The sequence below is a fragment of the Amphiprion ocellaris genome, chromosome 1 (genome assembly GCF_022539595.1).
Source record: "Amphiprion ocellaris isolate individual 3 ecotype Okinawa chromosome 1, ASM2253959v1, whole genome shotgun sequence".
Taxonomy (NCBI): Eukaryota; Metazoa; Chordata; class Actinopteri; family Pomacentridae; genus Amphiprion; species Amphiprion ocellaris.
In genome coordinates, this window is record NC_072766.1 from 31,064,013 (window position 1) to 31,136,101 (window position 72,089).

Below are 72,089 nucleotides of genomic sequence, written 5' to 3' on the forward strand. Positions count from 1 at the left end.
TCCTGTTTGAGACGATTTAATGGCATCTGTTATTTCCTCAATTGTTAATGGTTGTTCTAGGGATAACTAGGCGTCTGGGGCAAATTTGGGGACATCCAAAGAGTCGAGGAATGAATGGATTTTAGATGAGTCAATATCTACCTCTGACTGATAGGAAAGAATAGTACTGTTTAAATCGATCAATAATAGTTTGGGGGTTGCGTGACACTGAGTCTGCGCCTGTATCAATTTCTGGAATGATTTGTTCAGCAGACTGCTGTCTAATTTGAAGTGCAAGGAGCCTCCCTGCTTTGTCTCTGTGCTCATAATAAACCTGCCTGGATTTAAGAATATTTTTTCCGCCTTCTGTGTCATAAGTATATGAAATTCTGCTTGTAGCAATAATTTTCTTTGTAAAGATCTGGCATGGGCACGAGAGCATAGCATCTATCAATATCTGCAATTTTTCCACTCAAATTTTTAAGTTCTGAACGTTCTTTGTTCTTATGTGCCACGTAAGAAATAACTTGCCCCCTAATGTAGGCCTTCACTGAGTCCCACAAAATGCCCCTTGATACCTCCTGAGTGTCATTAGTTTCTAGAAAGAAATCTGATTACTCAGAAATGTTCTGAAATGTTTACACAAAAGTAACTGGGGGTTTAGCCGTCAAGATCGCTGAGGCGCTCCATTATTCGGAAAAGTTCAATCCATTTGTACTGGGCTGTGATCAGATAGTACTATACTATGATATTTGCTGTTAGAAATTATGGGAAGTAGCTGGTCATCTACGATGAAATAGTCAATCCTGGAATAACTATGATAGACAGGGGAGAAGAAGGAGAATTGCTTCTTAGTTGGATTATTTATCCTCCAAGGGTCTGACAGGTCATACGAGTGAAAGAAGGAGTTAATAGCCACTGCAGCTGACGAAAGAGTGTTATTTAGCCTTGGGCTTGACCTGTCCAGTTGGGCATGAAGGACATAGTTAAAGTCCCCACCTAGAATCAATTTATTGGAATTAAGGTCAGGGAAAGCTGAAAAAAAGTTTATAAAAAATTGTGCATTGTTCCAATTTGGTCCGTAGATGTTGGCCAATATTAATGGTGTATTAAAAAGCCTGCCCAACATATCTGCCATTAGCGTCTGATATCACTTCAGTAAGTTTAAGTGGAATCCCCCTCCTAATTAAAACTACTTTCCACCTGGCTTTATGGTTAAAGTGTGAATGATAAATTTGTCCGATCCACTTACAACTTAGTCTCTTTTGGGAATTAACATTCAAATGCTTCTCCTGCAGAAACATTACATCGGGCTTTAATGATTTCAAATGACTAAATATTTTGCTCCGTTTAACCATATTATTCAGTCCTTTAAAATTCCAGCTAATGAATGTCATTGCTCCTTGCTGCTTATTCATGTTGTCAATGATCATAACACAATAATCTGTAATGATCTGGTCCTGTATGTTGGTTATACCTGAGTGCTTGGGAGCATGTTTGAGTCAAACCATACGTCACAAACAGGACAAAAAGAAAACCAACAAAAACAAACAGATACAAATCAACCTCTTACCATCCTGGGCCCCTGGGCTGGTCTTCCTCAAGCCTGAGGCTGCCCTAAAAACTCTCCATTTCCTCCTAAGCATTTAACATGTCTACACTAACTCGAACACAAACATGAACTGTGCAAGGGCTGAACCAGATGGAACAAGGCCTTCTTCTCAGTATCTCTATTATTACATGAGCATTTACACTTTTTTGGTCACAAGCTGATACATCTCTTAACACTTACAGTTGGAGGGGTCATCACAAGAAAAGAGTAGGGTAAAGCTAGTAAGGTGATGGTGGGTGGGGGGACAAAAAACGGTATTATTGAGTTTATAGCATCACATGGAGACCTTAACTGAATATTCTCCCTCATCTAACATGGTAGGGAATAAGAAAATCAAGGAAAGTTCCAGGTCATGTTGAAGTGCGTGTATAAACCCACCATGTTCATACTTTATAACAATTTATCCCCCACCATCGAATACATATTAAAGCAAACTTCGTATGATTGTCCGTTGTCAAAATATAAAGCACATCCAGCTGTAGTGTGATAACATTTATCAGTCAAAATTTAAGACAGCTTGCGACAACTAATACAATGTCAGCGGGTAACTTGAATACTACCTGCTGTGGCCCAGGTATTATCTATTACTCTCCATCGATCTCACGCGGATGCAGGTTGGTCTCTATAGAGTACATCGCTTTGGTCGGGTCCTCAAAGGATATTTGCTTGACAGTCTTCAGTGTGGCTGGGTATAAGAGTCCGTATTTCACGTCCGGGCATCGGCGAAGTAATCTCCTTACTTTGGTGAAGGCTGCTCTTTTCTTCCTGATTTTGTATTTGGTGTTTAGTCCTTCTGGCTGTATATCCTTTATTTTACCTTGAGGCTTTATAAATTAAGTTTTTCTTCTCATTATTATCATCATTTATTTACAAATGAGTGCAAACTTGGTTACAGATATGTCTGCTTTAAACACATTTTTTCTATGTGGCTTGAATATAAATCTACGGGTTGCTGATTGGACAAAATGCTTGAAACAGAGAATTAGTATTTTGTGCAGTTCTACAATATTGCTAAAAAATTGTTTGCTTTGCTGCAATGCATATGTATAGAAAAAAACACTCTCTCAAAGAACTGGATGAGAAATGCTTATCTTTCATGCAAAATTTGAAAACCACTTTCTGAAATTTGCCAGAAGCAAAAGAGGATAATTTGGGGCCATCTCTCCTCTCATCCTATGGCCCTGTCCTGTATCTTCCCCCGACATATCCACACTAAGTCCCAGTTCAGCATCCTCCCTGGTTCAACCATCTGAGCCCCCTGATCTGGCATCATTCCACAGAGCTGTCGTGATGAGTGTCTGCAACAGGGAGGATGATGGAGATGGACATTTTCTGAGAAGCCTCTTACATCACTGAGATGGCTGTTTCCAGAATGAAGATTAACAGTGACAATATGACGAGTGAAAGGCACTGCATCATGTTGAGCTTTACAGGAGTAATGCACAAGCATGTGTCTCCCCCATAACATTAAGTATTTCTACTGTTCAGTCTGTTAATCATACCTCGCTGTTAGTTCTTCTAGTAGAGGCAGCAATTTATTACATCTGAAATTTAGGTCAGTTGGTTCATTTTCAAAAGTATGTCAGGCAACTATTTGTCATTTCATTGAAATAAAGATCAAATGGCTCAGTTTGGGGTTTTTTCTAACAATTATTTTTTTAGTGCAGACTTTGGTGCTGCCTTACAGGTTCTAGGTGTATAAGATAAACATTTGCTTAGGTACCAGTCCTTGACAGAAAATCGGTTTCCTTATCCAATAGGAAAGTCAGAGTACAGGGGTTTGAAAAAAGTGAGGATCAGAGATCAAGTCATTACGGAAGTGACTAATGAAGCTTATAATTCTTACTCTGCAGATCCATCACTGAGATTAAGGGCTGTACTCTTCATGACAATTTTAGGTGGCTCTGAAATGAGCCTTTGTGTGTGTGTGTGTGTGTGTGTGTGTGTGTGTGTGTTTAACTTTTTTTATTTATTTATTTTTTAGATTAGGGCTGGAAGGAGATTAGGCGTTGGGCTCTATGGACTTCTGCCAAGCCACTGCACCAGCTGGAGAGGAAAAATAGGTTGTTAAATTCTCCCTCACTGCCATTACCTCATTTGTGGCATTTTTGCTGCCTGCACTGTTGCACTGCTCCATAAGGCTCTCCAGATATGCTGACTATGTTGTAGTGAAGACTGTGCTTTTCTTTCATATTTCTTCAGTCACGTGTATCCACTTTTGGATGTATCCAAAAGTCAGATAAGATGGTGCACGAGCATTTGCAATTCAGAATGCACCATATAATGTTCATAGAGATGCATGAAGCCTCTGACTTTCACAAAGACATGACATCTGGGTCCACAATGGTCATGCTGAAGTACAGGTGTTTTGACTGGCAGTAGAGAGTCTCCAAAAATGAAGCTGACACTGCACCTTGAGTGCTCTTCCAAAGGTTTAACATTCCCTCCACCCTATCCGGGGAGCCAGGAAAGTGCCTGAAAACTGCTTCTGGAGATGGTGTCCTGTCCTTTCCTGCAGTTCATGTCATGTATCTTTTCATCAGGGTTGTCATAATGGAGTTTTAACTTGAGATTATGTTGTTGCCTGTATGTCTGTTGTTAGCAGTCTGAGTATAATCTAGGCTTGGTCAATGTCATGAACAAGAACAAGTGCAAAGGAGTCACGTGTCTGCAGTCTGCAGGAAGATTGCACTGATAGGACACCGAAGGAAAGCCAAGGATGGAAACAAATATAAGTGTCACTGCTGGCCTGACCTCATGTGACACTTTAGTCAGTTCAGCTGAGACAAAAAAAACAACAAAAAAACATCCTTACAAACAGCTCACTTACACTCGCTGCTAAACCTGCTGTTGATGATGTCTGATGTCTACAGATTAAGATGCTGCTGTGGGTCTGTATGTGCAAATGAATTTCTATGCATGCATGCTGTTTTCACATCTGTTTGTAGTATGTAGTTAATATGTCTGTGCATGTCTCTCTCTCGCTCTCTCTCTCTCTCTCTCTCTCTGTGTGTGTGTGTGTGTGTGTGTGTGTGTGTGTGTGTGTGTGTGTGTGTGTGTGTGTGTGTGTGTGTGTGTGTGCACCCCAGCCAGACCCTGCTTTCCTCCATGTTATCCCTTCTGACCTTCTTTAACCTGGAATCTAATCAGATTTGTGCAGAGACCGAGAGCCTGTCTGATGTGTTAGCTTCACTGCCAGATGTTCACTGTGGCATCTGCTTCATGGTGCTTAAACTATCTCAGTGTTTCTTTCCTATCCTGTCTCTGGCTCTTAATCTCCATGTATGTGTCCCTCTCTTCAATGTCTTTGAATATATAGTGTATAATTTTACTACATTACAAAAAAAACACTCTCCCCTTGCCTATGTGGGTGATCTTGTGTCTCCTTCAGGGCGATCAGGTCCTCTACCAGAGGCATGGGAGTTTGAGGGTTCTGTGTGGTATTGTAGCTGTTCTGAGGACTGCACTCTTCTGAAAAGAGATCTCAGATGTTGTTCCAGATGGCTGCTGAAGTCAGTCTCCCAGTTTGGGAGTTATAGCATGTTACATGATTAGTATCTCTGTGCTGTCTTTCATATCGGATTTTTCCAGCCACTTATGTTTTCTCGTTATCAGCCACTTCTTCTATCTGTCCGTGGCACATGCCATGCAGTTGCTTGTCCTTCGGAGATGGTCCTTTTTCCTTCCCTTCATCATTATCAGGTTTCTGCTGCCTGAGGTAATCAAGTTGCAGGTCATCACAGGTGGCCATCTTGTTAATGTTTTCCTAAATCTTCGTTTAACTCTGGATAGCGACTCTGGCGCTCATTAGTCCTTGGCCTCCCTCCCTTTGCTTTGTGTGCATTCTCAGGGTGCTGGACTTGGGGTGAAACCATCCATGCCTTGTGAGGAGCTTCCTTGTCTTGATATCAGTGGCCTGTATCTCTTCCTTTGGCCAGGTTATTATACCAGCGAGGTATCTGATCACTAGCAGGGTGTATGTGTCGTACCTTTTTCTGTCTACTTAGCTGACATTCAGCTGGTATTTGACTCTGCCTGCCTTTCTTGCAGTCACCTTATGGTTTCCATTTGCCCGATGGTCTCCAAGGTATTTGTAGCTGTCCTGAACATCTTCTATGTTGGCTTCTGGAAGGTCACCCCCTTCAGTGATGATCATCTTGTGCTCCTTTGATATCATCTGACCACACATGTCCAGTTGCTGTAGATCTTGGTGATATGGATAAGTGACTCAGTGTCATTTCTGGCATACAGCTTTATGTCAGTCATATAGAGGATTTGGCTAATGGTGGCTTCATTTCAAAACCAGCATCTGAAGCCACCCTTTGTGATAATATGGCTCAGGGGGTTCAGGCCTATACAGAACAGCAGGGAGGCACAGCATACCCTTGACACATTCCGCATTTAATGCTAATCTGTTGACTCTGAGTTGGCCTCTAGTGTTATTTTCCACAGTCCCATTAAGTTCTTGATAAGTTCTTGCATTCTTGATGATGGTTCTTAGTGTCTTGTTGATGTTGTATAGCTCCAAGCATTCTAGTATCCATGTGTGTGGCACTGAGCCATAGATTTTGTTGTAGTCGATCCAGGCAGAGCAGTTTTTCTTTTTCATTTTTTTTCATTCATTCATTCATTCATTCATTCATTCATTCATTCATTCATTCATTCATTCACTCATTCATATTTTTTTATTGTTTTATTTTATTTTATTGCCTTTTGTAATTCACTACATTGTTTGGTCATGAGGCTGGCTTCACTGTCCTGTAGCAGGGAAAACTTTGCAGATGACCAAAAAGAGCATGCATATTTGAATGAAACCTGTCATGACCAATGTTCCCTCTAAGCTGCACACGTGCTCAATTGCGCACTTCTGACACGGTCTCTGCGCACAGAAAATCTGCGCTGCGCACAAAAAAACAACCCTCCAACCTAAATTGAAAATAATTCTGTGCTATTTTTCAATGTGAGTCAGTGAGTGACCGGTGACTGGCTGCTCCAGCCAATGATGCGATTCACATACATATTTACGCAGTTAATCAACATCATAGGCAGGCATCCTTATGTGCAGCCACCATTGTTCTAGCTAGCAGAGCGGTGTGGCCAATGTGGAGGAAAGACACGCTAATGATGCTAAATTCTGCTTATGTTGACCCTTTATAATAATGGCAAAACTAACGGGCAGTAGCACATTCCCTCACCAAGCCACAGTAAGCAATAAATGCGATTCTTTTTAAAATGGAATGGCTGTCGGAGTTGGGGTTGCCACCCGTCCCTTAAAATACAGAATCGTCTTTTATTTGACAATTAATTGCTGCGTCCCGTATTGATTCAATACGGGATGCAAATTGTTCCGTGTTTTCATAAATGCCCCATACATGTCTGTCACACACTCATCAAAACTGTATCATGAACAAAATAAAACACAGGAAATATTAAGGGCAGCCAATTTCATTTTCGTAGGACCTTTGTAGCGAGGACCTGATGCAAGGTCCAGCGGATAGACTTCTCTGTGTGTCCAGTCCTATGGTCCTGTCTCTGGTTGCCAGGTTACAGACGCTGCTGCACCAGCGTGTTTAAAAATGTCTACACCCGAAACTCCACCACGTCCAAAGAAGCAAAAACGTTTGCAAATGTACCGACGTGAGTGGGAAGACTCGAACCCCTGGCAGTAGGTACAGGGCAAAGTATGTTTTCTGTTGCTCATGGATTAGCTGAAGTAAGGCAGCATCAGGAGACCAACGTGTAAGAAACATGAAAACAGAGAGAACCCAACCAGTAGGTCACAGTTTATCATCCCCCAGTCATCTCCTGAAGTCCATATGGTGAGAGACATCAGTATCTGGTTGTTCATTTACCAGAGGATGCTTATAATCATGCTGATGTGGTCTGTACTCTACAGTATTTTAGTGACTCAATAAATGCCTAAGTTGTTTTTTTAAAAATGCTTTTTAGTTTTTAATAAACATTTAAGAGTCTATATGTAATCAATAAATGGCCTTTGCCTATCTTAAGAAAAATTCACTCAGAATCTATGTTAACAGTACTAAATAAATCAATAAATACATGCATACACACAAAAATAAGTTAACACATTAACTGTGTTTAGATAAGATTTAGAATAAAAAAAAGTTGTTTATGTTTTTGCAGAATCCAGTATTGCTCACTGGTTGGTCATTACATTTTATTAGTTTGATTTCACTGTTTAAAATGATGCCACCTCTTTTCAGACAGAACCTGTGATAATAAAACAATACAAAATTTTTAGTTCTGTGTTAATAAAGCACTTAAAGCTTTAAGTATGGCTAAATGCTTTTTTCAAAATTAAATATATCACTCCTTAGGTGGTAGTGGCCCCAAGTTCAGTAAAGTTGGAAAGATATTCACAGATTCGGACTTCCAGCATCAACAACTCGTTAGATATAGGTTGTCAAAACATAAACGATGCCTCTTTCCCATTGTTGCAAGGCAGACAATGTGCTACAAGCCCAGTTTTATCAAAAGTAGCTGTGTTTCAAGCTACAGGAATAACATTGGTGTCTATGGAGTGAACAGGGTCCGTCTGCAATTTGTAAAACCTCTGCAACAGTAAAGAGAGACAAATATTCAATAACTTCACTCTTATACATTGTAGTGTCACTAAAATCACTGCAGCCTTCAACTGGCTCCTGTTGACAAAGTGTTTTAACAGAAATGTAAATGCTGTAATTTGATTCTTTTAATGAACCATGTAACTTGAATGGATGTGATGCTGGTGTGACCACAGTGCACACGTCTGATGTTGCTCACAGTGGTCCAAGGGACGCTCAGGGAGATTGTGTGTTTGCTCACACTCATGAAAAATTAGAGGGAACATTGGTCATGACCAAATTTGCTCTAGCTAAGCAGTGGTCCCTAGTACTGCTATTGCACTGCTATTTCACATTTCATGCAGTTTTTATGAAAAGGATGGATTTTATCAAATCCTTTCACAAATTTCAAAAGACTAAGTAAAGACTTGGCACTCCACCACCACTAGCCTGTTGTGAGGGTCACTAAAAACAGTAACAGAATCACTATACTTGGGTCACTCAGGTTAACTCTGTTAGCTAAATGTTTACACAACTGCACACCCTCCACAGCTATGCATCGCAGTTTGTATAGTATGATTAGAAATAGAAAACAAGACACTGCAGTTTAGCAAGTACACAGTTTGCCTACAGTTTGAAGAGATTTTGCATCTGTCCAGCAGCAGCTACGTAGCTGTGCCTTGATGACCCCACACAAGCCTGCAGATACAAGGCCTCAGCTGCAGGCTTTTCAGCTCTCCAGGTGACACATTAATGTATGTGTAAATATGACTGATGTTAGAATGCCAGCTAACAACATGAAATGCAAAAAAATGTATCTTTGGAATTGCACTCTTTCTCTATTTTGGAAGATGCTTGATCCCTGGGCCAAGCTAACAGGTCCCAGACCAATCAGGCTCACATGACTGATATCAGCACTCTGCTTATAAGGACTGGGTATTATTATTTAAAATCATTACTACAGTACATTATCATATTTTACATTGTATTGTATTGTTTTATCTCATTAAATACATGGCATGAGATTCTCCCTGCTATTGTCTTGAAACCAGTTCAGTTTGACAGTGACAGCGTTAGTTGTGGAGCTGTTCTTGTACAGCGTTGATTTTCAGGTAAATGTAATATATCATAAGTGGGAAGTAAAAAGTTACATTTACTCTGTTACATTTACTTGAGTAACTTTTTGAAAAAAAATGTACTTCTGAGAGTAGTTTTACTTTGCTATACTTTTTTCTTTTACTTGAGTAGATCTGTGAAGAAGAAACGCTACTCTTACTCCGTTAGACTGGGCTACGCTCGACTCGTTACTTTTTTATTTGCTACGTTAGATGTGCTTTATTTTGCCGGAGAGATGCCCCCAGTGGATCTACCACATAACTGTGTTTCACCAATCAGACGAAGCAACAATAATTACGTGAATCTGTTTCACCAGATGTCACCCTGCAGTCACATGACGTCATTCGAACTGTGGCGGCATAGTGGCACAAATTCTACATACGTAGCAGACAGAGAATGAAAAAAACGAGGGTATTTTTGAGAAATTTGATCTTGCTTCAGAGTCCGACAACATTAGCATAGCATTAGCATGGATATCTCCGTCCGGCTTTTGTTAGAAGACAAAAGCCGAAGAAGGCTACTAACATGGGTGAAGTGAAGCCTATATAGCCTGTATTGTCATTTTCTATCTACTGAGCCTGTGCCATTTGGAGGGAAGTGAAATACAGTATATCTTGTCACTGGAAGTAGTTTGCACTGTTCAGACATACAAACGTTACCTTACTGCAGGTATTTGTTTCAAAAGCTTTATGCTGTGAGAAACAGAGATTTTGAAATTTGTGGTTCTTGTGCCTTAACTTGTCATTTTGTAAAGATGTTATTTATTTTTGCTATTTTTATTTTATTATTTGGAAATACCAGAATGTGCACATTATTTTACATTTTTGTCTGTCTGATCTCATCATTCCTAAAAAAAAAATAGATCGGACATTACAATCAAACAGTTACTCAGTACTTGAGTAGTCTTTTCACCAAATACTTTTTTACTGTTACTTGGGTAATTTTTTGGATGACTGCTTTTTACTTCTACTTGAGGGATATTATTTTGAAGTAACGTTATGTAACGTGAAGTAACGTTTGAAGTATCCTTTTGCAGGTCGAGGTTATTGAATGATGTTTTGTGGGACCTGCCACAGCTTATGTAATATGCAGGTTAGTCACATTCTCCTTACCTGGATCAGCCTCCATGACATGAGATTAGTTCAGCAGTGAGACTGCAGCCTTAGTCTGACATGACGGTTGCTCTCTGACTGCACAGTAATCTGAGAGTTGCATCACAGAATGTGTAAATGGAGTTTTATTGCAAAGCTCTGGGCAGCTGAGATCTCTATCTGTCTTATTAATTCATGTTTCTTTGACTTGTCATATTATCTCTTTATCTTCCAAGCTCCCAGTGAGGATCTTGACTGACACTCTCCCAGGGTGTAAGAGAGAATATACCCACCTCTATCAGCTGCTTCTCTACTGCAGACAGGAGCTTGTACAAATGCCCAATAAGTTATTTTTGTGCTGAGATTCCCGGTTGCTGTGCTTTTCATAAATCTGTTCCGCCACTTAAACCATACTGTACAGTCATTCTGTATCATCCAGCTGCAGCGTATTGTAAAGCAAGTTTACATGACCCACTCTTTACTGCTGAGTCTGCCAAGCCTCTCCCAAGCACCTTACAATAACTGATATAGATTGGCATTTTTATTTATTGAATTAGTTAACACAGATTAAAATAATTAACTCTGCATTCACTAAAGAGGTGGTTTACAGCTACAATTGCCATTTACCACATTAAAAATGTCTAGACTGTATTTCTGATTCATTTAATGTTATCTTCGTTGGAAAAAAAAATTCTTCTTTCAAAAAGAAGGACATTTCTACGTGACCCCAAACTTTTGAATTGTAGTGTATGTGCAGGAGTAAGTAAAAATGTTTTTGTTTTGTTTTTTAGTTTTACAAATCTCACACTGGCCTGATGACAAGGACAAGGAGATCTACTGGGTTTCAAAATGCTCTCAAGTATTCTGAATGCCTCTGTAGAAGGGAACTGGATTACTTTGGTACTTGAAGACGTTTCAGGTCTCATCCAGAAAACGTCCTCAGTTCTGACTGATGGGGAGACCCTAATGGTAATCATTTACACTAAGCTGGAAAAGCTATCTCTAAAATGAGAAGGGGGTCTACAACACTACTTTAGTTTGGTTAAATTTAGTTCAGCCGAATTGCTTGCCTGTTAGTTAAAACTACTTGTCGTTCAGTATTCAGGGATGAGAATTTTCCGCAGATCCGCGGAATTCCGAGTTTTTTTCCGCCGAAAGTATAGTTTTTGTGAATCGTGTAAATCCGTTGAGAAAATTGTAGGGGGGTAGGCAAGCGGCCGGCCGGCCGACGCGTCGCGAGCCGAGGCTTGTGATGGCCATCCCGCCGCCGACATCTTTCGGCAACACGCATTGCAACGCGCATTGCAACGCGCTTTGCAACGCGCATTGCAACGCGCTTTGCAATGCGCTTTGCAACGCGCATTGGGGGGGGGGACATTTTCCGAGTTTTTTTCCATTTGTCATTCTCATCCCTGAGTATTAGTTACTTCCTGCCTAGGTTTTACCTTACGTGGGTTGTTTTGTTGTCTTAGTCAGTTTTCTGTATTGATTTTGGTAGTTTCAGTCTGCCCGTCAGAGTGGGAGCTCTAGTCCATTTTGATCTTATTCCAATCAGTGCTTCCTGTTGTAGTTTAGTCCTCCATGGTTGTAGTTCTGTTTTGGAACAAATCTGTAAATATTGTTTTACTTGCCTTCGTCTGTGATTGTCTCTTTACCTTGCACTTGAGCCTCTGTACAGAGGATGCGTAACATTACACTCCGAACAACATGAGCTCAGCAGGTGTCGAGACCAATAATGGAGCCATGGCTGTTGGCATATCAGTTCAGGAAGTTATTGCTAATCAAGGCGCTGTTTCGACGCAGCATGATGGGCTGTTCCGTAATTTGATTGACAGCACACATGCTTTATTAAACCAAGTTTCACATCTCACTAGCACAGTTGGATGAATTTCCACCCAAATTTCAGCAACAGCCGCCACTGGAGCTCATGCCACAGCTCAGGTTAGTCCAGCCGTTTTGGCTCCAGTACGAGAACCTCATGTACTGGTACCGTAACGATACAGTGGATATTTTGGTTCTTGTCATGCTTTTTTGTCTCAGATTTCCTTAGTTTTTGATTTACAACCTCACTCTTATGCATCAGATAAAGCTTGTATTGCTTATTTTAGTAGTTGGTTGTCTGGCTCGGCGAGAGTGGGGAACTGCTGTGTGGCAACGTCAGGGGCCTTTGTGTAACTGTTTTTTGGGTTTCACTGCAGAAATGAAGAAAATCTTTGACCAGCCTGTACATGGTCGTGAAGCCACCACCCGCCTGCTCTCATTACAACAAGGGACCCGAAGTGTGGCCGAGTACGCTGTTGAGGTCCGGACAGTGCCAGCGGAGGCTGGGTGGAATGACGTAGCCCTGCAGGGGGTGTTCCATAAAGGTCTGCAGGAAACCCTTAAGGATGAGTTGGCCCTGCAAGATGAGTTAGCAACCCTGGATGGAAGTATTACCCTGGCCATAAAGCTAGACAACTGTCTGAGAGAACGTCATAGAGTAAGAGCTTCCCGTTCCAGTTCTAGACCTTCCCAAACCTCTCCGTCCCCCTGTCCAGCTTCCCCAGTAACTACACTTTCTGAGCCAGAACCAATGCAGGTTGGACAAGCCCAGTTAACCTCCCAAGGAAAAGAGCATCATCAGGAGGCCAACCTGTGTCTGTACTGCAGTAAGGCTGATCATTACATCACTTCTTGCCCTTGTTCAGTAAAAGGATCAGCTCACCCGTAAAGGGGGAGTTCCAGGTGAGCCGGACAACTACAACCTCCCCACATCGTTTATTACTGAACGCTACTCTTTGTTGGGAATCCCAGCCGTCACCTGTCCAAGCTTTAATTGATTCTGGAGCTGAAGAATTTCTTCTTGATAGCCAACTGGCTAAGCAGTTAGGAATTCCAACTATTTCTCTGGATACATCACTAGAGGCTGGGGCCTTGAATGGACTTTGTTTGGCTCGTGTTTCATGTCAAACATCCCTGGTGTCCCTCGTGGTGGTAGGAAATCATAGAGGAGATTACTTTCTGCATTATAGAACACTCTGAACCCCCGCTAGTTTTAGGTTATCCATGGCTGTTGAAGCATAATCCCCAGTTGGACTGGCAACGGGGAGAGGTGGTCACCTGGAGTTCCAGCTGTCATCAACATTGTCTACATTCTGCCCTTGCCCCGTCTGACAGTCCACTTTCCACGCCTGAGAAACCTGTTAATCTTGAGTCTGTTCCAGTTCAGTATCATGACCTCGCTCCCGTATTTAGTAAGGAGAAGGCCTTATCCTTGCCCCCGCACCGGCCCTACGACTGTGTCATTGAACTGGTCTCTGGAGCGACTTTCTCCACTAGCCATTTGTAAAGAACAGACGGCGATGGAGACCTACATCAGGGACTCCCTGGCTGCCGGAATTATTCGTCCCTCGTCTTTCCCTGTAGGAGCAGGATTCTTCTTCATAGATAAAAAGGATAAGACTCTCTGTCCTTGCATAGACTTTCAAGGTCTGAATGATATTACAGTCAAGAATACTTACCCTTTGCCTTTGATCAGTTCGGTCTTCATACCATTACATGATGCAACAATCTTTACCAAGCTTGACTTAGGCAATGCATACCACCTGATTCGGATCCGAGAAGGCGATGAGTAGAAGACTGCCTTTAACAGACCATTGGGCCACTTTGTATATTTGGTTATGCCTTTTGGCCTCATGAATGCCCCTGCAGTCTTCCAAACCTCATTAACAACGTCCTCAGGGATATGATCAACCACTTTGTCATTGGGTATCTGGATGACATAGTCATCTATTCTCGGAACCCGGAAGAACATGTGAAGCATGTGCGTCAAGTTTTGGAACGTCTCCTCCGGAACAAGCTTCTTGTAAAGGGTGAGAAGTGTGAGTTTCATGCCACTACTGCTTCCTTTTTGGGGTATATTATTAGCCCAGGGAGGGTGAAGATGGACCCGGAGAAACTCACTGTTGTCAGGGATTGGCCCCAACCGACAACACGGAAGCAGCTACAGTGGTTCTTGGGTTTTGCGAACTTCTACCGCCACTTCATCCAAGATTATAGCAAGGTGGCCGCTCCCTTGACAACTCTGACCTCCACCAGTCATCCGTTCCGGTGGTCTCCTGCAGCAGAACAGGCATTCTGTGATCTCAAGTCTCGGATTATCTCTGCTCCCATTCTAATATAGCCAGACTCCAGTCTCCAGTTTATAGTAGAGGTGGATGCCTCTGATACTAGGGTTGGTGCAGTACTCTCCCAGTGCTCACCGCAGGATCAAAAACTCCATCCATGTGTGTTTTTCTCCTGTCGTCTTTCCCCGGCTGAGAGAAATTATGATGTGGAAAATTGGGAGTTCCTGGTGGTGAAAATGGCCCTGGAAGAGTGGAGACATTGGCTGGAGGGAGCAGAACAGCTGTTTGTGGACCGATCACAAGAATCTGGAGTACATAAGGACAGCAAGGAGATTAAATTCTCGCCAAGCTAGATGAACTTTGTTTTTGATACATTCAAGTTCACATTGACCTATAGACCAGGATCTTGAAACATTAAACCTGATGCTCTCTCTCATCAGTTTGCAGTATCTGAGGACACCAGTGAACCCGAACCTATCTTGCCCAAGTCGTGTTTGGTCGCTGCCCTCACCTGGCAAGTTGAGGCCCAAGTGCGGCAAGCCCAGAACCTCCAACCGGACCCAGGTAACGGCCCTTCAAATCGTGTGTTTGTCCCCAATTTCTGTCATCCTGGGGCCTCTCGTACCTTGGAGGTGGTTCGGCATAAGTTTTGGTGGCCTACTCTGAAGGAGGACACCAAGGACTTTGTGGCTGCCTGTTCCCCATGTGCTAGGAATAAGACTGCAAATCAACTAGCTGCTGGTCTGCTTCAGCCCTTACCCATTCCTAGCCTTCCTTGGTCCCACATCACCGTGGATTTTGTCACCGGCTTGCTGCTGTCCCATGGTAATACCCCTATCTTAACTATTGTGGATCGTTTTTCTAAGGCTGCTCATTTTGTCCCTTTGTCTAAGCTTCCTTCTGCCAAGTAAACAGCTGAAGTAATGATGCAGCATGTATTCTGTCTGCATGGAATCCCTGCAGACATTGTTTCAGATCGAGGACCTCAGTTTACCTCGGAGGTTTGGAGGTCTTTCTGTAATGCTCTGGGAGCCAAGGTGAGCCTAACATTCTGTTTCCATCCCCAATCCAATGGTCAGTCTGAGTGTACCAATCAGTCCCTGGAAGTTTTTCTTTGGTGTATGGCCTCCAAAAATCCGACTTCCTGGAGTGCTCGACTGCCATGGATTGAGTATGCCCACAATGCCTGAACCAATGCCTCTTCTGGATTATCTCCATTTCAGTGTTCCCTAGGATATCAGCCACCACTTTTTCCCTCTCAGAAACGGGAGATTGCAATTCCATCCATTGAGGCATTTGTCAAACGCAGTAAAGGTACATGGAGACGGGCTCGAGCCGCCCTCAAGAAGGCATCTATTTGGATGGTGAAACAGGCCAATCGCCATCAGACCCCTGTGCCAACATACCTGGACAAAAGGTATGGCTTACAGCTAAAGACTTCCCTTTGAAAGTTGAATCTAAGAAGCTGGCGCCACGGTTTTTGGGTCCATTTGAGATCGAGAGCATCATTAATCACAGTGCTGTACGTCTCAAACTCCCTGCTTCTATGAAGATTGAGCCTACCTTTCACGTCTCTCAGTTAAAGCCGGTGAACTGTTGAGATGACGGAAATGCTAGAACATGGGTAGATTACATCACATTTTAGACCTGTAGCAGAGCACGTAGCCAGAATAATGACGACTGCTGTCGGTTATAATCTTTGTCATCCTGTGGTCAGAGAAAGCCATTAACACAAAAAATCTTTGTAATCTACCTTTTATTACAAAAACAATAAACCTTCACCTTGACTTCTGTTGCAAGTTACTAATAAATCATTTTGTCTCATAGAAATGAAATGTGTCACTTTGATCACCGTAAATTTAATAAAAATAAACATTATTGGAGGTGATTAACAACAACAATGGCAAGGTGGGCCTTATCTTACTCAAAATATATCAGCTTATTTGTTGTTTACATTATGGAACACAGCTATGAGAAAAAAAGTATGTGTATGTAGGAGGTGGTGGACATAACACATTAGACTAATACACTTTTCGAACAGTAGCTCTGTATTATGAAGAGGTCTGATATGGCTGCAGAAAAATATGTCACATACTGTACGTTGGACAGGTCATGCTCATCAAATCATCCCCTCCTAAAGAAAAAAAACACATGAGGTCACATGTCTTCTATATAACAAATGATACTACACATGTGGACAAAATTGTTGGTACCCCTTGGTTAATGAAAGAAAAACCCACAATAGTCACAGAAATAATTTGAATCTGACAAAAGTAATAATAAATAAAAATTCTATGAAAATTATCCAATGAAAATCAGACATTGCTTTTGAACCATGGTTCAGCAAAATTATGTTAAAAAATAAACTCATGAAACAGGCCTGGACAAAAATGATGGTACCCCTAGAAAAGACTGAAAATAATGTGACCATTCAATCAAGGTGTGTCCTCTAATTAGCATCACAGGTGTCTACAAACTTGTAATCAGTCAGTCGGCCTGTTTATAGGGTTACAAGTAGTCACTGTGCTGTTTAGTGACATGGTGTGTACCACACTAAACATGGACCAGAGGAAGCGAAGGAGAGAGTTGTCTCAGGAGATTAGAAAGAAAATTACAGACAAGCATGTTAAAGGTAAAGGCTATAAGACCATCTCCAAGCAGCTTGATGTTCCTGTGACTACAGCTGCACATATTATTCAGAAATTTAAGATCCATGGGACTGTAGCCAACCTCCCTGGATGTGGCCGCAGGAGGAAAATTGATGACAAATCGAAGAGACGGATAATATGAATGGTAACAAAAGACACCAGAACAACATCGAAAAACATTAAAGGTGAACTCCAAGGTCAAGGTACATCAGTGTCAGATTGCACCATCCATCGTTGTTTGAGCCAAAATGGACTTCATGGGAGACGACCAAGGAGGACACTATTGTTGAAAACAAATCATAAAAAAGACAGACCGGAATTTGCCAAACTGCATGTTGACAAGCCACAAAGCTTCTGGGAGAATGTCCTATGGACACACGAGACAAAACTGGAACTTTTTGGCAAGGCACATCAGCTCTATGTTCACAGACGCAAAAATGAAGCATATCAAGAAAAGAACACTGTCCCTACTGTGAAACATGGAGGAGGTTCTGTTATGTTCTGGGGCTGCTTTGCTGCATCTGGTACAGGGTGTCTTGAATCTGTGCAGGGTACAATGAAATCTCATGACTATCAAGGTATTCTAGAGAGAAATGTGCTGCCCAGTGTCAGAAAGCTTGGTCTCAGTCACAGGTCATGGGTTTGGCAACAGGATAATGACCCAAAACACACAGCTAAAAACAGCCAAGAATGGCTAAGAGGAAAACATTGGACTATTCTGAAGTGGTCTTCTATGAGCCCTGATCTAAATCCTATTGAACATCTGTGGAAGGAGCTGAAACATGCCGTCTGGAGAAGGAACCTTCAAACCTGAGACAACGGGAGCAGTCTGCTCATGAGGAGTGGACCAGAATACCTGCTGAGAGGTGCCGAAGTCTCATTGACAGTTACAGAAATCGTTTGATTGCAGTGATTGCCTCAAAATGTTATACAACAAAATATTAAGTTAAGGGTACCATCATTTTTGTCCAGGCCTGGTTCATGAGTTTATTTTTTTAAATATTTCTGTTGAACCATGGTTTAAAAGCAATGTCTGATTTTCATTGGATAATTTTCATAGGAATTTTATTTATTATTACTGTTGTCAGATTCAAATTATTTCTGTCACCATTGTGGGTTTTTCTTTCATTAACCGAGGGGTACCAACAATTTTGTCCACGTGTTTATGTTCAGACGAACAGTGAGCCCACAGTGAAGTGGTGTGTATGGTTAGATGGGCAGAACTTACAGTGGAAATGCTACAAAGAAATGTGAGTAGAGTGTTTCAGGAGGGCTGTGCATGAAGCAGAGCAGAAGCAGCCCTGCATGTGGCTATGCTTCACAGGCTGTTTGTGGATCAGTATTGATGCTCCCATCATTCACCCAAAAGCTAATTTCTCTTGTCCACACTTTTCTGTCAGTCACATAGCTTCATCTCCATTTCATGTCTGAAAAGCTTCTTTCTCCTCCATTTTTTCCAGTCCTGTCCAGCTCCTGCATCCTGCGTTGCATTGCTTTCATTCCCTGTGGTGATGTATTGCAACATCAATTAAATGTGACCCTCTCTCCCTGGTGGGCACTGACTGCCATTTGGTTTCTGTTTGGTATAGAAAGTGAGAACTTGCAGGTCAACATAAATTTGGTTGAAGTCTCTTCAGTGGGCCAACAGTAAAGAGAGGAGCTTATGCAGGACCAGTAGCGTGATGCAGAGGAGGGGGTCCATGGTGCTCATCATGCTGCATTCTGGATGAAAAGGAGACAGAAAAAGATTAGGACAGACACTTAGAACAGTACTGTATACAACAGTTCACACTTCTGCTTCAAGATGAATAATTACTCCAAAACAATTATTTGTTTTCTTTTATGTTTAAATACGCAAATTAAGTTAAATTATGCAAGTGAAAACATAAACTTTCAGAACAAAAATATGAATACTGGATGAAGTCAGTTTTAAAATTCTTGTTTCATTCTGCCTTTTTTTTTTGACATATTAGAATATACTGTTTTTACAGAAGGGAATTTTGTGTATATATTTCAATTGCTCTATGAATCACATAATAGCCATGAAAAAATATATTTTCACCATTTTTTCAAGAATAAAACATTCAAGAAATCAGTCCCCTTCCTGCCATACTGGCCTCTGTCAGCTGTGTGTAATATAAGAAGTGTAAAAACGGTGGTTCTGTTAAGTCATGAATTTTAATGTACTATGTAAATTCTTAGTATAATTTAGTACCATTGATGCATATAGGGCGGAGCACTTATCACAGTCCATCTAACCGTTATTTACACATTTCACTAAAAACTACATGACATCTACACAGTAACACTACAGGTAAATCCAGGGAATCTCCAGTCAGTAGATATCATCATGAGTTGAACATACACTACCGTTCAAAAGTTTGGGGTCACCCAGGCAATTTCATGTTTTCCATGAAAACTCACACTTTTATTCATGTGCTAACATAACTGCACAAGGGTTTTCTAATCATCAATTAGCCTTTCAACACCATTAGCTAACACAATGTAGCATTAGAACACAGGAGTGATGGTTGCTGGAAATGTTCCTCTGTACCCCTATGGAGATATTCCACTAAAAATCCATTTCCAGCTAGAATAGTTATTTACCACAGGCCCGGAGTGGCTAATCGGGAGGACCGGGACAATTCCCGGTGGGCCGGTCTGACCGGCTGCGAGGGCCAGTGTTCACTTTTTGCTTTGTTTTGTTTCGTTTTTATGGGCCGGTGTTCAGTCATGACACTGGGCTGATCGCGTATACTGCTGCAGCGGTCTCTGGGCTGCCTCCACTGGCAGCTCTTTTTTCTTTTTTTTTTTGCAGACGCACACTGACGTAACACATCCGTGCACACGGTCAGTGGTGTTTGAAAGATGGAAAATAGAACGAGCAAGCAGGGTTTCCTCTACATTCATTCTGTAGCGGTGGATCGCCGCTGCTAAAATCCCAGTGCTGCTCCTTTAAATTTCTTTCTTTTTGTTTTTTAAATCGTCGCAAATACACCACCGCCGCATGTCTCCACCTTCACAGCGGTTTTGCACTGTGTCGGGTACTCGTGAGCGCTAAGGTAAAGTACAGATGACTGTGACTGGTATATCCACTCTTTTTTTGTGTGTGGTGATGGTGGTGGGTTGGAGCGGAGCGGGGAGCTTGCCGCCGTTGCAGGACAAAATCCTAGAGGAGGGTGGCGTGAAGAAGGCAAGAATTAAAAAGAGGAAAGCTCTGGAAACACATGCAGCCAAATGTGCTGAAACTGTAGACTTTTTCATTAAAACGACCTCGCGGTTTGAAACATCAAATGAGGACGATGAAACAGGTACAAGATGTTGAACTTTTCCTGCAAACCACCGTTCAAGTTAATTATCAGGTCAATGAACTGTGTGGCGCTGTGGCAAATGACGTAACATTATATGATTTAAATAATAGTGTGATGTGACGTCACATAACTGGGAAAGTTTGTCTTGTAGCCTCTCAGAGTCTGAAGAAATCCAGCACATTTTAGTGGCCTTATATTGCGACCAGCCTAAGGCCCGCCTGTGCAATAATCATGCTGTCTAATCAGCATCTTGGTATGTCACACCTGTGAGGTGGATGGATTATCTCGGCAACGGAGAAATGCTCACCAACACAGATTTAGACAAATTTGTGAACAATATTTGAGGGAAACAGACATTTTTTGTACATAGAAAAGTCTTACATCTTTGAGTTCAGCTCATGAAAAATGGGAGCAAAAGCAAAAATATTGCATTTATGTTTTTGTTCAGTGTAAATCAAATGTAATTATTGCATTAGCAGGATTTGTACTCTAATGAATGACTCAGCGTATAAGGCCAGAAGTTAAGACCTGGCCTCCCCCACTCACAGCTGGCCTCAGCAGCTCACCTGAAAAAACCTCTCTCCCCCTCCCCCAGAAGAGTTTGTCTGTCCAAATCTCTCTCTTACCCCTCCTCTCTCGGTCTTTATTTAAACCAGCTACCAAACACATTTCTCCATTTCACACATCCACGTTGACCCTCCCAGGAATCCCCAAGATTTTATGCTTCTCTCCTGCTGTCCTTCAATTTGGAAAGTACACAAGTTTATTAGAGTCCTGCAAATTACACAAGGGCACTATGTCTCCCTCATGTCAAAGCAGATGTTTCCAACTTTAATGAGAGGATGAAGTAGAACTATCCTTCTGGTCACAAAAAGAGAAAAAAAAATATAACGAGAGTGAACGTGGACACAGGAGCCAGGTAAACTTGTTTTCTCACCTCTCAAAATTTGATGTCAGAATATCACAGTAAGGTTAAGTTGATGTCTGTCTGTCTTGACTGCCTGCAGCCACTTCCTGGGCTTTTTTGTGACCTTGTGCCTGACAAAAGTGAGATTGAAATCTGTCTAATTACATTTCACAAGCGCCGAGTGGCAACAGCATTGCTCAATTGCAACCTAGAAAAGATACCCACAATGCACGTGAATGGACTAAAATTAAAGGTCAGCTTATTTTGAGACTGACAGATGGAGCAAACTGTTTTAAAAGAGGGAGGGTTTTTGTGGGAGCACGGGGGAGTCAGCTGTGACTGTGTAGCAATGACTCATGGTCAGGCAGGGTCCATCAGCAGCATTTTACCTAGAGCCTCGAGGAAGTCAGGACTGACTGTGGAACAAGTTAACCCAGTTCTTGTTGCACTGATATTTTAAAGCAAGTGGTTGCCTAGTGATGATTTTAAATTTTACTGTTTTACTCACAACCAGGGCTGCACATAGACTTGGTGCGTAGCACTGTCGCCTTACAGCTAGAAGATCCCCGTTCATGTCCTAGCCATCCCGGGATCTTTCTGCATGGAGTTTGCATGTTTTCCCTGTGCATGCATGGGTTTTCTCCGGGTACTCTGTCTTCCACCCACAGTCCAAAAACCTGCTGAAGTTTATTGGTAACTCTAAATCTTATTCTTGTACTGCCTTTATACTTTTTTTCTCCTTTGGAGCTGCTGTAACGGTGAGCTTTTCCCACTGTGGGAATAAAGTTTATCTTATCTTACCTTATCTTAAATTGTGCGTAGGTGTGACTGTGAGTGTGACTGTCTGTGTGTGTAGTCCTGTGATAGACTGATGACCTTTCCAGCGTGTCCCCTGTCTTCAACCTAAGTCAGCTGGGATAGATTCCACTGCAATGTGGATTAAACGGTGTATAGATAATGGATGGATGGATGGATGGATGGATATTTGTAACCTCTGAATAAGAGGCACCAAAACACTTTCAGTGATTTTAAATCCCAATGTTAGCAAGTATTACTACATATCCTCGAGTCAAACATATAGTGTATCCTCTCAGTGTAGTTACTTGGTCAAATATACATTTCACGTAATAATCTGCTGATCACAATCAAACTGGTTGGAATGATGTAGCCCACAGTATACTAGAAAAAGCAATATACTAGAGTAGATAAAATCTGACACTTGAAACTCTAGCAAAATATTTAAATGGTTTGAACTATGTACAGTGAAGTTATAATTGCATTAAAATGCATGGTACATTTGATTTGCCAGAAGTGTGTGCTTTGAGTAAAAGCTTGAGTGCACAACCAATAGTTGATGTGAACGTACTTCACATCAGCCAATCAGATTGTTTGTCCCGCCCGTGTTTGGTTGCTCTGAAATAATGTTCTGTTACACACAAGAGAACGGCACGCGGCAAGAGGGAGAGCATGGGAGAGATATACTGTTCATGTTGGTACAAAAGTTAAACATAAGAAGACCAAATATCCATGTTCCAGAGTGAAACATAAGAGCCGGGGGAGGCTATTTCTTCGGTTATTGTCTGATGCTTTGCTTCGATGAGTTGAAATCGGCACATAATCGCGCTAGCCGCTATGCTAATTTTTACCATTGCAAGTTACATTTGCTTATGCTAAAGATGTTAGCATTCTGACACGTGTTCGTTTGGTAGTTAAAAGAAGATGAAACACGGTGTATTCATGTTTTATAAGTTCATTTTTTAAGGTGAACAATTATTATTGTGTGTTTGTGTTGTGTATCGTTGCACAAGGTTAATTGATTTTCCTGAAGTGTGTAAGTTCAGTATGTCAACCTTTAACTTGGGAAACTAGTTAAAACTGGTCATGCTATTTCTTGAATTGAATGTGTGAAATAGTACTATATTTGATAACTTGAGAAATGAGATGAGAGATGATTTACAGTTACCTTGTTTAAACACAAATGTAATTGAATTCTGACCTTGTCCATAGGTCAGGTTTTTTGAGTTGGATTCCAATACCAGATTGCACTAGTGTGAGAACTGAAGTCTCCTACATTCTGCTGAAGATTACTGGAATACATTTTGAAGAACTCCATTAATGGATGGCGAGCCACTGCCCAAAAGAACCTACCTACAGGCGTGACGTGTGGTAGGATTGAACTGTGTTGTGGGTGTGCGTCACACAACCCATGTGAATGAACTATTGAACTGTTACTGGACTATTTGGACTGAGGACAAAGGACTAAAACTTCAGATTGGACGTGATCTATGCTATTAATTGTGTTTCTGTAAAAGGGGAATATGTACAATAAGCAGCTGCAACTTTTATTTGTTTTATTCCAATACAACTGTATTTTCTAGTTGCATTGTCTGTGTCATATTTCACTATAGTTATTCAGCATCTGGGCTCCTGTCGTACCTTTAAATCTTCTGATACTGGTCCCATTTCCTACTACCTATTTTCTTATTCCTCTTATACTGGTTACAATGACATGGCACATTTAAGATAGGTAATAAAGGTCAACCACAGTGAGGCCAGATTACTGTGAGACAGTTGTTTAAATTAAAACTGTTGAAACAAAAAAGATTTGTGAATAAGTTCACCTATTCAACATAACATCAAGTGTGCTGACTTCAGTGTGTTCAGGGTCTGATGTCAACTAAGAACCACATTGTGGATCAGCAGAGTCATGGTGGCCTCATGAAGTCCAAGGTCTATACAAGATGATCTTTTGTAACCACTGCCCGTCGCTGTCTCCAATCAAATGTACTTTTGTACAGTGACGTTCACAGACAATAATAATAATAATAACACATTCACACTCGGTGGTGGTAAACTACATTTGTAGCCACAGCTGGCTAGCACAGACTGACAGAAGCGTGGCTGCCAATCTGCACCTACGGCCCCTCCAACATTAGTCACACTCCAGTGTGAGTAGCAGCACTGGAGGCAAGGTGGGTAAAGTGTCTTGCCCAAGGACACAACAGCACATGACTAGGACAGAGCGGGAATTAAACCGCCGACCCTTCGATTATTGGACGACCCACTCTACCACCTGAGCCACAGCCGCCCCTAGATAGGTAGATAGATAGACACCAGGTGGTGCTAGAGCACCTGCCCCTTGCCCTCAGTATCAAGCAGGTGCACTCGGCGTCTCAACTTTTTTAAAAAAAATTTAAACATTAAACACACAGATGCACACACAGAGGCACACACAGCCCATGCTGTGCCGTGCCACCGTGCCACGATTCGCTCAACCCCATCTCGTAACGCCAACACGAGGAGCAGACACATGCGTAGCAGCAGCTGCACAGCCCACAGGCATCTCCACCCTGACTGTAGCCACCAACCAGGTAACACGTAAATGAATCAAGTGTATTGTTCATAAGCCTGAGTTGAAAAGCCACGTGGTGCATTTATTTGTCTCTGTTGTGTAGTAGCCCGTGTCATGCAGTGCTAAACAACCGTTCCTAAATTAGCCAACTTGTCCGTCTGCTTAACAAGCTCAATACTACCCCTAATAATAATCAATTAATCGACGTAACGTGATGACGATGACCACGCAACCAATGTTATTTGGTGAATTGGTACAGCATATGATCAGTATACTATAACTGAATATTTAGTTTGTGTAGGTTTATTATTAGCCTACATTAGGTAGCAGCAACACTTGCTGTGACTTATTTGCTAAATGACAAAAAGAAAAAGTAGCTTTCTGCCTTGTTGTAGCCTAATGTCAGGAATCAGTCTTGATATTGTCTCTTTTAATTTACCAATTGCAGCATGCCCAGAAGGGAAAGGATCAAGGCAGATAAAGATAGGGAGCTACAGCAGGCCACACAGGGAAGCAGCTCTCTGCTTCATGGATTAAAAAAACATCTAAGGAGGATGAGGAGACAGATAATGATCATGAAGAAGAAAGGTCAGAGTCAACATCAGAGTCATGTTAACTGTTTAGGGCCTTTTTCTCTAATTTTGTTGAGATATTGACATTTTATTGAGATGCCAGTGACAACTGCTTCTGTGAAGAGATCCTTTTCAAAACTGAAAATCATCAAACAAAGAAGTCTGTGTGGAGAAGAACGACTCTCTGACCTTCTCCAGCTTGCCATAGAGCAAGGCATCCAGATAAACCACAGTGAGGTCATCAAAATTTTCAGAGACATGACACCAAGGAGAATGCTCTTTTAAAGCAAGAGAGTGATAATGCTCACACAACTCACTCACTTTTCTAAAGGTCATTTGTTTCATTATGATGTCATTTACAATGTTACGGTACAATGTTTTATTGACCCCTTATGTGTTATTAGTAAGATGTTAAAATAAATACCATTACAGAAAATGTGTTCCTGATGTCTTTATTTTTTCAAATCTCACACTTATATTAAGGCAGCCAGTGGTTCCACATGCCGCACAAGGTGCCCTTTTTTTTCCACTGGTCACCTGCCCCCCAAAATGTCTGTGCAGGCCACTGCTTTTATACCTTTAATAGTAGTACTAAGTTGGATCTTACTACAGATCTTGCTAATGATAAAAATACTATGCAAAATAATATTTAAATATTAATGTTAGTGAAATTTATAAAAGGCTAAAGATAACATTCTATCTTCCCAGTAAAACTGGATCATTTCTCTTTTATTGTGGCCTTCTTGGATTTCTGTTTCACTTAATCGCATGTTTGAAGACACAGTTATCCTGTCATTAAGCGACAAGAGGCCTTCATTAACTAGAAAAGTGAAGCCTATTAGACTTTATACTTTTGTAAGTGGAAATAATCATGTCCATGGTTCCCACTTTGTTCCCTTTAGCTCACAGACCAAATTCATAACTAGAGAATGATAGTTTAGACACTGGGAGATGTCAGGGATGTACCAATGCTCTACAAATGCCTGAGATACCAGGGCTGTCAGACATCTGGATGTATGGGATCAGAGGTGGACGGACTGTGACCAAGACATTTCAGTCCTAATAGTAAACCCATTCTCATACAGCATCTGTACTGGCAAATTCCTTGTTTAAGACATTTTACAAAACAAATATATTTATTTTCAGCATATTTTTGCCATTTATTTTATTGCTTTACTATCTCTCCTTTTCAGTCGACCGATCATACATTATATCGAACAGGATTCATCACCTTAATATCCCTTAACCCTCATATTATCCTTGGGGCCACTTTGACCCCATTCAATGTTATTTTTTTAGTTTTTGCTTCATATTTCATGACTTTTCCTAATTTGATGGGGACAATTGATAAAGCATAAAATTATCATAATATTTTTTCAATGTACTGAACACATATTGCATGCATTGGTGTTCCTTTGGGATCAATTTGACCCCAAGTTGCTTTAGCTACGTAAAACTTGTCACTCTGTGTGTGACCTAACGTCCCTACACCTGCAGTTGCAGAGTTGATACTTTTGAGGTGATACATAACAGGGTGGTGGGTAAAACAACTATTCCCACAAGAACTTTGATACTTGTCGTGGTGCTGGCATATGGGAAATAATATGACTTGTAAACTCCTGTCAAAATGAGGAAGCCAGTGCAAGTTTGCAAGTTGATCACATCTAAGTCTTTCCAACTACACATGCCTCCCCTCTAAACTTATCATCTCAAGTACAATATTTTCAATTGATGGTTATATGAAGAGCTCGAATAATGACTTTATGTCTTCAACCTGGGTGACAGTGTGTCTGGGACACACTCTTAGCAGCATGTCTACCTTGTTGTTGAAGTGAGTGAAGGGACCATAATTTTCCACTTTTGTCGTTAACGTGACATGGGAGAGGAAGAAACAGTATTCTCATGAGAACTTTTCCACACCATGGGCATGAAGGTGAACGTGTGACCTACTGTACTCACACCTGCCGAAGTAGAACTGATATTTCCCGTGCTGTGGAGGGTGAGGTATTACTGCAAGGACATTGGTAGTTCATGCAAAATAAGGGAGGAGCAAACATATAAAAGTTTGCAGTCCTCTTTCCAAATCATTCCTCATTGTGCTCTGTGTATACTTCAATCTGCATGCTCTCTCACTTGAAAATGTCCTCTGGGAAAAGGTTTACTGTCAATGATGTATTGGAACAGCTCTTTGACAGTGAAAGTGACATAGAGGAGAATGTTTCTGAGACAGAAGATTTTGTTGAGGAGGACCCTGATTTTGAGACATTCTTATCTGATGAGAATGAGATTGCTGACCCTCCTGTTGTCTCTCAATTACCAGCAGACACAATCCCTTAATAAAAATGGAAAGATAATATGGTCCCTTTCCCCAGGGCAGCTGGAAAAACTTGGATGTAGCTGACTTGGGAGCCTACATTGGGTTGCTCATTTTGGCAGGAGTTTACAAATCAAAAGTTAAAGCAACAGCAAGCCTTTGGAACACTGAGACTGGAAGGGCAATATTTCCGCTGTCAGTCAAGATACACTAACTCTAAAGCTGTAAGTTTGACCTGATGGTGGCACTACAGGAAAGGTCATATCACCAAAACCAGTAAGTTTCATACTCTTGTGGTCATTAATGTTGTCAGTAAATCTGAAAAGATTTGTATCATAACTTTTCAAGATACATTAATTCTAATTTAAAAATCTGGCCTGATGGTGCTGCCAGAGTACAGGTCAACTCACAGATGGGTTTCATTATCAAGGGGTTATTTCTCAATTCAACAAATAAACAAAAACTTGGTCAACAATTTTATGTACAGCATGTTCTGGAGGCAAATATCCCCGAGGTCAGATTGATCCCAAGGGTAAAATGTGTAATGTGTAAGTAATATTTGAGGATAAAAGGATTGTTAAAATGAAGGAGAAACTTCAAACATGTTGTGAAAGGGTTGTATCTGAATCCAAACCATAATACTTTTCTAAACATAACAACACATTTGTGCCTTAATCTAACCAAACAGTAAGTGAAAGCCCAAAGTAAACAGGTGAAAAAGAAACTTAATTTTAAGGGTATTGGTCCTGAATGAAAGTCCTATGGTTGGGTTGTGCCACCATTCTTCTCTCCTGGCTCCTCCTGATAGTATACTTTTCACATACAATAATTTAAAACAGAGAGTAATTATGTTGTATACAACATATTTCAATGCAGCTGCACAGTGGAATTTTGAAACAGTCGGTATCAAATGCGTCCAATCAAACTCTAAATTATTTTAAACCTGCAAAGCGCACAAAGTTGATTCCGAACAGGTGATTGTAAATGCCACAGCATTGATGGTGTACCCTTCAAAAATGTTTATATTGTACATTCCTGTAACAAAGCAGCAGCATCTTCTCAGTCTCCAGAATTCTTCAAGCCAACATCCATGTTCATATCTCTGCCTATAGTGACACAGTGACCCACCACCCACCCTTCACTCTACACCTCCACACAGTGACTGCTACTGTCACCATCAATGCTACTCAGACTGACAGTGGTTCCAGTAAAGTCTGCTATGTGGTGCCTAATTAGCACTGCCTCAAGGCAAAAAGGTTTGTTTGATGCACAGATGCACAAATGGACAATTATTTGTTAAGCTATGATTTAACTTTCATGTCAGTTAAGGTTAATGTACAAAATTATTCCAATTCTAAATTAAGTTTTTTGACTTTCATTGAATGAATAACTGAAAGTATCCTAAAGTGGAGCAATAATCTGAGAGAATTAGATAAAAATGTTATTAAACTAAAATTAACATCATTAATCAGATGTAACTATTCAAGTATAGTATACATTACAAACTGCAATACATGTCTTTTAGCATTTTTTTCATGATATACAATATTTTCATAGTTGATTTCAGTCAGCATTAAGTAGACTCTGACAGTTGTGAATGTCCTGATCTAGTCATGTGCTAATTAAATATGTATCTGACATAATGAGATAATAGCTGTAGTTACTAAATCCAACACACTTCCTTTTTCATCCATGAAGTTAGTCAGCTGAAACTGATCACCCTGACCGCTCTGATTTGTCATGCTATTGAACTACAGAAACATTCGGTCCATTGTGTGATTGCACTGATATATGGCAGACATGCACACCAACATTACACAAATTTAATGTTCTGATAAAAGTCCTTACAGATTTAATGACAGCTGGTATGGCATTTAACCTTGTAACAGTGACAGTCAGCATGCACTAAACATGAGAAGCTGCTACCTAAATCACTGACAAAGAGAAAGTGAGTTTTAACTCAGTGAATCTGTTTACTTTGGCAACACACATGTCAGAAATCACTGCTGCACTGATAGCAACATCATCTGCCATATGCCCTCCCTCATAAGTCCACCTCATCTCATGTTTTGGTTACTTAGCAGTTCTTATTACACTCCAGATAAAGTGTGTCAATGGCCACGTTTACATGAGACCTTTAATTCCTCTTTAATTCGGAATTAAAGTTAATTCCGCTTTAAAATCCCATTGTCAACACTTAATTTCGAATTAAAAAGTTAATTCCGAATAAACTACTTGGTTTATTCCGATGTTAATTCCGAATAAACTAATTCCTGTGTACATTCTATGTGTTAATTCCGGTTATTCTGCGCATGCTTGGCTCCTCACGTAGCGATGACGTAGCGACGTACATGTTCTCCTTCTCGAGTGACACAACAGAAGTAGTACGCCATTGTCGAGTTGCTGTTTCAAAACGACAATAAAAAGCAAAGCAAAAAGCGTGCTTATTAGTTGTTCCTCCATGTTGTTGGGGAAAAGAAATGCCGCGGCAAATTGAGTTTGTTTTCTTCCGGCAAAGAGAGATATGTCACATCCACTCCCTGTCCAATCAGAATCCTTTCCAACACCCAAGCGTTAAAGCGGAATTAAGGAAGGGGATAAACGTGCAGTCCATGTAAACCTTAATTCGGAATTAATATTTCCATGTAAACGTGAAGCGCAAAACTTTCATTCCGAATGAGTTAATTCCGAATTAATAATTCCGAATTTAAAAACTTAATGTAAAGGTGGCCAATGAGCACAAACCATCAGTTCATCAACTTAAACAGATGGATGAGGTGTAACCGGTAACATTTAAATGGAAAACACACAGACACACACAGAGTCTGTGCAGATAAGGGATTGAAGCAGCTGTCAAGTCAGATTGTGCAGAGAGTCTCAGTGGAGGTCGGTGTCAGTCTGATTCTGTCTCTGTGTGCTACATCTGTCCTTTTTCCAGAATCTCAAGCAGCATTCATGCTACATTACTGACATTAATGTGTAAGACAGTATTTTACTTACAACTGTCTGTTTAGATACTGTAATATTTAATGAGGAAATATCCACCAACCATGAGGTCTTTGATCTCAGAGTTTTGCAGTCTTGTTATATTCTTATCCATATGTTCTCTATTGCTAGAATGTTCATTCCTCAACACTGAATTAAATGTTAATGGCCCTGCACCCTTCTTCTCTGGGATTTACCGTTTGGTAGCTAAATTTTATTATTTTAATTGCTGACTGAAACCATACTGGACACTGTGGATCCCAACAGGGATGGAAACGTGTCGTTGCAGGAGTACATGGCGTTCATGATCAGCCGTGAGACGGAGAACGTTAAGTCCAGTGAGGAGATCGAGAGCGCCTTCCGAGCCCTCAGCACTGAGAACAAACCCTACGTCACTAAAGAAGAGCTCTACCAGAACCTGACCAAGGAGCAGGCCGACTACTGCCTCTCGCACATGAAGCCCTACCTCGACAGCAAGGGCCGCGAACTGCCATCGGCTTTCGACTTTGTGGAATTCACCCGCTCACTCCTTGTCAACTGATCCCTCGCCCTTAGAGTGACAGCTTCCTTCTTATTTTTCCTTCTTTCTGCCACTCTTGGCTTCCACTACTCTCACTCTGCCAGTTAATTAAGTGAGGCAACACACCATCCATTTACTGAGTCTAAAACTACCAGTTCTCTTCCTACATTATCAACATGCATTGGTAGGACATCTGGGAAAAATATGTGAATGTGATTTTTTTTGAGAGATATTGTGATTGGATTTGTGATTTCATTTTGTAGACTCAGTTCAAAGTCAGGGTGTAACAGATTTAAACTATCGAAGGAGCATTACCTCATGAGGCACTATCAAAAGTGTGACTGTCACACAAGGAGGATGTCATGAATTTGTAAAACAATGAACATGATAGTTTAAATCCTGATGCAGACATGCTGCAAAGCGTATGAGGTGTAACTACTATAATGATCCTGAGCTTATGTCAGTCAAACCACAGTGTTCAGCCTGAACCACATAGTGGACATGGATCAATGAACAGCATAAATAACCCCTGAAAGTTTCACTCTGCTCAAATTCAATAGAATTGCATTTCAGCAACAGCCACATCTCGTATAGCTTTTGCAGTTTGCTAACTGCATTGGTTCCAATTATGATTTTGATTTTAAATTGATTAAATGTTCAGCCCTACCATTTAGATTGTCATATAATAGGGATGTCAAATTCATTTTAGTTCAGTGGCCACATTCAGCCCAATTTGATCTCAAGTGGACCAGTACATTCAGAGCATAATAACCTTTAAATAACCACAACTCCAAATTTTTCCATTGATTCAGTGCAAAAAAAAGTTCACATTTTTACAAAGCATTCTGAACAACCTGAAATGTCTTAAGAAAAATAAATTTAATTTCAACAATATTATGCCTCAATACATCATTTACATATTACAACTTACAGATCAGAGTGTATCTACAAAGGCACAAAGCATTTAGTCATGGGTATGTAGAACTGATAGTATTTTACTTTATGATCAAAAAAACACAAAACAAGACAAAATATTTGTCTTATTTGTGAGCCACCTTGAGAACTGTAACAATATTACAAAAATGAGGCACAAAATGACGAAAATGAGACACAAAACGACAAAAGGGAGAAACAAAATGACAAAAATGAGACAAATGACATAAAACAAACAACCCTAATCCCTAACCCTACAAAAATATTTAGACAAAAATGTTACAAAATGACAAAAAATGGACAAATGACAAAAACTAGACAAATTACTTAAATGACACGAACAAGACAAAACATGATAAAAGTGAGAAACACAATGACAAAAAAATAGACAAACAACACTAGTGAGACAAAAAAAAACACAAAATGACAAAAATGATACACAAAACAACGAATAAAGCAAAACAAAATGACAAAAGTAAGACAAAACACAAGTGAAACAAAAAGAAGGACAAAAACAAGAAACAAAATGACAAAAACATGAGACAAACTACAAAAGTCAGACAAAAAAACAACAAAAACAAGACAAAATATCAAAAAAATGAGACCCAAAATTACAAAAGAACAATGAACAACATAGTATTTTACTTTATGATCAAATCAACTTGTCATGGTCTAGAATTTACTTTAAATTTATAGTTATACAAATTTACAATCTGCAGTTAATGTCTTGTTTATAATTTTCACACTTTACAAAGTCATCCCACCGGCCAGACTGGACCCTCTGGTGGGCCACTTTTGGCCCACAGGCCGCAAGTTTGACACCCCTGTCATATAATGTTTCCATGGAGTCAGTGAGCTAGCTGTGTGCTAAAACCTGAGCCTCCCCTTGTTTAAACCTTTAAAATAGACTGAATTGGCTCTTTAATCTAAAAAAGAAAAACTAGAAATAAATGCCACCACAATTCCAGACATTTTGTGTTTAAGATGGAAATACAGAAAAGCGCTACATCCTTTAAATAAAACATTCATTTATCAGTTTTCTGTGGAGTACAGTCTTATAGAGGTGGGAGGAATTGTTTCTCAAACAAAAGTACTCTCAATGGACCAGCATGCATTGCAGCTACACATCGAAGTTACAGTTTTCTCGAGTGAATCAGAAATCAGCTCTGACTGCTGTGTGTAAGGAAGGCTGCGGTCATCCAAAGAATCTTAAACACTCTCAGAGTGACCCTGTCAGACTCTATCTAAATCTGGTAATGTGTGGGAATTCTGGGTCAGATTTCAAAGTCAGCTGGATTTTAAGTGAAGACCTTTAACTTCACCACATAATCCACTCTGGTAACAACATATATATTTAATATTTCTGTTAAACTTTCACTTCTTAGTGTCATTCATTTCTAGCAGGTGGTTTGCGGGTTGGTCAGTGGCCTCCTGGTTTCCGGAGTTAAACTTTCAAACACATCGGATGATTTTTTTTTTAGCTTGGTACCTTAATGGTGCAGTGTGTAGGATTTAGTTTCATGTAGCAGTGACGTCGCAGATTACAATCAACCTCTGGCCTCAACCTCCCCTCCCACGCTCGTACTAGAAGCATTAAACGGTGTAAGTAAAATGTGAAAAGGCCTTTTCTAGAGTCACTGTTTGTCTGTTCTGGATTACTGTACAAACATGTCTGTGCAACATGGCAGAAGAGTAGTGTGTGTGTGTGTGTGTGTGTGTGTGTGTGTGTGTGTGTGTTAATTCCATACGTATTCTTTCATAGTTTTGATGTCTTCAGTATTAATCTACAATGTATAAAATAATCAAAGAAAAGCCAATGAATGAGAAGATGTGTCCAAACATTGGACTGGTAGTGTGTACACTGGTGTTCAAAAGTTTGGGGTCACATAGAAGTGTCCTTATTTTTGAAAGAAAAGCAGTTTTTTCAATGACAATCGCCTTACTTTAATCAGAAATACAGTCTAAACATTGTTAATGTGGTAAATGACTATTCTAGCTGGAAATTTTGAATGGAATATCTACATAGGGGTACAGAGGAACATTTCCAGCAACCAGCAAGTGTTCTAATGCTACATTGTGTTAGCTAATCATGTTGAAAGGCTAATTGATGATAAGAAGACCCTTGTGCAATTATGTTAGCACATGAATAAACGTGTGAGTTTTCATGGAAAACATGAAACTGTCTGGGTGACCCCAAACTTTTGAACAGTAGTTTGTGTCCATACATCCATCCATCCATTGTCTATACACCGCTTAATCCTCACTAGGGTCGCGGGGGGTGCTGGAGTCTATCCCAGCTGACTCGGGCGAAGGCAGGGGACACCCTAGACAGGTCGCCAGTCTGTCGCAGGGCTACATACAAAGACAAACAAGCTTGTGTCCATACAGTATAACATTAATTTTTTCTCCCACGCTGTAGAAGAGTGTAATGGAAATGCATTTTGTGTCCTCAGTATAACATCTGTTCCAGTCAACCTTAGTATAACCTTTCAGTTTATCCTTTACTCCAGATAACTTTTGAACTCATAGGTCTCATTTCTAGTTATAGCTTCTGCTTCTCTCAGGTGAAGATAAGGTCATCATGCCCCACAAACCACAAGCTCAGACTTGATACCAAGAACTGGGTACCTGGTATCAGGAACTGTATAAAGGTGTCAGAACAGTGTCTTAAGTGTAACCTCCCCAGCAATAGCAGGAGTTTGACGTCAGTCACATCTTTGTATAAGCCATCTTCTGTACTCTGTGTCGGACACAGCCTGCGAGCTGTGTGTTTGACCTTCTCCCTCTTGCAGGAAAATAAATGACTCAAAGACAGATCCAGTCTGATTGAAGCTTCTGTTTCTCACCTTGAGCCTTGTTTAATAGAAAATTCCACAACAAGAGCAAGCTTTGAGCTGTAAGATTTACCTATAAGTGTTGGTTGTCAGTCTTTTCTGAGCTGTATATGTCAGAATAAGTTCACTAAAGGGGAATACTAGTCTATCGTACAACAGCAATTAGAGTGATTATGTGCTGTCATTGTATTTTTGTCACAGAAACAAAATCCATGTATCTTTATACTCCTGCAATGTTTTCCTGAAGCATGAAAATGAAGGACTCCCAGCACCAGTAAAACTGCTTCTCTACCATGAAAAGTGGTATACAGAAAGACAAGTTAATGCTGCTCTTTAAAAAAAAAAAAATTAACTATGACTCATATGACTGTGTGTCATGTAAGATGTGACACTTGTAATGTCAAACACACAGGTACCATCATTTAAGTCTGCAGGTCCACTCAGCTGTTTTGGTTCAGTCTCAGTGCTCCTATAATGTGGACAGGCAGCTGTTTTATAAGACAAGGTACACACTACCTGCAGAAACACACACACACATACACACACAATTTTCAGTTCAATTTTATTTATATAGCGCCAATTACAGGTCAAATTGTCTCAAGACGCTTTCCAGAACCCATATGCCTGAACCTCAGAGTGGAGTGTTTCTAAAAGAGAGGGAATTCTGGGCTTCATGGAGATTCATTAGGTGGACACAAACACCACTGCTAATGATTCCTCACTGTTTGCTGGCATGCACTTAATATGTCAATAATGTCATTATCAGTTGTTATGTTGCCCCCTGTCAAGGCCAAAAACACTCAGATGAGAAATATAAATGAGAGGCAATTTGAGACACCTGACAGCTTATCTCTCCCCTCACTCTGCACTCCCCTGCCATATTAATTGTTTCTGCCACTCAGTCAGATGACATTGCTGAAAAGAGACAGACGCCTGTGTTTTTGAGCTCTCCCTCCTCCTCCCCCTCCTCTTGCCATTCACTACATTGGCTGTTATTACTGAGGATAAGGCAGCAGAGGTAATCTTTTAGTTTTAACCTTCATCTGTTGTTAAATACTTCCAGCAGATCAACTGAGTGGAAATGCTGTGGGGAAAAAAAAGAAACAGCAGAACATTCCTCTAGCTTCTCCTGTCAATAGAAAGGTATCACTGAAGCTGAATTTGATTCAGCAAACACAAGCAGCCCGTCTGGGTGACAGTTCACTCAGGCACACAAATATGAAAATATCAACACACCACAGCAATATTAATCACCAGCTTTCTCCTCTTCAGATCTGCACTGCTTATGTGCTACTCAAGTCCAATCTATTCCATCTAATGAAGTGTTAATTGGGGCACAGCACTGAAGTCACGCTTGAACTGGCTGAGTGGCACCAGCTGTTTGCAGTATGCTTTTCAATGACTGGCTCATTCACAGCTGTGTAGCTTGTAACATCCAATCATGGATTCGGGTGTACAGCATGGAACCTAAAAACTGATCATCACACTCATGCTAACTCCATTTGTTGCTGCTTCCTCCTCCAGCAAGGCCTCCTCATTCTGGGATTTTTCATGTTGTTGATGTGCTTGAGGTTATAATGTATGTATGTGTTTGTTAAGCAGAATTTGTTGTCTGAGCAGAGTCTCTGTTATTTTAATACTGGAACCATCAGCAGGAACAGACATCTAAAACCAATGGTAAATGAATAAACCACCATAATGAAGCAAATATGGGCAAAAGAAACTGAGATGCTTTGTGTTTTCATTCACACATTTCCCCTAGATTCTGCCTGATATGTGACTGGTACCACTGAGAACTATTTAAAAACCATGGTTAACTGTGTGTCAGGACTTTTTGATACAGACAGAAACTTGTGACGGAGACAGAAAGAAGAGAGAACACCACAACAATTATGGAGAAAGAAAAAAGCATATGGACCTCATTTTGTCAGTATAATGCATCAGTGGTGCACTTAATGAAAGGGCTGTTTAATTCTAGCAGCATTTCAGAAAAAAACAGCTGATTCATAAGCTAACATAAATGTCGATGAGCAAAGAGGACAACGCAGGATCATCTGGATTAAGATCAGAGGAAGAACTGTTCTGTAATCAGCCGTTGTGTGTCAGACAGATGTAAAATTACTGCACCAACATGCACCAGGTCAGTTTTCTGCTGACTGATTCCTGCAGTGCAGCGACTGCATTGCATTTATACTTTTCTACCCTCTGATTAACACTGTGCTAATGCACATCACGTGTTGAAATCAGAAAGTCATGGTTACATGTTGATGCTTTCCCCTGCATGGTCCATACAGCTGAGTGCACTGCAGAGTCACATGCACAGCTTAAGGAAACAACTATTCAGGTCACATGACACTGATGGCGTTGCACAAAATCAATATAGCCTCATCAGAATAAAGTGGGGGGAAAGCAGAGCTCAACTGGAAAACAGACAAATCAGGACATTTTCAGATATAATCTTTGCTTAAAAAGAGAGAAAAAGAAAATTAATGAGGAACAATCTAAACATTATTCACTGCGAAAATGTATGATCATTGGAACAAGAATCTCTTTTTTTAAATTTTAAAGAAACACAAAATGGGAAGAATACTTCACAAACACTCCTGAAAATCTACTGTTAATACAATGCAAACTAAAGAGGAGAAGAAACAATACTGGAGATAAAATTAATAATTTCTTCCATGTTCCTCTAATCTGTGTGGAGTGTGGCTTTCATGACTTTCATGTGAACTCCCTCTAGCTTTGCTCAACTGTCAACATGAATATCTATTATTCGTAAAACAACAATTCGACTTGACTGAGCTGTGTTTTTTAGAATGCTGAAAAAATAAGACACACTGTGGGATGGTAGATTATGCTTGCCTCCCTTGTTTATACAATGTTTGATTCAGAATGCCGAATATGAAAGCCTAATCTTTATAAATCAACCATTTACAAGGAAAGAAAAACAAAAGGTAAACACCACATAAAATGATCTGAGGATCAAGTCTAGTCTAAAGCACTGAGTTTTTGACATCCAACCTTTGTAATTCTGCATTTATGCACCGGTGACAAGAAAATCTATGAGGTTAAGCACCGGGTTGTTGATCCTCTAGTCAGCTGAATGAGGTGGACAGAAAACATGTCAAATATTTTATGATTACAATTATCCTCTTTAATCCGAGTGACATGCTGATGGCCCTATAAATTGGATGATCCTTTGTTAGCTGCTTCATGAAATGGACTGAAGTAAATTCATAGCGAGTGGTTCTGAACGCAGCATGTTCCAACAATGGAGCTAAAATTAAGGTTTCAGATGTGAACAACTATATGGTGAGCAGTAACAGCAGAGAGGAAGCAAGCAGCTACACAGTTTGAGCTGCTTGTTTAGTCCTTTAAAAAGACCAACATGTAGCCTCAGTAGTTTGTTCTCAATATGGTGTTTCATCATTGTACTACACACTGATCAGCCACAAAATTAAAACCACCTGGCTAATATTCTGCCAAAATAACTATCACAGCATGGACATGGACCTCTGGGGGTGTTCTGTGGTGTCTGGCACTGGGATGTTGAAAACGGATCCTTTGGGTCCTGGGAAGGGTTTGTTCCAGAGTATCCACTGTGGTTCCAGAGTATCCTCTGTGGTCAGTCAGATTGGCATCTGGGGAGTCTGGAGGTCTTGCGTTTCTTGTTGTGTGCCTTGAGGTGCTCCTGTACAGTTATCACAATGTGACAGGGCGCTCCATCCTGCTGGGTTAGTCTGCTGCCATCAAAAAGTGCCTTTGCCATGGGGAGGTACATGGTCTGCAGCACTGTTTAGGCAGGTTGGAACTAACATTCATATAACTACTAGGGCCCAGGGTTTCCCTACATTGTAATAGGATGATCAGTGTTATTCACTTCACTGTCAGTGATTATGACTCATGTGTGCGCGTGCGTTCAGTGAATGAGTCATCCGTGGCTTTGTACAGTGCCGTGAAAAAGTATTTGCCCCCTTCTCAAATTCTTATTTTTTAAAATATTTCCCTCACTTAAATGTTTAAGACCATCAACAAATTTAAATATTAGACAAAGACAACCAAAGTAAACAAAAAATGTGGTATTTAAATGATGATGTAATGTTTTAATGCAAAAAAGCTATCAAAACCTAACTGCCCCTATGTGAAAAAGTAATCGCCCCTCTTGCTAAATCATGAATTAACTGCGGCTAATCACATTTTTTGGAAAGCAAGTTCAACTTCACTGACCACACCCAAACCTGATTACCTCCAGACCTGTTCAATCAAGAAATCACTTAAATAGAAGCTGTCTGACAAAATGAAGTCTGCCAAAAGATCTCCAAAAGTTGCAACAAAAAAAGCTGCGGTCCAAAGAAATTCAAGAAAAGATTAGAAATAAAGTAAGTGACATATATCAGTGTGGAAAGGGGTACAAAGCCATTTCTAAAGCTTTAGGACTCCAGTGGAACCATTATTCACAAATGGAAACAGTGGTGAACCTTTCCAGGAGTGGCTGGTTTACCAACATTACCCCAAGAGCACAGCAACGACTCATCTAGGAGGTCACAAAGGAACCCAGGATAACATCTAAAGAACTGCAGGCCTTCCTTGCCTCAGTTCAGGTCAGTGTTCATGGCTCAACAATAAGGAAGAGACTGGGAAAAAATGGCATCCACGGCAGATTTCCAAGGAAAAAGCCAATGCTGACCAAAAAGAACGTAAAGGCTTGTCTTACTTTTGCAAACAAACGTCTGAATGAGAATATTCTATGGAATGACAAGATGAAAGTTGAACATTTTGGAATGTGTGTGTCTCGTTACATCCACCGTAAAAGTAACACAGCATTTCAGAAAAAGAACATCATATCAACAGTCAAACAGGGTGGTGGTGATGGTCTGGGGCTGCTTTGCTGCTTTAGGACCTGGACGATTACTGTGATTGATGGAGCCATGAATTCTGATGTCTACCAAAAAATCCTGAAGGAGAATATTTGGCCATCAGTTTGTCACTCAAGCTGAAGCGCACTTGGGTTCTGCAGCAGAACAACGATCCAAAACACACCAGCAAGTCGACTTCTGAATGGCTTTAAAAAACAAAATGAAGGTTTTGGAGTGGCCTAGTCAAAGACTTGAGTCCAAATGAAGTGTTGTGGCATGACCTGAAAAAGGCTGTTCATGCTCAAAAACCCTCTAGTGTTGCTGAATTAAAACATCCATCCATCCATCCATCCATCCATCCATCCATCCATCCATTATCTATACACTGCTTAATCCTCATAAGGGTCGCGGGGGGCTGGAGTCTACCCGAGCTGGCTCAGACGGGTGACCTGTCCAGGGTGTCCCCTGCCTTCACTCTATCGCAGGGCTACATATACAAACAAACAATCACACTCACATTCACACCTGCGGACATTTTAGAGTCACCAATTAACCTCGGCATGTTTTTGGACTGTGGGAGGAAGCTGGAGAACCCGGAGAAAACCCATACATGCACAGGGAGAACATGCAAACTCCATGCAGAAAGATCTTGGGAAGGCTGGGACATGAACTGAGGATCTTCTAGCTGCAAGGCAAAACTGCTAGCCACCAAGACACTGTACAGCCCTGAATTAAAACAAAACAAAGAAGAGTGTGCCAAAATATCTTCACAGATGTGAAAGACAATGCCAGTTATAGAAAATGCTTGATTTCAGTTGTTGCTGCTGAAGGTGGCCCAACCTTTTTTGGCTTAAGGGGCAATTACTTTTTCACACAGGGCCGGGTAGGTTTGAGAATATATATATATATATATATATATATATATATATATATATATATATATATATATATATATATATATATATATATATATATATATATATATATAAAATTTTTATTTTTGCAAAAAAATAACAATTTGAGAAGGGGCCAAATACTTTTTAATGGCACTGTACGCTTACTTGTCTAATTTCTGTCTGCGTTAGTGTTTTTCACAGTGTATTAGTGTTTTTTTCTGCTCTAATAAATTTGGATGTACCCAAGTTTAAAAGTGAAATCTGCAAGCTTCTTTACTGTTTTTTGCTGTTTTTGTGAAATGTGTAGTTTTGTTTCGTCACATAAAGTTCTGCGGGTAAATGTGTGCATTGATGACACTGTTTGGAGCTATTAGAAACATGTAACCTTAGACAACACATGAAAACTGGACTGTTATTATTACATGTACATAGAGGCGTCAAATACAGGTTTCCTGAGGAGCGGTGTAAAAATTCAATGTTTTCGCTCCGGCCGTCACTATCCAACAGCACTCCAAGCTATTCCAAAATGATGACAAAGGTAGAGCATGAGTGCAACTGAGGATGGCCAATGAAAAGGTCTCTGGATTATACACTGTCCTATAATCCCATCCACCTGTTACTCTAAGTGGCCACACCTATAATAAGAAAAGCACTCAGAGAGTTCAGTGCTCTGCCAAGGCTACTCAGTTGTTGTATGATTTCCGACGGATGAAATTTAAAAAAAAATTCATGGTCCACAGCGGATGTGATTGTCAGCAGGCAGCTGACGTAGTGTTCACTTGTAGTCATAGTTACAGTGATGCCGTGCCGCTATCTCGCAATGATACAGAAATCTTAAACAAATCCATGGATCCAGACTATAAGCTGCATCACTGCCAAAATATAATCACTTGGTCCTTGTTTCATTTCTGACCTTCCCTGAAAATTTCATCCAAATCCCGTTAGTCTATTTTTGAGAAATGTTGCGAACAGACAGACATACAGATGGACAGACAAACAGATGGACAGAAAACCAACGCCGATCATCACATAACTCCGAGTGTTCCTTGGCGGAGTAATTATTAAGGTATACTGGCTATCAGGAGTGGCAGAGTAAGCTGTTGATAGTTTTATTTGGAGAGTGGTGTGGGGAGTTTTTGTCATTTCATTTTGCTAATTAAATGGTCTGCCTACTTGAGAATTTAACACAGTAAATAATTAACCTGTAAACCTGTAACAATTAACCAACTGAGCACTAATAGGAACTGGCAGTTGAAGTTGTGGTTCTGGCACCAATGTGTTTTTGAGAGAGACAGACAGAGAGATGCATCTCTACAGAGAAACAAGATATTACCCATTTTAAACAGTAGAAAAATAGAAAATCAATACATGGTGGTCAGTGTTGATATTGCTACGGGCTGCCAGAAATAAATCGCTGTATGGGAAATAGTGTTGTGACACCACTGGACTCTCTCAAATAGTGTTGGACACTTCTACGAAAATACTGATACTGACTGATAGGACAAGCATCCCATAGAGACTCTGCATGCAGAAATCAATAGGTCCATGTTAAACAGCCGAAGAAAAACACAAACCAATGCACACATTTCACAAGACACACTGAGAATTCAGACACACACACTAAAGACCTTAACCCCTTAAAAAGTCCCTTCTGTCAGCTGGTCCTGAGACACCCCACAGTGATAAACGTTATTCCAGCACTGCTCTTCACCCACTGATCAGTCAACCACACATTAAAGATGCTGATGAGGAACACTGGAGGAATCCAGACAAAACTCAAAACAAATTTTACTGCTATCTGGTCCCAAACTCTGAATAAAAACTGGCAGAATACATCTCTACTGTCAGGCATGGAAAGCAGAAACAGATTCTCAACAAATACAAACTCACTGACCACAGCTGAGTCATAGAGGAAGGATGAAACAAGAGGTCATAGCTACAGACAGAATAAAGAGCATGTGGTCTCTGTATGGCAGGTGAAGTAAAAACAACAGAGATCATCTTCACCCTAAATGTGACAAATATAACAATGTAACACAGAAATACTTTAAGAGATTTGACTTGTTGAAAGTTGTTTAAATTAGAGATTGACCACATAGTTTTGAACTGAAAATGTACAATAGAAATAGGAGTTATGACATTTCAGTGTCACATGACAAGACAATGCTTTCCAGTATTTACTGTGAGAGCAAGACTCCCTCTTCTGTTCTTTTCTGTCATTTTTATTGCCCTATAAGGTCTATGGGTCATTCCAGAATTGGAGGACATTTTTCAAATAATCCATGTACAAAATACTAAAACTTTTTAAAAAAAATTTATTTAACCTTTATTTAGACAGGTAATCTCATTGAGACACTGGGTCTCATCCTCAAGAGAGACCTGTCTTCAAATAACATAACAAGACAACACTGAGTCACTAACAAACAACACTAAGGGATCTTGTACTAGACAATATAACAATAAAATATGACACTGAGTTACAGACAGAAAGGTTCATGACAAAACATAACATAGACATCAAAATGGATGTGCAAATCGCCAAGCAATGAAGTTAAAATGCAGTTGTTGTGTAAATGTAATTGTCCTGAGACCAATCTAAAAAAAACTAGTGGAAAGGAATGTTTGAAAATATTGTTTAAAATACCAAATAAGTCTGGAGTTCCCCCTAAAATGACATTTTTCTCTTGTCCCACTCCTCTGATTTGAATCTCAAATAAAACACTTAATATTAAACCTAAATCTCCTTTGTTTTTTGTTGGGTTTTTTGGGGTATTTTTTTCATTGATGTCTCTTGTAATTGTGGGAGAAACATTTTAATCAACATAATATTTTAAATAATAATTATTATGCATGGAATGTGTCTCCCACAACATGTTAGCATAACTCTTTAAGCTGGTAGAAGAAGAAGGAAACAGTAAATCATATGATATGCTGGAATTAACATCATCAAACAGTTTTCCAAAATAATGGGTAGAGCAAAGCTATGTCCTGTCTGCTATTTTTCATATTTTCATAACATTGTCCACCTTGATTGAATGTCTCACTCGACCTCATGCAACCCTGTTATGCATAGACAAATTCATTTGAATTTTTTCTTTACTTTTTTCCATCAGTACGTTTGTCCTCTTGGTCAGCAGTAACAGCTAGCTAAATATCTAGCTTCTACTCCTGAGAAAAAGCTAACATTAGCATGGATTAGCAACCCTGTTACTGTGATTAGAGTAGGGTTAGCAAACAACAAATAAAACATGGAATAAAAATGGTACCACTGATGTGTAAGCTGAGCCAATCAAGCCTTTGATAGTTTATTACCTATTATTGATGAATATGTAGCAGAAAAATGTAAAAGAGAAGGTATATTGTCAAATATTTTGAAGCCCAAATGTCCTTCAATTCCGGAATGACCCCTATATCTTCAAACATTACTAGTTTTAATCCAGGCATTGTTTCAGGGTAATCTCTGGCTGCTTCCTAACTTACCTGATATCTGGTAGCGTAGCCTTACCCACTGTGAAAGCAGTGATTGGTTTGTGGTGATGGCTGTGTTTCTTGTTCATATTTTGCAGATTGTGTCTCTGCTAGAGAGACATGTCCATCAGTCAGAAATGAATACACTTTTTAATAACAGTTCATAATTTATGTTTTGTTTTTTGTTTTTTTAGCACAAATGCATTTGTGATTAATGGAGAAAAAGATTATAGTCACATTTTTTTTTTTTAAATCAACAAATTTGTTGAAACACAGTTGACATGACTGTAACTGCATCAAAATGGCCAAAACAATAAGAAGCATTAAGCACTCAGGCTGCACAGCCTAGTAATGGAAGCAGAGATTGTGGCTGTGAGCTTAAATGTGCTGTGTCAGTAATCATCCAGAAGACAGACAACAGATGCAGGTTACATCCATGAACAGTGGACACGTGGCCTCACAACCTCTTTGTTAATCACCGTTTTGTTTTGGTTTTTTTGCCTGGTTCTTACTGCAGTGTACATAGATACAGTAGGATGCAATCTGCATCCATATTCCCAGATGTTTATTTCAAGCATTTTGGTTGTGTCATTGGACTTGTGCTTTTGATCTTATCACAGAGAAGCATAGTGGTGTCAAATCTAAAGAATGGCCTTGCATGACATCTGACCTAAAACAACCTGATTATTTGTGTGACCATGCTGTGCTTCTCATTGTGCCACTCCATATTCCAGCAGAGGGGTTTCCTCATTATTACTGTCATGCTTGAAGCAGACACACCTGAAAACTGCATTATAGCTACCTGTCCTGATTAAACTGTGCACTCGTGTTTCCAAGTGGGCAGCCACTAAAGGAGATGAGCATACATTACTTCAGCTCACTGTGCTGAGGTAATATCTCACTAGTTTTGTGAGAAAATTTTACAATATCTGTCATAGTATTTTCTTCTCTAGCAGAGGGATCCTTGAATTGTTTCAACAGTGTCTCCTCTCAGTAATTGTCTTAGCAAATACTTAAAAAGGAAATTCTGGTCTTACAGTCATCACAGTATATTTATTTATTAGGACATAATCTTGAAGTCCTAATGCCTTTTTAAAGTCTTCGGTTGATCTTGCTTTACTGAAAAACGCAGCCTTTGATGGTATTGACAGAGCATGGCAGACATTTCTAATGAAAGACTACACATCCCTAAAGGAGCAGCAGCATTACAGCTAATAAAGTCCTCTCCCCTGTCCCTGTTAAAAGCCTCTGAATGACTGATCGAAGTTGTGAGAACAGTGCAGTAATACTCTTCCAAAAGGACTCAGCATACAACAGAGAACAGCTGACACAATATCAGCTCTAATACCTCCAATTTCTTTGTTCAACCCCTGAGATTTAGCTACATAAAGCAGACACATGGAGGAATAAATGCTTAGAATCATCCAGACATCAGGCTCTTTATATCAACACGTGGTATGTGCATGTCTCAGTCCTTCACACTGTCCAGACTAGTTGCTTTCTGCATCAGCACCATGCCTGACAAGCCTCCTGTAGACTTCGATGACTTTTAATTATTCACAAGTATGCTGCTTTGAACAGAACTGGGGCAGGGAGAAGAGCTATGGGGAGGTAGATTACAACTCCCCACCCCATCCCTCCCCTTGCCATCTGCCAAGCTGCTGGCAGAGGTAGTTATAAATAGGTGTTACACATTCACACACAAGTCAACCAAAGTGCTCTCTTGATTTACAGAGATTTGAAAGGTCTGACAAAGCTGTGGCAGCAGCACATGAACAGATGATGGAGAACAGAGAGCCATGTTTCTGAGAATACACATACAGTGTGTAAATATGTTTGAGGGAGATCAATATTTTTATGGAATGTCATAACAGAATCATCTCTCATTAGCAGTAAATGAGCAGGAGCATGTATATGTAAAACACTGCAGAAGAAAGTTATTGCTCAGAATAACTGCTGCTGGTGCAAAGATCAATAGCATGTGGACAACACACATACCCTTGCAGGCATCTTAGGCATAACACTACTTCTCTGTCTCTCATTCCAAAAAGGAGTCCAAATGGAATACTGTATGTACATGATGTTCTTAAGAGGTGAAGAAAGTCAGTGGTATCCAGTATGACTTGGAGATGAGGCTGACAACAGACTGGTTCCATTTATAAAATCCATGAAATGAGTATTCCATCCATCTATACACCACTTGATGATCATTAGGGTCGTGGGGGAGCTGGAACCCATCCCAGCTGACTTAGGGTGAAGGCAGGGGACACCCTGGACAGGTCACCATTCTATCACAGGGCTACACATAGAGACAAACAATCACACTCACTCACACCTACAGACAATTTAGAATCACCAATTAACCTCAGTATGTTTTTGGACTGTGGGAGGAAGCCGGAGTACCTGATGAAAACCCACGCATACACAGGGAGAACATGCAAACTCCATGCAGAAAGATCCCAAGTCTAGGCCGGGATGTGAACCAGGGATCTTCTAGCTGTGAGGCAAACCACTGAGCTACTATGCAGCCCGCATGAAAAGAGTATTGTACAATAAAATCATAGTGGGGCAGCAGCTGAAAAAAGAGAGTCCTTGGTGCATCTCCAACTGCAATATTTCCCACAACAATACAAAGCTAAAGGGCTCTTGTCAAGGAGAAACAATACCACATTTTCTTAGATTAGATTTACTAAGACAGATGAAATGTGAGACAGATACAGACAGGCACAGCAGCCAGACAGTCTGCTGAGCTGCATGTCTCTCTGTGTGTGTTTTCAAATCTCAGCTGGGTCTCCTTGTACAACCACTAGGTGTCACCATGATCCTGCTTCACCTCCACCCCCACCTCTCCCCCTTCAACATTCACTCACCAGCCCTGTTCTGCTGCCGGAGGATGGCTGCGTTCCCTGGCAGCGGTGAGGCTGACGACTTGGCCACCGAGGCGGTGGTGGATGAGATGGATGGGAGGAGGCCGGGCTGGGCCTGCTGAGGGACCCGGTGCTTCCCATGTCCTGACCTCTGACCTCCTGTTAGCCCCTGGCCGGGCTCGGAGGTGGCCCTCCCTGCTGCGCCTCCTCCCAGGGCTGTGTTGGTATTCCTCAGTGGCCAGCGGTTCTGAATATGTGACACGGCCTCCTCCGCCACCATGCCGTCACCCGGTGTGACACGCAGCGTGGCATGAACCGTAAATTCCTGAGTCTCATCTGCCCACAGATCAGAAACGCGGCACTCATACACCCCCTCATCTTCCTTCTTCACCTTGGACAGGCTGAGGCGGTGAGAGATGGCATTGCCCTGAACACGCACAGTCTGGATTTGAGGCAGACAGAGAAAGAAATATTGAAACACGAAAACGGCAATGATCCAATAACGACTGACTTTGGTATGCATTAATCATCTGCTTATTAAGAGTAGATTCATATTTTATGACTGGAGGTGGAAGCGCCAGCATCAAAAAAGCACAAAATCATGACCCTGTATTAGCTGCTCAGCAGACCGACACATTAATTCTTACAGGGCCTCAATTATCCTTAATGAAGGTGCACTTTACCAGCTAAAATGTAACGTATTATCTAACCTGTTGCCACAGAATGTTTAACCGTGACACCATCTTAGAGGTCTGAAAACATTATGAGATAAATCATGTGTGAAGACAGTGGGATGGAAGAAAGTTGAATCAGTTAATTAAAATAAAAAATGTGTCTACATGTGCAAAAGGAAGAGCTCTTAAACTTATATTTCAGATAAACTGATCAACCTTTTATGCACCAGAAGTAATTATAGGTTTGTTTTACACTGGGTATTTAGATACATTCTTTTTCTTGGGATCCAATGGGATTTTCGGTCAAATAAATATTATTTTTTTTAAAATCAAATGTCAGCATTCTGCAGGACTTCTTCAGGGACTAAAGGAAAGCAGACACTTACACTAATTTTTGTGGCTTCTCTCGAACCAACCTGAAAAGAGAAAGCACCATGAATCACATGTAATCAGTATTTGTATTTGTTAACAAAAACAGGTATATGTGGCTCTGGAGCAGCATGTTTTTCATCTGTAGGTAATGAGCCCTTCAACCTCCACATTTGTATTGGTTGATCTTTTCTCTCTACGCTCTACTCTCACTCCAGCTGGTCAAGGCAGACAGCTGCCCTCCCTGAATCTGGTTCTGCTGTTAGACAAGAGTTTTTACTCCCCACTGTGGTCAGGTGCTGCTTAGGAGGACTGCAGGATTTCTTCCTGTAACACTGTAAGGTCTTGACCTTACAAAGTGAAGTCCCTGTCATGAATTGTGTTCGAAATTATTGCTATATACACTAACATTCAAAAGTTTGGAGTCATTTAGAAATGTCCTTATTTTTGAAAGAAAAACACCTTTTTTCAATGAAGATCACATTAAATTAATCAGAAATAGAGTCTAGACATTGTTAATGTGGTAAATGACTATTCTAGCTGGAAATGGCTGATTTTTAATGGAATATCTACAAAGGGGTACAGAAGAACATTTCCAGCAACCATCACTCCTGTGTTCTAATGCTACATTGTGTTGGCTAATCGTGTTGAAAGGCTAATTGATGATTAGAAAACCCTTGTGCAATTATGTTAGCACATGAATGAAAGTTTGAGTTTTCATGGAAAACATGATATTGTCTGGGTGACCCCAAACTTATGAATGACAGTGTATATGAAACCGTACTGAACTGAATTGAAAACAGCAGCATGTCACTAAAAGATGCACATTTTGGTAACAACACAAGATTTTTCTTTCTTTTGGTAGAGAGAGCAAATGGCATGACCAGAGATGGTTGTATACATTTCTCAAAGACACCATTGATAACCTCTCTAGATGTCTCTCTCTCTCTGGCTCTCCCTCTCTCCCTCTCTCTCTCCCTCTCTCTCTCTCGCCTTTTTCACTGCTCTCTTACCCCCGCAGCATGTTTTAATGTGCTTAAACAACAGCGGAAATGCCGCAGATATGATTGCCCCTGACTTCTCTGATGACTGAAAAAAAAAAGATTTGCCATGCTGAAGGGAAAGTAAAGTAATTCCCACCATGTCCTGCCACAATATCCTATCATTGCAGCTTTAAGCAGTGGACCTGAGAAGACTGTAATGGTGTTAATAACCAACAAGTGCCTTTTCTGCAGTGAAAATGACATCTCCCTGGTCCTGAGTAACACACATGCCCCCTTTGCTGCTGTGTGAGCCAAACAAACTGTGTGCCCGAGCTCAGACACGAGGATGTTATGATAAGCTGATAACCTGAATGATGTATGGATTTGCAGCTTATGCAAGCAAAAGCTTCAAACACTGGTGATTATTTTTTTTAAATGTAGTAAAAGTGGTGCTACTGAAGATCAGAGGTACTGTCTGCATGAGGGTCAGAGACACAGGGGATATTTGCAGTCTGTGGATTTAAAAATGCAGGCCACTGTAAATGTATGCAGGATGAACAAATGTTTGTTGGCAGATCTGCATGGCAGAAGTACAACAGGAATATATGCATATTATCAGATTTTAGCTGCTGGGAAATGGAATGAGCTTAAAAGATGCGGATCATTTCCTCTGTGTGTGTCATCAGCTGGTAATAGTTGTCTCTCTCAGGGCTAAAGGTACCTTGGCTCTGTTGGTCGGAGCACTGATCTGCAGCTCATGAGGCAGCTCTTTAGGCACATCCTCCTTCAGGTACCACCACTGGATCTCCAAAGACATTGGTGTTGAGCTGACAGCCTTGAAGGCGCAGGGCATCTCCACATCATCTCCCTCCCCCACACTCACATCTTTAGGGACCTCAGTAAAAGCAGCTTTGGTGTAGACAGGGGAACAGGGAGAGAGGCAAGACAGCAAAATTAATGAGTGGGTATGCAGTGTGAAACTGCTGCTCTACACCTTCCATAAACCTAAAACAGTACAGTTTCTCTGTCATTTGGCCCTCCATCTTCCTCTATTTGACACCTCACTAATGCACAGAGGGTTTTATTATCACATCCTAAAATCTGCCAGTGCTACATTTAATAGAAAGCGTTTAGCTGAGTTGAGAGTACTGCTCAGTCCCTCTGACTCTTTAATGTTCTTCAGCTGCTCATATATTCTTGCAGATGAATAAACTGTACAGTAAGTAGTTTCAACAAGCTTTTAATCCTGCACACAGGAGGCTTTCCCCTGAAACTACACCTGTTTAAAAACGTCAGTCTATTTCCAAAATATTAATCTCTGTTCCTTTCTGCTTGCTGTCACCTCACTTACCATTTGCACAAATCGTAAAGGGCGAATTGAGAATAAAGTAATAAAGGAGGCTGTAGAGTCCCTTTTTTTCCATGTCACAGTAAGGCTCGTCACACTCAATACGGACATTAGACGGTCATTTGACCTGGATGTGATGTTAAAATAACTCCAAATACGAGAAGGAAAGGAGCCCAATCCAGCAGCTGCATCAGCCGGGCAACATGTAGAATCCAGAGCTGAGCTGAAGCATAATTAAAGCCAAATCTCATCATACATACAGCAACAACTGGAAGAAATTTGCCAAGAACTAATTAAAATCCCTCAGCGAGGCTCCTTTATTTCCCCCTGAGCGTCGTCTGCACGGAGAAAGCGAACTTCTCGGTTGGCGGCAGAGACCCGCTCTTCATCATCACCGCGGTTTCCTGGCGAAGGAAGGCTCTCCCGGACTCCAACATCCATCACATAACCGGGCCGGTGCGTGAGGCAGAGAACTGCAGCTGCTGCAGAGAGCCGAGAGGACAGCTTCCTCCCGCTGCCGACGAAGAGAGGTTATTGTGCGGACGATCAAACGTTTGTCCGTGTCTCTCCTCCGGCTGCTGTCACGGACCTGAAAGCCCTCCTGCGCGTTGCTGTGCGTCGGGAGCGCATCGCGAGCGGCTGGACACCCTCCCCCCTCCCTGTCTCCCCCCTCCCTGTCTCTCCCCTCCTCTCTCTCACCCTCTCTGTTCACTGCGCAGTGTCTTGTCTCCTGACTGGCCTCCAAATAATAAACACTGTATTCTTTCATTTATAAAAACACCCTACACACACACGCGCACACACATTTTTCGTGTGTACCTGAACTGCCGTTTTAAATTTAAATTATGGGCATCAAGATAATCTATATTGCGCCTCTGCCTGTGGCTTATTTTGGATTAAATCCCCATCTGAATCAAATGCTGCTCAGTGAAAACCATTTAGGTTCGCATGAAAAGGAGGAGCGCAGGGGCTTTCATCATCTGTTTCCCCAGACTTTGCTCTGTAGCTGCTCATTTGAGCATTCGGAAAAACCCGGGCAAAAAGGGCAGCATGTGTAGAATACAAAATGAAAATAGCAAAGAAAAAAAAAAAGATTAAAAGATGGGCACGTTTTCAATTCCCTGTCCTGACAAAAAATTACAGCCAAACTGATGGAGAGTTTAAGAGGAGCTAAAAGCTTCAGGTTAAGTTCCAGAAGCAAGACCACTGATTGAAAGCTCAACTGTTGATACAGATAGTGAACACACAGACACTGCAGTATTGTTTCTAGGCATGTTTCATTAAAACACAAGAGCATTTCCATCAGAGGTGTCAAACATAGGACCCGAGGGGGAAAACCGACCCGCCAGAGGGTGGAATCCAGCCTGCTGGACAACTTTGCATAGTGTAAAATTTAGAGAGAAGACATTAAATACAATTTTTCAATTAAAGTAATTGCCATTTTAAATTTTTCCACTGTACTGCCACAACTTCTATGTGTATTTTTCATATATATTGTGGCGAGTTCTATTGAATAACAACGCTGGAATAAAGATAGTTGGCTTTTATGCACTTTGCAACTGGCAAATGCTTCTATTTTGACACACAGTGAACATACAATACTGGAAATGCAACAGGAAAGCATCAAACACATTACACTTCACACTCACGGTCCTGACAACATAACACTTAACTCAACTAACCAGACTGACTATACCACAAAAACACAATAAAACACAAACACAACACCGAAACACTAACATAATGACATTTAAACCCCCAAAACCCTGAACTCCCACAGTGCATCGCAGCACAACATTTCAGTCATAGTGACCAGCTCTGTGATCGCTACAATATTTTTACACATTTCCAAGGCAGGGGGATAACTTAACCTTCTTCCTTAATAGTGTGTCAGTTCAGGTGGTCAGTACTACTACACAGATGTGGAAAGGAATGGAAACTTGAAATAATTTCTAGATCTTGACAGGTAATTTTGATCATAAAGTAAAATAACATATTGTTCAGTTTCAAATACCTGTGACTGAATGTTTTGTGCCTTTGTAGACACTGTGATCTGTAAATTGTAATGCACAAATTATAAACTGAGGCTTAATATATTGTCAAAATTTCACATATTTTTCTTAAGAAATTTCATGTTGTTTATAATGTTTTGTAAACATTCATTAAATGTAAACATTTTCAGAATGTACTTTTTTGCACTAAAACAAAGGGACTTTTTTAAAATTATTGTTATAGGTTATTGTGTTATGAATTTACTGGTCCTGCCCACTTGAGATCAAATTGGGATGTATGTGGCCCCTGAACTAGGATGAGTTTGACACCTCTGCTTTAGATGGTGGTGACTTCAGGGTCAGTGTATAAAGGTGTTCCAGGGAAAGCAGCATATCTTCCATCTCTTCTGCACTAAAATCCAAAAAGAGCTTTGCTGTAAAAGGCTTTAAAATGTTTCACTCAGTGGAATAAACTGCAGCAGGATTTAAAAGTGGAACATTTCATTTCTTAAGGTGACTTGCTATCAGCTGAGTCCACCAGCGACTGTACCTGCAATAATAAATATTTAAAATGAGGGCAGACTTTCACCTTTGTCCTAGTCCATCGAGATATAGTGAACCGACAATTCAGTAAGAAAAGATGTTTTACCTTGCCGACATGTTTCAACGGCATCTGCCGTCTTCATCAGAGCGTCATCTGACGTGTGATGACGTGTCCTTTTTATCACGTGGTCAATCTGACAGATCTGTCAGAATCTGTCAGACCGGCCACGCCCCCCGCCTTCTGGTGGTCTCTGGAGGATGGAATCCCAGGTATGCCAGAGGGTGTAGGCCCCCTCCACCCAATAAAACATCTTTTCTTACTGAATTGTAGGTTCAAAAGTATCGCTATTCTATAATAACAAACGACAAAATGAACATAATCCAACTAAGATATAGTGAGCTAGTTCTATCTTTCTTAATCTATTCTTCATTTGTTGCTCATAATGTTGCATGTTTGTGTGTTAAAGTTTTTTTAGTATTCCATGAATGTGCTTTTGATTATATACTGGGTCTCCATGTGTCAGACGCTGTTGCTTTACAGTGAAATCTGAGCTTTGCACAATTCAGCAGTTTAGATAAATTGTGTTTTTCCACCACAAGCCTTCACAATACCTTCAAGTGGGTTTATGTCTACTGAAGGAGGAAGCTGCATTCCTGCACAGAACAAATGAAAACATTTAGTTGTGTGATGAAGATGGAGAGTGCTGTCTAACAGAGATGTTCGGTTGGGCTGCAACGTGGTGGCACATGGCATATGACTCACATTTTAATTCTCAGTGCATGCAGGCAGTAACTCTTGTCACTACCATAGCCAGTGGCTGTGATTAGTGGCAGTGCTTTCCCCTCCTCTGGGCCTGCTCTCTCCTTTTCTCAGGTGTGCATTGGCACAGAGGCTTGGCAGCAGGTGCAGGTGATCCGCAATCAGTGAATGCAAGCAGGTGGGAGTGATTCAATCAGCCACTCCAGCTCTCCCATATAACCAGATGCTACTCTTCATTCAGAGCTGGACCGTGACGGACCAACAGTTAGTGCTTAGCACTATTCAGTCCGTGCCTTTTGTTCCTTGTGCTTGTAGTAATCTTGTTTTCTTTGTTTAGTGTCAACTCCCACCTCCTTTGCCCGGATCATCTGCATTCTCCATCGACTGGGTACTGGATCATCTTTTCCCCCTGGTTCATCACTGGTTTCTCCTGGTTCATGGCTTTAGCGTCCCCCTGTCCCTACACACCGCCTGGAAACATCTGCTGCCAGCTGAGCCCCCCTGGAGACAACTGCCTCGCCACCTAGGACACCATTCCTGCCCAGATGCCACCCTGCCTGCTCAGTCACTGCGGATGCCATTCATTTCTGTAAGCCCAATCCAAGACCTTCTGGTCACCACATGGTTCCAGCCTTCCACCGCTGCCCCAATATCTACCTGAGAAGTTGGATTCTGGACCAGACTGAACCTGGCATCCACCCTGAACATCTGCCCTCTGGCTTAGTCAGTTAAGTCCCAGTTCCGAGCAATACCAGATTCATTTATCTATCGTGATTACTGTATCTGTTAGTCGCATTTAGAATCCTGTGAGTATTTCTGGGTTCTTCGTGTGAAATTGGGATTAGTAATTCTTCGATTCTGGTCTTGTTATTTACGGTTAGTTGTGGGAGGGTTTTTGTAGGATTACTGTAGTTGGTGTTTTTGTAGTTTCCGTTGCATTCCTGCCTTGGTGTTACCAACCGCGGGACCAACTGCATTTTGGTTTAGGTTTGGTTATTTCTGAGTAGTTTTCAATAGTTCATGTAATTATTCCACCTGACCACTAGTTGGTCTAATCTCCGTTCCATTCAGTGGAACTTCTGGTAATTCCATTTTCTGATTTCCGGTGTCCGGTTGTAGTTTTTGTTATTCCTGGTGTTGTAAATAAAAGCGTTCTAAATTGTATCGGTGTCTGTAATTTCTTTCCTGCACTTGAGCCTCTGCACCCACCTTAACAGTTCTGCCCTGTTCAGAAGCACCTGCACTCGTTTTTCTCTGTTCATTTATTTGGGTTACTCCTCTAATTTGTCACCCATCTCCATGACTAAATGAAAGATTTTATGAGTGATTTTTTTTTTTTTTTTTTTTTTTTTTTTTTTTTTGGTTGCTTTTCTCCCAATAAGAAGATTAATCAATGGAACAATCTGATCTGTTCTAGCTTCAGTGACAAATTCAAGCTTTCATGATTCAAAGTGTTTGATTAAAGTCAAACTGGGAAAAAAATCTTTTTCAGGCTGAATACGTCTGCACCTGATGGCACATTTTTGTGTGTAGGTTACGCACACATGCACTAATATAGTATGCATGCACGTGTGTGTGTGTGCAAAAACTCCTCTGCTTCCTCACAGCTGCCAGGCTTCACTACTACAGAGCTGATTCAGTCATTTGGTTTGAGCTTTGCAACTGTGTAGCTTTATTACACTGAGCAGCAGCCTGGTTCCACTTGGTTGTGCTAGATTCAAAAAAGGACATTTTCAAACAGGAAAGAAAGTTCAAATGTTCACCAGAGGATACATCCAATCAGCATTCTCTTAAGGTTACTGATAAGGGTAAGTTAAACTGTAATCCTTCCAATGTGCTGTGAAATGTTGCTGTAGATATTGCAACATTTTGATTCTGATGCTCTTTCTTCTTCTGTTTTGCTTTTTATATAAACTGTACAGTGATCTAGCTCAAGTGCTAAATTTCGGGCCCACAAGCCATCTCCAACCATAAAGCACACATCACCTAGAAATAATGTGAGTTTTCAACAAGAAGCAAGGAACCAGGGCAGCTACAGGGCTGAGAAGCCTTCAGCACCATGGACAGAGTCATATAACCATGAAACATAAAATCATCAAATCAAATTTACCCATTAAATGATGATTAATTATTACAAAATTTCATCTTGTCATAAGATCTGATATATTCCATAATGATTAAGATCTGATATATTCCATAATGATTGGTGAGGGTCTGTAGGGACCCTCACTGACATTTGAGTTGACTTTAATCAATACAGGAGAGTTGCTGCTGGCAAATCTGTTGAATTTACGAAATCCATGAAAACTGCATGTAACGGCAGACTGCCATTGCCAGAGGTCAGTTAAATAGTACATTGAAGTGAAACCAACACACCCTTTAATTTCAAAAAGCATTTATTGAAGTATATGTTGTGATGTGTTTATTTCTCACATGGTTTGCAGCTGTGATGCCAGGCAGTTCCATCTGGGTCTTCACCTGTGAACAAAAGCAGCAAGTGGTTCATGGCAGTAGACAGTGTAGCGGAAAGAAACAGGGTAAACTAGTTAAGCAAACTGTGTACATGTATTGTTAGTTTATTCGTGTACTGGCAGCAGAAACTTACCTCTGCCTGTTCTCTTCTCACTGGGGGTTCGAATGCCTTTTATTAGTTCTGGGAGGGAGGTGCCATGTGGAAAGCAGGTAGAGGGGGGTTTGGGTGTCCAGTTATGTAAATAATTATTTAAAGTGTTTGGGGGGGTATTTATTTAATGCATTTTAGGTTGGTTATACTTATTGAGTGTATATTTGTAGTCGATAATGGGTTTTATGTAAACATTTATTATCTAATTATGCAGGTGTGTTTGGGGGTTTACCTCTCATGTGGTATGTGCCTGATAGGCACAGGATATTTAAGTCAGTGGAGAAAAAATCCTCAGGGTTTTTATTTGGTTGGAGAAACATGCTGGTGCATTGACATTATCTGACATTATGGTATGCAAACGACAATAAAAAGCAAATACAGATTTGAGTCTTCTCTGATTCCCTGGTTTCTTTACTGGTCGCCTCCGCAGCTTTGGCAAGTTGACACTGCAGCATTGATGATATTAATGAAAACATAATTATAATAACACACTGAGAACTTGTAAATGATCCACAGTTACATAGCACCTCTTTAAACCTTAGGTTCCAAAGGTTCCAGGGCCCTGTACAGTGAGTTTCACCCTCACGCATTCGCACAGCAGTAGGGACACTCCTGAGAGCTGGGTTCACACAGTTCAGTACATGCAACCAAAACACCTCCTGCTGCTGCTTCACAACAGCTAGAAGGTTTTGATTTTAAAGCAGCAACATGAAACATAGCTCACTCTGCCTGGTGTGAGTAAGGATACTGATGTGTATAGGATCAGTTGTAAATATTGGGAGGATTGGTCAACAGAAGCAGCAGGAGGCAAAACCACACCAGGAGACAATTCAGTTGTATTATACAGTATGCAATTATTGCTTATTATGATCATTGAAAGTTTTGCTATTTAAAATGGACTTATTTGTTTCTAAGTTCTTCGAGATAAATGGCTATAAGAAGGTTTGAGTGAGTGATTTTATTACAAAAATGACTGCAGTTGTTTGTAATGTGATAGAATAGGTGTCGTTCTTGTTCAGATTTAATGAATACATCACCACTGCAGCTGTGTTTTTTTTTTGTTTTGTTTTGTTTTGTTTTGTTTTTTTGTAAATTCATGTGGGCAGATGTGTGTAAAAAGAAAAAATGAGAATGGAGCAAACGTGGCAATCACCAGAGCCAGAAGTAACAAGCTGAAACCAAAGTTCACTGCTTTACCAACAGTAAAGTCTGTGCTAAGCTCAACAATGAGCTGAACTGGAATATAATGCACAACTTAAATTTCATTAGCATAGATACCAGTTATAAAATTGACAGGCAAAGACTGTTTTCTTTAAAATTGTCCTAAATATAGATAATTCGGACTGATACTTTCAATGCCATCATGTCATTAAACCACTGCAGAGTGACCTTGCTCTGTCAGTGCAGACATCCGAACATTTACTCAGTGAAGAGAAAACTGCCGGCTCTCCTCCCTGTGGCAAATCACACTTCCATCTTAATCACCTCTATTCAAAGAGGATGGACAGAAAAGCACACGTTCTTTAGTTAAGAAAAGTCATTTCATATCAAACACAAAGCAAAAAGCTCTGTGCATTTATCTCAGTAGTCACTGATAGAAATGTCATTTGCGCCTCTGCTCACATCTTTCTCTCTGTCGGTCTTGGCTGCACTCACTGTGTCATTTTCTCATTTTGTATTCCAGCTGTATCTTCAGCGGAGACAATTTATTTGCTTCGGACAACACAGCATGTTGACAGAATCTTTCTTTCAGTTGCAGATTTCTTTTGGATCTGAAAAAGTATAAAGAATAAAAGATAAGTTGTTTCTGCTTAATGAGATGCTTGCACAGCATCTTCAAAAACAAGAATTTAGAGTGCCAGTTTCACACAATGGGTTGACACAAATCAACATCTCTTCAACATAACAAAGAGTCACAGAGTAGCCTTGGCTCTTTGTTATGTAGAAACATTTGTCAATCCAGATTTACTGGATACGTAAGGGTTTGTTCAGCTTGTGAAAAACAATTGTTCAGTAAGTTGTGGCAAAAAAGAATGTGCACCCACTGGAATATTTTGTAGGGTCATAAAATGCAACTTTATCTGAGCTACTGACACACAAACAATTCAAATATTTCTGTCTTTACTGAACATTACTCTCACTGAACCTGTCTAGTTGTGTTAAAGTAAGTAAACTCTTGGATGTTGTTTCCCCTTCAGAAGCAAAATAGAAACTATTAGATCAAATTTATCTTAGTAACCATCATGAATCTTAACACACCAGAGCCCTTATTTCTACATGAGGAAACGCTGGAGGGATTTGTCCTGGCTTATGCTAAGAAGTGATTTCCTAATTTTGGAAGCATCTGTAGGACCTGATTTACATGAGGACTGCTTCTGTCCTATAGAGCTCACTGAGTGAACATCGATCCATCTAAACCAGCAACATATCCGTTAGGCCCCATCCCACCTAAACTGTTCAAGAATGTTTTCCCCTCTTACTAAAACTTTGTAGTGGAAACTACTTAATTTTGCACTCATTAATAAAGGGGCACCATCCTCAGTTTGTCTGAGGAAATCATTAATTTAAACAAAATCTCAAGGAGACTCTGATTAAAATGAAATTGATCAGTCTGATATCTGAAAGTCTAGAATTCTGATTAAATTGACCTCAGTTCCCACCTTAAGAAATGCACGAGACTGTGAATTGGTCTAAATGAAAGACATTTATTAACTATTCTACTAAGACAATACAGTTGAGCTATACACAGTGAAAAATATAGTGTGTGTGTGTGTGTGCATGCATGTGTGTGTATGTGTGTGTGTGTGTTAAATGTGAGAAATCAGGTTAAAGGAAGCAGGATTATGGTGAAAGGAGGGTAGGTAGCGAACAATCTAACACAATGAATCTGTAATCTGGGTTACGATCGATACGCTTAAGAGTGAATAAATTTAACTATTGTCAAGTTATTATAACATCAGCCCAAATCAGGAACAGATAGAGGTTAGCTTTTCCCACGTTTGTGCAGTGCTGATTAGGTTGGAGTCTCCTTTCGGCTGGAATGCAGTGGGAGGCCGGAAACTTCCTCACGACATACCCAGGCTGTCTGTCCCGAAGCATCGTGTGGTCGCTAGGCAATGAGTTCTGCTGTTGGAGCTCTCAGCGCAGTGTAAGACGTCTGCCAGCAGATGTCTGATGTAGGCAGGAAGGTGATGAGCGTCAGGCAGTCGGTGCTCAGTGGGCTGTCTTCAGGGTTGATAAAAAATAACTTGTCTAGCGGTGGCTCTCGTTATGTTTTCAGTTGACGTTAGCCAGGTAATAAAAAAGGATTGTGAAAACTGAGAGTGGAGGCACAGTGAAATTTAGAAAAAGGAAAAATATGATTTCTATTATTTCTTATTGGCTTGTCAAAAAGAAAATTAAAGCATATAAGCTCAGGCTTAGAACGAAAGTGAGCAGTGTCTAAATATGTCGCAAAATTATAAAAGGGTGCAAAAATGAGGCTGAGGGCCAAAGAAGAAGAGTGCTGAGACAAGTAAAAATTTAGGAGACAAAGGTTAAAGAGCTATACGTTGGAAGACGGAGAAAAACTGAGACATAAAGGAAGAGAAGAGACAGGAAAGAAAAACAAAGCTAAGAGCTAAGAGGACGGAAGAGAAGAGAATGAACAAAGGTGGTTTGGGCCTTTACATCCCCTGAGTTGGTTTTCAGGGTGGTCTGAGAATTTCCTGTGACTTTTGGCAATTTGATTACTCTCTCTTTGTTCTCAGACAGAGAAAAAACTGCATTTGCTAAAACAAATCAAAACATATTATTTTATGTGCGCAAACACGATCTGTCCCTCTCTCACCATGACCCAGTTGACATGGAATGAAAAATAAACGCTATACAATCTACAAATAAACACTTAGGCATAGACCCATAAAATATGCTTTTGATATTAAGAATATATGTTACTGTGAGAATATGTGTTACATTTCATGTGTACAGTTATAAATGTCACCAACTTCACATTTTACACTTTTTATCTATGCATTTAAAATCAAACATTATTTGTCACTAAGTTTGTGTCTTTTCTCTCCCATAGTTTGTTTTGTCTACAAAATGTTTCTTATGCTTTGTTTGTCTGCTTCCCTTTGCTATTATGCCTTTTCTTTCAAAAATAAGGACATTTCTACGTGACCCCAGACTTTTGAACGGTAGCGTATGTTGTGAATAAAATGTAATCAAACTGGGTTTAATTGACCTGTCAACCTGCTCTGTGGATCCCATTCTCTACACCTAAATTATATATATGACTATATACTATATATACTCTTGCTTTTAATCAGCAATTTTATGAACAGTACTCATGTTTCTGGAAAAAAGTCATTTTTTTGGAGCAATCCTAGTGCTGTTGCAGCAGTATTCAAAATTGTAAACAATCTCATGTTCAACATATATTTGAACAAACCCTCTGTATTAATACTACTTGACTTCAGTGCAGCCAGTGACATAATCGAACACAATTCTTTTAGACAGATACCATCTGATCTGATTTCTAACTGGTTAAAATTTTATTCTACAGATAAATGGATGGATAAATGTTCATCGAAAGCTATAAAATAATTACTGCCTTCCTCATGTTTGCAGATCACATTTTTGCGGTGCATGGTTCATATCAGTAGATGACTGTTGTAAATAACAAATATTTCAGTTAATCCCATATTTGTTTGGATCTTTAACCCTGACCAACAGACAACAGTCATCATGACCTCGACTGAAAAAGAACAACAAGGAAGTATGTGGCACTGAAGAAACAGTGTTCAGTTCAAAAATGTTACTGAATCAAACTACACTTTTCTTAGCAGTCTTTGGTTTGTGTTCAGTTCATGAAAAATTTATGTAGCAATTAAAATGTAATCAGAAAATGTCAACAGTGATTTGCCACATTAGGTTTTATGACTGAACCAGTGTGTTGTAACAATTGTTTTTACCAGATTCTTGTGTGTCTGCTGAAAATGTTTACAGTCTTCTTCAGTAGAGAATCTTTGTTTGTGGAGGGGGTGGAGGACTTGTCCACTTTGTGCACTTGCTCATATGTGCAGCTGAACAGAGGCACTGCTGGGCAGATTAGGGACGGGAAGTGACAGAACAAAGAATCTGGTTATCATGTTTGAGGGGAAAAAAAGAGAGCTTGTAAAAATAGAGTTTGAGGAAAGTCCACACAGATTTTTTAGCCCTCACAGAAGCTGAAATCATGCTGTACATAACCTGACTGTCATGGTGACAGCTGCTCCACCCTCTTATCCTCCCTCCTCTCAGTTTGTTTCATCACCTATTCGCCAGCTGCTACTACTGAGTTTCCTGCTCGTTGCCTCCATGCCACTCCTGCTCAGTGATCAGTCTTGCATCATTTTTTACCTAACCTGAACTCGTCACCTTAATCAACGTACACTGATCTAAAATCAATGACCACATTGTATAAAAAATAAAGAAACTGAGACTTTGGCTACTGATGAGATGGTCAAGAGTTCGAACTGCAGGAGGACAACACCGTTCAAAAGTTTGGGGTCGTGTAAAAATGTCCTTATTTTTAAAATGAAGATAACATTGTATATATATATATATATATATATATATATATATAAATAAAAAAATATATATATATATATATATATATATATATATATATAAATAAAAAAATATAAAAACTTTTTTTTTCAGAAGAATTACTGGGCACTCGGACAGTTGTTATTTTAGATGTGCTTTGCTGTGTTCTCTCTGTTACTGGGAGTGTATAAATAGATGCGTTCCAGAATAAAGAGATGCTTACTTGTTTTTCAAAACTTTTTAAAACTGAAAGTGTAAGAACTGCTTCTTTTTTTGAGAGAAAAGTCATTTATTTAGCAGCTTTGTTATTTCTATTTTTACTTTTTGAGGGTGTAAAAGCAAGTGCTAAACCTAATCACAGAGAGCTGAACATAAGATACTCTTGGCAGGTTGGAGGGTTTGGGCTGGATGTGAAAATGCTGCAGATTCTGTCTAAAGGTAGTTACTCCTCAGATTTCACCTAATATATGGTCTCTGAGCTGTCGTCTGCCAGCACCAAGAAAAGAGTGGCAGATGGGAGGGGGAAAACTAATCTCTGTCAGCAAACACGCTATGATTACTCACATTGTTCTCCAAGATGACTAACAAAACTAGTCGGCTCCTTCATTTCTGCTTGATCTTCTTTCAGGCTGTTGCAATATGATTTGAATTTGAAAGACTACTTCCCAGAATAAAAAGTGCAAACCAGGAATGTGTTGAGGATTTTCAGCCCATCTTAATCAATAAAAGAAACTTAACACAAACAAACAAAGAACACTTCTGCAAAAACTTGACTTTCCCTCATTAGGTCTCATGAAGTGGGGTTTCTGGACACCCTTTAGGTATTTCTTGAATCATTCTGACTGACTGTATGCTCTGTCTGAAGATACTCCACAAAATGTTTTAGAAAGTCAAGCATCCCACCCAGCTTAAAGTTAGAGCTTCATCAGACATGTCTTCAATTACGAGCGAGTCAGGGTGAAGGAGTCCACCCTCAAATCTGCTTTCTTAGTATTTTATGCACAACAAGTTGGCACCAACAATGTGCTTAAACAGTTTCATTAGTCCATCTGGATTTGAGCAGAGATGAGTGAGTATTCAGGTGAATAGCATTCCTCTGTTAGAAATTGGATGCAGTGAACTCTCCACTGACATCCTCTGACTGGAAGAGACTTGGAAATGAGGCTCAAGAGGTAGCTGGTTAGTCAAGGAATAACACGAGGAAGCAGATACTCCTAGTTGGCTGATGATTAGTGGTGGGACGCGATTTTAAAAATTTATTAATTACAGGCTTTGTAATTAATCGTGATTAATCACATTTTTGTCAAACAGCATTATTTGACACAATAAGTAAAATTTTTCAATTCAAATATATTTTGGTTGACAGTTCAATGAATAGACATATATGTGTTTATAATTTAAAATCTTGAAAATTAATAAAATTTCAAATGTAGAAAAAGAGATTTTGATGATTTAAAGTCTGGATTTTGTTAGTTTCTTCCATTGTATGGCACATAACATAAGCATAAGATTGTTCAAGGCCCTTCAAAAAGTTGAAAATCCATAAATTTATTCTGTTTTCATAGTTTCTGGGTCTGATAAATGGTGTAATTGATGGTTCTTTTTTTAGGAATATAATTTATTTTTTAAAAACAAAAATATTTTTTCATAAAGTAAAAGTTTATAATTAAGTTATTAAAAGACAGACATTTTTGTGGTTTAAGTTATTACTCTGCCAAGAAGGCAGAGCCTCATTTCTATTTATCTGCATTTTTCATCTGTCTACTACACTCACAGATTACTACAAACTCAAAGTGCAATTATAGTGATTATATTCAGCATTTTAAGACTTTTTGTAAACTAAAGCACTGTCTTGAAAAGTGGTCTATTATGGGATGGCTACACCTTTAGCCGGTAGCAGGACTGGCATAGCCAACGTTAGCGCTGGAGCTAACAGCAGCATGTTTTACATTGACATGATAGCGTCATCTTGAAGTGCTGAGGTGATAAGAAAATTCTTTGTTGCATAATTTGCACACAACCACGCTTTTATCCAAGCTGCCACTGGGAACATTTTTAAAAGAAAACTTTCCGCCCAACAAGCACAATGTAGTCTCATCTTCCTTCACTGTTCACCAAACTTTCTTGCGCACTGATGTCACTCCTGTGGATCTTCTTCATGGCTCGAAAACAGACTTTAGGTGCGTTACCGGCACTTACTGGGCTGGAGGGTTCATCAGAGTTACTGGTGTATCAGAAATAAGGGAACTGAGAAAGGTGCGATTAAATGCATTATTTTTTAAAATGTGTTATTCTTTCTGTAATTAATTAATCAAAATTAACACATTAAAGTTCCAGCCCAACTGATGCTATTACCAGTGGGACAAACAGAGCAATCTGGTGATGAGTGGCAAGATGAGCAGGAGTTGCAGGAAGGTCATGGGGGGGCGGGAATCTATCCCAGCTGACTTAGGGTGAAGGCAAGGGACACCCTGGACAGATCACCAGTCTATCACAGGGCTACACATACAGACAAACAAACACTCTCACATTCACACCAACAGACAATTTAGAATCACCAATTAACCTCAGCATGTTTTTTGGACTGTGGGAGGAAGGCGCAGTACCTGACGAAAACCCACGCATGCAAAGTCCATAGAGAAAGATCCCAGGCCCAGGCCAGGATGTGAACGGGGATCTTCTTGCTGCAAAGCAACGGTGCTGAGCCACTGTGTATCCTTGATGACATCATGCCAAAAAAAAAAGTAAATCAATAACTCACTCTTGGAGGGTCAGGAAAAGTTTCACAGATATGAAACTTCAACTGATTTAAAATTCATTATTAAGTGAAAACCCACCTTGTTTGTCGTTGGATGTGTCCCGTCAACAGTTTTACAGAAGTCTCTTTCATACGTGTGGCCTCTAGGGAGCCGACTTTTTGGGCTGTATGATCTTTTGCAGAGTAACACTGTGCCACTTATCACTGGAACAAATTAGCAACAAGGTTGAGTGTCAGCTGTGCATCGGAGATGAAAATATAGTAAAAATAAATAAATAAATAATCTGCTTTGAATTTTTTTCATGTACAAGAAATATGTTTGTAAGAGCACAAATATACACACAGTAGGTGCTGATGAGAAGAATGAAAAGGTAAACAGAACTTGATTACAAGAACACTCCACAGGCTGGCTTTAAATAATGAATAAATTATCTCCTTGTTTCAACTGTAGTGTCACTGGTTCATCTTGCAAAGGAACTGCAGTTGAAAATTAGTGAGTTGGCTAATACTGGCTAATTTACAGAAGAGTTGACATCAAATAATATGACAAAGAAATAAATGAGACTGGAAAGTACAACTGCCAGATCTCCAACCAAATGTAGCAAGAATTTTCATAGAATTTACAAAAAATCCAAAAAAGGGCATGGCAGAAGAAGAGAACACATCCAGGGGATGTCATCTAAAGAACTTCCGTCAGACCTCAAACATTGTGAAACAATGTGGAAACAGAATGGAAAAAAGACATTACTGTTAGTTTCATGTATTGATTTGGGGAAGATTGCAGTCTACTTATCAATTTATGCACATCTTATATGTTTCTGCTTCTGTTTGCTCAGTGGTTCTTAACCTGGGTTCGATCGAACCCTAGGGGTTCGGTGAGTCAGTCTCAGGGGTTCAACGGAGGTCAAGACACACACCTGACTCATATGATTCGTGATGACACGCCCTGCTTGGCCATCACTGGCTGCAGGTGATCACGCTACATTGCTTGGCCAATTTGTGCTGCAGGGAATTTGTTGCGCTCAGTAATCGACTTGTGACTGTCATGGTGGTACGTCGTGTGATTTCTTTCTTAATATTTCAATCCACACTAACTATGTTGAGCAAAAACAAAAAGTGGTCAGATGAATATGTACAACATGGATTCACATGTATAACGGAATGTGATGGGAGTCAGCGTCCTATCTGCATGATTTGCAATGCCAAGTTAAGCAATTCTAGTCTAGCACCCGCAAAACTAAAGGAACACTTCCTTAAGCTGCATGGAGATGGGGAATACAAGAACAAAAGTGATGTTAATGCACGGTTCATTTTGTGCACCAGTAAAACATATAACTATGTCTTGAATTTGAAAAAAAATCATATTTTATTTTTCAATAAAGAAGGGTTCGGTGAATGTGCATATGAAACTGGTGGGGTTCAGTACCTCCAACAAGGTTAAGAACCACTGTGTTTGCTGAAAGTGGAGGGTGACATTTAAGTTACAAGCTTCATATACTTCATTGTTGATTCACTTTGCTCTTTTTCCACACAGAGAGCTCATCTTTTTTTCTAGTGATTCCTGTCAGGTTTTTTTTTTTAAATGCTCAAACTGAGAATGTACTGAGACACATCAGGTACAAGTGTAGAGAAACCAGATCAGAATCCAGTTGACTACAAAAGCACATAAGAGTTAAATATTATTAGGAGATTTTGACTCATAAATATCAGTGATGTTAGTGCAGAAAGCTTGGTGTATTTGAATCCATGTAATTTGTGTGAAATAAATATACATGTAAACATACATAAATACAATTACAGCCATGGACTCAAGTTTGCATACACACATATACTTGTAAAGACCATGTATATCATGGTAGTCTTGAGTTTCCAATGACTAGTATAACTATGATGGAATCTTTGAAACACATGCATCATTGCCACATCTATCAATTATATATTTAGGTTCTTTCCTAGATTAACCACAGGTTTTCTGGAAATGTAAAAATCTGCTAGGTCGAAATTTTTGTACAGCCATTCTAATATCTGGTGAAATGTAGTTTGGCCATTTTCACCTCCCCTAGTCGTTTTTGGTCTCTTGACAGAATTAGTGCAGTTCAGCTTAATTTGTTCGCTTCTTGACAGAGAATTTTTCCTCATCACAGAGTACACTGAGCGGAATTCAGCGGACTGGAAAACTAGTATAATGGCAACAGCTATACATTTGTGTTGTTCACAGCTGTCTATGCGTGCATCTACAAAGGAGCATAATCACAGTTGGAATCTATTTGTAGGATTCTGTTCCATACATGCACAGCATGTCATATTTATGTGTTCTGCACATGCACACTACTGCCAAGCATGCACAGTATTGCCCTTGTAGTGTTCTTGCTTTATGTTCACAAACTTTGAGCTGCACACAAACACCCATGGAAGGGTCTACTTGGATTCTTGCAGACTTGGGGTGATAACGAAATTTACATCGTGCGGAAAGTAAAACACCAGCCTCAGTTCACAGTTTCATTTTAAAAAAAGCATCATCTTAAACAGCTGCTTTCTGTAGCTTTTAAGAAATGTTAAAACTGGAGCAAATAGTCCATTTATTGGGGAATAATGGTAGATGAATGAACTGTAGTTGATTAATCCAAATTTGGTGCTCTAGTATATATTTGTGGCAGCAGGCTGGTGTATGTGAGATTAGTCTCAATAAAGTCCAATGTGTGTTTTCATGATAGTAAAGGAACTTGTCATCCAGTGCAATAGTGTTGATCACTGATGTGTTGTTAATAGTAGATATTTCAGGCTTTGGATTAACATGCAGTATTTGTTAGTAGATGGATTGACTGTTGGTTGTGGTACTTTCATGTGTTTATATTTGTTGAATATAAAAAAAAAGGGAATAGAAAATCACTAAATATCCATACCCTAAAATTATTGTTGTTGCTGTTTGATGCTGTTTTCTTTCATTAGATAACCAAAGTGTAGAGTACAAGACAGAAAAGAGGGACTGCTGGTACATCAGGATCACCCATGTCTCTTTCTATTGATTGGCATTTCTATCAACACTGTAGCTGTATTATCTAAGATAACTGGAGATACTTGTTGAGAGGATCAGCAGCAGCTGTTAGCACTATGTCATGTCATTTTGACACAAATTCCACTGAGGCTTATTTACTGTATAACACTGTGAAAATGGACACTGAAATAAACTCTGTAGATCATTATCATCACATCTGTGTCTGTGTTGTCCTGTCAGCAGTGGTTTTTCTGCAGTATCACGAGATCCTCTCAGCTGACATGAAGGGTTTGAGTTACCCAGAAAAGGATGAGGTTGACAGTTAAAGGATGAAGACAGAACAGCTCTCTGACACAATTTAAAGCTGCTGTCGGTCACGGAGGCACTCTGTAACCTAAGGGTAAATGCATCTAAAGATTCATCTCTTAAGCACAAGCATGAGTACAAGTATTGACAGACATCTTATATGGGTTTGCTGCTCTGCTGGCAGATGTAATTGAATACAGGTGATTCTGCTGTCCTGAGATTTGCTGAGTGTTTGCTCTTGGAGTCCTCTATCAGCGCTCTGCAGTCCCATGTGATCCCTCCAACTATAATGCTGTATACCTGATTTACATAGATACTCTACAGAAAAACGCCAGGAACAGCACAAAAACAAAAGAGGCAAGACAACAAGTCACTTCTTCAGGTACACATCTGGTACACACTCAGATGAAATTTACTTATTTTTTGCTATTTGTGTGGTGGCTCAATTCTGTGATGCACATCAGTTGTGTTATATTTGACCACAACTTTGAAGCCTCTACTTTTGTCTAATATTTTCCTTTTTTTACATTTAGACACAAAATATTACAATTAATTAAGTGAAAGTTGGAAATGTACATACAATTTTTTTAGATGTCCGCATATTTCATGTTAGTAAACTACAGTTTTAGCAAGTCAATTAGGATATCTAGTTCATGCATGACCCACATAATTTTTAAACAACTGTTTACACACAGATTTCTTTCAGTTTCAGTTTCTTCACCATCATATCCCTGTCAATCTTCTGTTTTAATTTCCAGCAAAAGATGCCAGTGGCACATATATCCATTGGCCTCCCCAACAAGCCACTCAAGAGGCATCCGAATAAGGCATCCGAACCATCTCAACTGGCTCCTTTTGACGCAAAGAGCAGCAACTCTACTGCAGGCTCCCTCCAGATGGTGAGGTCCTCACTGTATCTCAAAGGTCACAACCAGCCAACTTGACCAACCAGGAAACTCATTTCGGTGCTTGTCCCTGGAATTTTGTGCTTCCATCACCATCTAGAGCTCATGACCATATATGGGGTTGAATGGATAAATCAAGAGCCCAAACACTCCCCTCAAAAAGTATTGGAACAGTGAGGTCAGTTCCTTTATTTTTGCTGTTGACTGAAAATATTTGGATTTGACATCAAACGATGACTATGAGACAAGACATCAACATTTCAGCTTTTATTTCCAGGCATTTACATCTGGATCTGATTTACAATTAACACTGTGTCCCAAAAGTTCATTCTCTCCACTGGACAACATGTTTGATTGCTTGTCACAAAAATAGGTTACACCTGGTCAGTGAGTTACTGTTTGGTTGTTTGTCTGGTCACACTGTCAGGTCCCAAAATATAAATCTCTCGCTTGACCAAAATGCATTATACTCACAATCAAATTTAGGAAGCGTTGTTACCTTGGTCAAGACTAAGGATGGAAAAGCTACTCTTTTCGAGTCTGAGATTTGTGCACAGGCCATTTCTCTTCGAAATGCATGAAAAACTGAACAGCAGGTAGCTCAAGCCCTTGGCAGATGTAGCCACTGAGTGCAAAAGTGGTTGCAAAGATACAGCAAAGGAGGATCCTTCAAAGGCTTGCCTCACTCAGGATGTCCATCTGGCCTAACTGCAAGAGTCAAGGATCTGATGAGACAGGCCAAGGGTAAAAGACACCATCTTAGTCAGAGACTAAAACATCTTGGAGAAGATGTCTCTAAGAGGACTGTGCATTGTTATTTAACAGAAACATCGGTGCTGAAAACTTACAACAGGCAATGTAATCCGCGACTCACCAAACTGCAAAAGAAGAGACTGGCTTTCACAAAGAAGTACATAACTCTGACTCCAAAAGACTAGGAGAGCTGGATTTTCTCTGATGAATGCCCTCTCTACTTATTTCTGACACCCAACCAAAACAACTGTACCTATACAGATGATGGTGAAAAAAGTACCACCTTCTGAGCAAGTGAAATTCAGTACCCATAATATGGCTTGAGGGGCTATGTCCACTTCAGGTCTCTCAAAGCTGCACATTGGGCCTCAAGGTACCATTGTTAATTCACAATATTATACCAACGACATTCTAGAAAAGGTACAACTTCCAGTGTTGGCCAGGAGGAAAAATTCAGGGCCCGTGACTGAATGGAAAATCTTTAACAGACATTTGGAATTGGTATTTATTCAAGATGGTGCCCCTTGTTCACACTGCCCGTATGACTCAGCAATGGTGTTCTGAGCATTAACCTGGCTTTCAGCGTAAGGAGGAATGGCCACCAAACTCCCCTGACCTCAACCAATTGTGAGCTGTTGAGGAATCCTGAATAGTCGCATCTTTACCAGTCCACCACCAACCACCATAAATCAGCTCAACTCTAGGGCTGTGTGGGAATGGGGGAAAATAGAACCATCCATACTCAAGAAACTTGTACATTTCATGCCTGAAAGACTGAAAGCTGTGATCAAAGTGAAAGGGTGAGATACTGGTTATTGAATAAACTAATTATAAGGCATGTTCAGTCTTTGAACTTTGTTTTTGTGGGGAGAAGGAACTTTGTTGACACAGTGTAGAAGATAGTACCTTTTGTTTGAACCCAACCATTTTTCATGTGAGCAAAACTATTGGAACATGTGACTGACAGGTGTGTTTTGTTGCCCTAGAGTGTCCTATTACATCAATTGTTCAAACAATAAATAGTGCTACATGTCTACATTCAGTTTCAGATTTGGGTTTTCTGTGCAGACACATCTATAGTTAGAGGTGTAATCAACATGAAAACCAGAGAGCTGTCTGTGAGTGAAAAACAAGCAATTGTGAAGCTGAGAGAAGATGGAAAATCAATCAGAGCCATTACACAAACATTGGCAATAGCCAGTACAACCATTTGGAATGTCCTGAAGAGGAAAGAAACCACTGGTGTCCTAAGTAACAGACGTTGAATGGGTAGACCAAGGAAAACAGCAGCAGTTGACAACAGAAACATTGTGAGAGCTGGAAAGAAAGACCCTAAAACAACTGTTAGTGACATCAAAACAACCTCCAGAGGGCAGGAGTGAAGGTATCACAATCTACTGTTCACAGAAGACTTGATGAACAAAAGTACAGAGGCTACACCAGAAGATGCAAATGACTCATTAGCTGGCTGGAATTTGCCAGAAAATACAGAGATGAGCCTCAAAAGTTCTGAGACAAAGGTTTATGGACTGATGAGACAAATATGAACCTTTACCAAAGTGATGGAAAGGCTAAAGTTTGGAGAAAGAAAGGATCTGTTCATGATCACAAACATACAAGCTCATTTGTGAAACACAGTGGGGGTAATGTCATGGCTTGGGCTTGCATAGCTTCTTCTGGGATGGGCTCATTGAGCTTCATTGATGATGGAACACATAATGGCAGCAGCAAAATGAACTCAGAAGTATACAGAAACATTTTGTCTGCCAATTTAAAGAAAGATACAACCCAACTGATTGGGTGATCCATCAATATAATGACCCAAAACACACTGCCAAAACAACAAAGAAGTTCATGAGGAGCAAGAAGTGGAAAATTTTAGACTGGCCAAGTCATTCTCCAGACTTCAACCCTGTAGAGCTGCATTCTACCTGCAGAAGAGACTGAAGGGAGTAACCTCCCAAAACAAACAGCAAATGAAAGAGGCTGCAGTGAAAGCCTGGAAAAGCATCACGAAAGAAGAATGCAAAAGTTTGGTGATGTCAATGGGTCACAGGCTTGATGCAGTTATTGCAAGTAAATAATTTGCAACTAAATATTAAGTCTTATTCACTTTAATCTATTTTAAGTTTATCTGTTCCAATAGATAGATACAGTAGATAGATAAAATAGATAGATAGATAGATAGATAGATAGATAGATAGATAGATAGATAGATAGATAGATAGATAGATAGATAGATAGATAGATAGATAGATAGATAGATAGATAGATAGATAGATAGATAGATAGATTAAACCTTTATTGGTCCCACAGCAGGGAAATTTACAATGTAACAGCAGCAGCAAATAGAACAGAATAAAAAGGAGAGCAGGACACAACGCACACAGTGCATAGATATAAATATTTTTGATGACCTAAAAATTTGGTGTTCCTTTACAAATAATGCTATTTTCTAAGTTGTGTATCAGGTCCAGATATAAATACCTGTAAATAAAACCTGAAATGGTGATCTCTTGTTTCATATTCATTGTTTGATGTCAAACCCAAAAGTTTTCAGTCTACACCAAAAATAAACTA

General features: G+C 40.2%; 1 protein-coding gene and 1 long non-coding RNA gene across 2 annotated transcripts; one reads left to right on the plus strand and one right to left on the minus strand.

Moving 5' to 3' along the window:
• Positions 1 to 16,206: 16,206 nt before the first annotated feature.
• Positions 16,207 to 50,946, minus strand: vstm2b (V-set and transmembrane domain containing 2B). The gene is made up of 5 exons (XM_023293397.3): positions 50,308 to 50,946; positions 49,678 to 49,865; positions 47,991 to 48,020; positions 46,934 to 47,372; positions 16,207 to 18,837 (listed from the first exon to the last, which is right to left on the minus strand). The coding sequence occupies exons 1-5, from the start codon at positions 50,378 to 50,380 to the stop codon at positions 18,749 to 18,751; spliced, it is 819 nt and encodes a 272-aa protein (XP_023149165.1). The 5' UTR covers positions 50,381 to 50,946; the 3' UTR covers positions 16,207 to 18,748.
• Positions 50,947 to 53,776: 2,830 nt separating this feature from the next.
• On the plus strand, positions 53,777 to 54,762 carry LOC129349605 (uncharacterized). Its single transcript, XR_008602669.1, has 2 exons — positions 53,777 to 53,862; positions 53,936 to 54,762. It is a non-coding gene; the product is annotated as an uncharacterized LOC129349605 (long non-coding RNA).
• Positions 54,763 to 72,089: the final 17,327 nt, after the last annotated feature.

Excerpts from the sequence above, each read along its gene's own strand:
- vstm2b (XM_023293397.3), bottom strand. The coding sequence starts at position 50,380 with ATGGAAAAAAAGGGACTCTACAGCCTCCTTTATTACTTTATTCTCAAT. Across the intron at positions 49,866-50,307 it reads CTTTACGATTTGTGCAAATG|CTGCTTTTACTGAGGTCCCT; the intron begins GTAAGTGAGGTG and ends TCTACACCAAAG. Across the intron at positions 48,021-49,677 it reads CTCCGACCAACAGAGCCAAG|GTTGGTTCGAGAGAAGCCAC; the intron begins GTACCTTTAGCC and ends TTCTCTTTTCAG.